This window comes from Humulus lupulus, chromosome 2 (genome assembly GCF_963169125.1).
Source record: "Humulus lupulus chromosome 2, drHumLupu1.1, whole genome shotgun sequence".
Lineage (NCBI taxonomy): Eukaryota > Viridiplantae > Streptophyta > Magnoliopsida > Rosales > Cannabaceae > Humulus > Humulus lupulus.
In genome coordinates, this window is record NC_084794.1 from 181,116,481 (window position 1) to 181,188,569 (window position 72,089).

Consider the following 72,089-nt stretch of genomic DNA (forward strand, 5'->3'; position numbering starts at 1 on the left):
AAGGAGAAAGAGCAACCCCCAGCTGCCTAGGTCGTTGGAGTGGTTCCTCCTGCTGCAGGGGGGAGCAACATGCCCCCGCCTCCTCCGCGAGCTCCGGCCCTCGTCCAGGATGCCGGGGCGGAGCCTGGGTCTTCGGCGATTGTACGTACCGATGTGCGCATCCCAGTCGACCCCCGGGACCTGGAGAAGATTCCCGATGCCTTCCGGGGAACGGTGTATGAATCGGCGAACTACGCCGTCAGCCACATCTACAAGTTCACCAAGAAGGAGCTCAGGGCCATCGAGACGATGAGCCTGGTGGGCGTGATGGAGTCTTCAATGGGCATGACCCTAACGGTAAGCTGACTTTACCCTTTTATGGCTTTTTGTTATCATGCCTTGCCCTGTTTCTTTTCTCCCTTCTCTTTTTTTTTCTAAGGAAATTGTCCCTCATCTCTCGCAGGGCGTCGTTGCCCTCCACCGGAGCATCACCAGGGCCAAGGTTCAGCTCAAGGAGATGAAGAGCGAGCATCAGACTTCTCTGCAGGCGGCTAAGGATGCCTTGGCGGCCTCGCAGGCCAAGTTGGAGAAAATCCGCCCAAAGGTCCAAGAGCTTGAGGCCGCCCTCGCCACCGCGCGGACAGACCTAGATGCCGCGAAGGCTGAGGCCAAGGCCGCCCTGGAGGCCGAGCGGACAACTTCGGACAAGGCCTTGGAAGACCTGTTCTACCATTGCTGGGCCTACAATCCAGACGCTGACTTCTCCTTCCTGTCAGCTAGCCTCTGGGAGCGCTTGCTGGTGAAGTACCAAGCTCGCCTTGACAAAGAAGCGTCCTCCGAGGCCGGGGAAGGTTCCGGCGCAGCGGAGTAAGGCGAGACGGCGACCTCCAAGGTGCCACCTGGCGGAGCTTAGGGCCTTCTTTGCTCGTGCCCCTTCCTTCAACAATTTTAATTCTTTTTTTTTGTGTGTGTGTAACCTTTGTATGAGGTGCTTCCACCTCGAGACAATTTTAACTCAATTTTATTTCTAATCGATTTATTCTCCTTTGCCTCTACGCATTTTAGTTACAACTTTTGAAAAACTTAGTTCGCGTTAATTTTTATCAATATCTCGTGCTCTTTAGGAAGAACAACGATCAATAGATTTAAATCAACTTCTAAGTTTTATGACCTGGTTATATCCAGGAACTTAATTTGAAAACTTAGTTCGCGTTAATTTTTTTCCATATCTCGAGCTCTTTAGGAAGAACAACGATCAACAGATTTAAATCAACTTCTAAGTTTTATGACCTGGTTATATCTAGGAACTTAATTTGAAAACTTAGTTCGCGTTAATTTTTATCCATATCTCGAGCTCTTTAGGAAGAACAATGATCAACAGATTTAAATCAACTTCTAAGTTTTATGACCTGGTTATATCCAGGAACTTAATTTGAAAACTTAGTTCGCGTTAATTTTTATCCATATCTCGAGCTCTTTAGGAAGATCAACGATTAATAGATATGAATCAACTTCTAAGTTTTGAGGCGACCTGGTTAAATCCAGGATAGGACTTAGTTCGCGTTAATCCCTATCAATATCTCGCGTTTTTTAAGAAAAACAACAGTCAATCGATCTGAATCAACTTCTAAGTCATTAAGGCGACCTGGTTATATCCAGGTACCATATGCCCCCCAAGTAACTGGGAAAGGGTCTTTCGTGGTTACTTTAGATTACACTTGAAGAACATGTACAAATATAAACGAAAGTTAATTCTCATTGCTTAATATATGAAAAATGGCCTTTTAGGCCTTACAAGGGAATCATTGATAATATTTCTTTAAATGGATGGCGTTCCAAGTTCGTGGGACTGCCCCTCCATCGAGTCGAGCTAACTTGTAAGTTCCCTCTTTGATGACTTCGATGACCTGATATGGCCCCTCCCAGTTTGGTCCCAAGACTCCATCTTTGGGATCCTTACCGGCTAAGAAAACTCTCCTTAGGACCAGGTCGCCAACGCTAAAGGCGCGCTTCTTGACTTTGGAGTTGAAATAGCGAGTGATTTTCTGCTGATAATGGGCGAGCTGGAGTTGCGAATCTTCTCGCCTTTCATCAACTAGGTCAAGGGAAGCGCACAGTAGCTCGTGGTTGCGGTCCTGGTCACAAGACCAGACCCTATGTGAAAGCACCTTTATTTCCACGGGAGGACTGCCTCACTCCCAAAGGTTAGGGAAAAAGGAGTATGACCCGTAGGAGTTTGATGCGAGGTCCGGTATGCCCATAGGACCTGGGGGAGCTGTTCTGGTCAAACCCCCTTCGCTTCGTCTAATCTCTTCTTGAGGCTTGCCTTGAGAGTCTTGTTGACAGCCTCGACCTGGCTGTTCGCCTGAGGATAGGCCACGGAGGAGAAACTTTTCACAATTCCGTGCCTTTCGCAAAATTCGGTAAATAGGTCGCTGTTGAACTGGGTCCCATTGTCGGAAACGATCTTCTTGGGCAGGCCGAATCGGCAGACAATGCTCTTAACCATGAAGTCGAGTACTTTTTTGGAAGTTATCGTCGCCAAAGGTTTTGCCTCAGCCCACTTCGTGAAGTAGTCGATGGCCACCATGGCGTAACGGACCCCGCCCTTTCCAGTAGGGAGGGCGCCTACCAAGTCGATCCCCCAAACTGCAAACGGCCAAGGGGATGAGATCATCTTCAGCTCGACTGGGGGAGCTCGAGCAACCGTGGCGAACCGCTGGCACTTGTCGCACTTCTTCACGTATGAGAGTGATTCTTTGGACAGAGTTGGCCAGTAATATCCTTGCCTCAGGACCTTTAAGGCCAAGCTCTGCCCCCTAGTGTGGTCTTCGCAAAAACCCTCATGCACCTCCTGCAGGAGGGCCTTTGCTTCGCTTGGAAGAACACATCGGAGGAGAGGTAGGGAGTGCCCACGTCGGTATAACACCCCATCGACTATCGTATACCTAGGAGCTTGATACAGGACTCGTCGTGCATCATTATGTCCTTCAGGCAGCTTTCCTTCAACGAGATACTCAAGGATGGGGGTCATCCAGGTCGGTCTGGCGTTGATCAGCTCGACCTCCGTCCTGACTTCTTCTATACTTGGTTTTTCCAAGAATTCTACTGGTACTAACCCCAAGGTCTCCGTCTCCCCGGAGGTGGCGAGCTTGGCAAAGGCGCCTGCGTTAGCGTTCTGCTCCCGAGGTATCTATTCGATCGAGCCTCGCTCAAACGCAGACAGCTCGACTTTTACCTTTGCTAGATAAGCAGCCATTTTGGGTCCCCGTGCTTGATATTCGCCCAGAACCTAGTTTACTACGAGCTGGGAGTCACTGAAGCACTGGACGGAGTTCGCCTTCAGCTCCTGGGCTATCCTCAGCCCAGCCAGCAAAGCTTCGTATTCGGCCTCGTTGTTGGAGGCCTTGAACCCGAACCTCAACGCTGAGTGGAATCCATGTCCCTCGGGGGATATCAAAATGATTCCAGCTCCGGAGCCATTCTCGTTGGATGAACCATCCACAAAGATCCTCCACGACGCCTGGGGCGAGGTGACTTGGGGTGAGTCTTCTGCGGGATCCTCCCGGAATCCCGCGCATTCTGCTACGAAATCGGCCAGGGCCTGACTTTTTATAGCAGTTCGAGGAGTGTAAAAAATCTCGAACTGACTGAGTTCGATTGCCCATTTTAACAGACGTCCCGATGCTTCAGGTTTTTGCAAAACCTGCCTTAAAGGCTGATCGGTCATGACGTGTATCGAGTGGGACTGGAAATACGACCTGAGTTTTCGTGAGGCCGTGATAAGGCAAAACGCCAATTTCTCCATCAACGGGTACTGGGATTCAGCCCCGAGAAGGCTCTTGCTGATGTAGTAGACGGGCTTCTGAACCCGGTCTTCTTCCCGGACTAACACGGCACTAGCTGCATCTTCCGTGACATCTAGGTAGAGAAAAAGAGGCTCTCCTGCCTTTGGTTTGGATATTACGGGCGGCTCTGCCAAATGTGCCTTCAGGTCGAGGAAAGCGCTTTCGCAGTCTTCTGTCCATTCGAACTTCTTGTTCCCTCGGAGCAGGTTGTAGAATGGCAAGCATTTATCGGTGGATTTCGAAATAAACCGGTTGAGGGCTGCCACCCTTCCTGTCAGGCCTTGGACGTCCTTGCGCGACCTGGGTGAGGGAAGCTCGAGCAATGACCTGATCTTGTCGGGGTTTGCCTCGATTCCTCGGGTATTGACTATGAACCCCAGGAATTTCCCTGATGCGACTCCAAAAGTGCATTTCTGTGGATTGAGCCTCATGCCATATTCCCGTAGTATCTTAAAACATTCTTCCAGGTCGGAAACATGGTTATCGGCAGTCTTCGACTTGACTAGCATGTCATCGACGTACACTTCCATGTTTTTTCCGATCTGGTCTGCGAACATTCTATTTACTAACCTTTGGTAGGTAGCTCCGGCGTTCTTCAGCCCAAACGGCATGACCTTGTAACAATAAACGTTAGTGGGGTCATGAAGCTGGTCTGCTCCTGGTCCGCCGGATTCATGGCGATCTGATTGTAGCCTGAGTACGCGTCCGTAAAGGACATGAGCTCGTGCCCCGCTGTGGCATCCACCAACTAGTCCATTCTTGGCAATGGAAAACAATCCTTGGGGCAGGCTTTATTCAGGTCGGAGAAATCGATGCAGGTCCGCCATTTCCCGTTGGGCTTTGGGACTAGCACGGGGTTGGCGACCCAGATCGGAAACATGGCTTCACGGATAAAGCCGCATTTCTTGAGCCGGGTTACTTCTTCTTCTAGGGCTTCAACCCGGGTTGTTCCTAATCGCTCTGCTTCTGGGACTTGGCAGGAACGCTTTTATCCAGATGAAGTGTGTGCATGATGACACTTGGGCTAATTCCCACTATATCCTCGTGTGACCATGCGAACACGTCCAGGTTATCCCGCAGAAACCTAGTCAGCTCCGCCTTCCTCTTGCTACAGAGGTTTTTCCTGAGTTTGACCTTCCGCGAAGGGTTCTGCGGATCGATGTTCACTTCCTCGAGCTCCTCAATAGCCTGGAGCTCAGACCTGTCCTCGCCTATTCGGGGGTCGATATCCTCACTTAAGACAAAATTTTCCCCTTCGGCGCTTTGAGGTTTTTCAATCTCAGGATCAGCTAAGGGTTCCTGAGATTCCTCTCCACCACCTTGAATGGCCATCGCCAGCTGCCCGGGTTTAGATTTTCCCTTCATGGAAATGCTGTAGCATTCCCTGGCAGCGAGCTAATCACCATGGACAGTGCATATTCCCGTGGAAGTAGGGAATTTCATCACGAGGTGGCGAATGGAAGTGACGGCCTCAAAAGCTATGAACGTAGGTCGTCCCAAAATTGCGTTGAACGCAGCGGTGCAGTCAATGACCACGAACTCGAGGAGTTTGGAGACTGTTCGAGATCTTTCTCCTAGGGTGATCACCAGCTCGATCGTCCCTATTGCCGTTGATCCTTCTCCTGAAAAACCATACAGCATCATGGAGGTCGCCTTCAACTCGGCGACAGTCAAACCCATCTTCTCTAAGGGGGATCAGAATAGGAGGTTCACCGAGCTCCCGTTGTCTACTAGCACCCTCCTCACTCTCCGATTGGCGAGCTGGACTGCTACGACCAGAGGATCATTGTGAGGGAACTGGACATGGCCCGCGTCTTCCTCTGTAAAAATGATCGGTTGCCTCTCCAATCGCTGCTGCTTTGGGAGGCGCTGCTCCGGGATGAACTCTACTCCGTTATGAGCCTTTAGTTCGTTCACGTATCTCTTCTGGGCGCCTTTGCTCGTGCCAGCCATATGCGGACCTCCAGAGATGGTGGATATCTCTCCTCCGATCACGGGAGGAGGTACATCCTGATCTATCCGAGACCCGGGCTGGCTGGCCGGGACTTCTGGAGCAGGTCGACTCGCTGGAACCCTGTTCCGTGCGTATTGAGCCAAGGGGCCGGCTCAGATGAGAGTCTCGATCTCATCTTTTAGATGCCTACAATCGTTGGTATTGTGGCCAACATCGTTATGAAAACGGCAAAACTTGGAGGTGTCTCTCTTCCCCTTTTGGTGCTTCAGCGGCTCTGGCCTTTTCCAGGGGACTCGAGTAGAGTTGGCTAGGAAGATATTCTCCCTAGACTGGGTGAGCTCTGTATAAGTCGCGAAGACAGGCTTAAACTTATCTACGGACTTATTCTTCTTTTGGCCGTGTTGACTGCCCTCGCCATTTCCCTTTCTTTTGCCTCCACCGGGCTGGTTGTTATGTGTGACGTTTTGGGTCGCTGCCACGACCTCCGTCCCCACTCCCGCGGGCTGCTCAGGGACCTGGCTGGTTCCTGCAGCAAAAGCTTCGGCCTCCTCCAAGTTGATCCATTCCTAGGCCCTATTAAGGAATTCGTTAACCGAGCTAACTCCCTTCCTTTGTATATCCTTCCAGAGCTCTCCTCCGACGAGGATTCCGGTTCTCATGGCCATGAGTTTGGAGCTGTCATCCGCATCTTTGGCCCGAGTAGCGACATTCGCGAATCTGCTCAGGTAAGCCTTCAGAGTTTCGCCGGGCTGCTGCCTCACGTTAGCCAGAGAGTCGGCCTGAATGCGGGCAGCCTGGGAGGCTCGGAATGCCCTTTTGAAGTCAACTGAGAAGGTTTTCCAGTAGCTGATTGACTGTCTTTTGCCTTGCTTGAACCACTGCCTGGCTGGTCCGGTCAGTGTGGAAGGAAAGATTAAATACCTCAGCTCGGGGCCAATGTTGTGGGCCATCATTAGGGTGTTGAACATCCCCAGATGGTCCGATGGGTCTTCGTCCCCATTGAACTTTGACAGGTGCGGCATACGGAAACCTGGTGGGTACGCCGTTGCCGCTATGCTGGGGGCGAAGAGCTCCATCTCGTCCCCCGAATCGTACTCATCTTTTTCTTTCTCTGATAGGAGCTTCCTCATTAGCTCCTCCATCTGAGCCAGGCGCTCAAGGGTTTGGTCCTGATGTCCTTGGTTATTCCGGGACTGTTCAACAGCTCCGGATCCATTGTACATATTTGGTGGGTTATTGCCCCTCCTATCTTGAGATAGGTTATTTGGGGCATTCCCTCTCTTACGTACCTCGGACAGGGCTCCCCCTGAGCGGGCATGGCTATCACCTCCCACTCGCTCCCCTCTATGGGAGTTAAGGCGGTCTCGCAGGTCGCCTCCCTGGGTGACTTGAGGACTTTGCGCCGAACTCAAACGCTGACGCAGGTCTCCTCCAGAGAGATCACTCCGGCGACTGCCGGTCCAGTGGCTCCTGCTAGATAGGCTTGGAGTCTGCCTTTGGTGCTGAGGATCTGGGCTTTCCCTTGGTACCTTGCTACGCCGGGAAGGTCCAGCTGATGGCGGATCTCTCCTGCTACTTCCGTAGGTAGGAATATCTCGAACGGGCCGAGGAGGATATGAATATCTGATTGGAGACGGAGGATGTCTGACTGGAGAGGCGATCTTGGTTCCGTCTGGACGGATCAAGTTCGGTGGGGGCCTCTCGGCCCTGCCAATCTGCCGGTCCCGCGCCTGGCAGTCTGGACGAGGCGTTGGACGGCTGTTGGGGACGGGCTGATGTCGCGAGCCCTCCCCGGATCTCCTTCGGGAATTTCCTCGAGCTCCCCCGGGCGCTCTCGAGGATGGTTGGGAGCTAGGAGTCGATGTTCTGACCGAACGGCTGTACTGCTGTTGTCTGACTCTAGGCACTTCTTCGAAGTTTGCCTCTTGATGGTGTGATGAAGGGGTGGAGTTGGCTGTCGGAAGTCTGTCCGAACGGCTATGTCTGGACCGGTTACCCCGGCAAGACTTAGGAGCCTCACCTTGCCTCTCTCTGTCATTTGCGTCGGTTGTGAGAGGGGGTAGTCGGGCCAGCACATCCTTGATTTGTTGGTTAGCTACTGCTAGCTGGCTCCTCAGTTGAGCGTTCTCCATCTCCACCGCAGTGTAATAACAGGGGTTCAGATTAGGTGGCCGGGGCACCGAACTTCTGGTGTCATCTTGGCCCGCCGGCTGTTTTCCTGGCCGCTGCTGGACTTCAGGAACTTGTTCATCAGGGGTGGCAGTATGATGAGCCTTCTGCCCATCATGCTGTTCTGTCTCGTTACCGTGCCTGGATCGAGTAGTCACCATAGTTGGATGTTTGCGGCAGCACTAAACAAACTTCCTCTCAATGAAAGCACCAAACTGTTGACGCGGTTATTCGCCAACAGGTAATTAAGAGAAGAAGAGAAAGGGATTAGTGCTGATGTTGAACCGAAATAGATGAATGATCTTAGAAATGAGTTGGTGACACAAAATACGTTTTTGAGTGGTTCAAAGGTTAAAATCATTCTACTCCACTAGTCAGTATTATTGCTCTATACTGGATATTTGGTTACAGGGTATTTCTTACAATAGAGAATCCAACCCCTATTAACTCCCAGGGTCTCCATATTTATAGGAGAAGGCACCTGAGAGTTGGTAAGAAGGTCATCCCGTGACCTTCTTACCTATCTCATCAACTCTGTGACATTCATGATTAATTCCTAAACCTGACACATAAGTGTGGTCAAATCAATAGGTAAATGGATAATGGGTCGCACGGCCCAACCCAGTCATGGGTGTCTGAATACGCACGTTCACGCTGCGTGTCCGAGAAGTCAGGGATATATCAGACACGTGATGTCTGATATATGCACGTTTACCTTGCGTGGTTGACTTCATAAAGGGTCACAGCCTCCAACTCCAGCTCGTACCACGATCTGGATACCTAACTCGACCTCCGGCCTCCAGAGCCCGGATTCAATCCTTAAGTAACCAGACGCGATCCTTGGGTTACCTCAAGCTAAGGAAATATGATATTATGATGGCAGCTCCGGTTTTGGGGATGTCCACGAGGTAATCATGATTAGGCGCAGCCCAGCTCGCTAATCAGCCCGTGGGAAAATCAAGGCGTACAGCCTTTAAGGGCAAACCTGTCATTTACTGTATTTCTTGCTAATTCTCAAGTGGTCTTATAAATTCTCAATTAATCCCAATGTGCCCAATTAATCACCAAATAATTTTCTGTTAACCAATAAATCCCAAATACGCACTAAGTCCCCGAAATACCCCTAGGTTCACCCCGAGCCGGGTATTAGACCCTGTTGTGACTATTCCACTAATCCGCTCACTAAGATCGCCTTGGGCCAAATACTGTAAATATATCCACATAATAATGTGGTCTTAATCATTTAACACATACAATCACATTTATACCCCCAACGGGTCAAAATTACAAATATGCCCTTATTAACAAGAACGAGCCCATATGCATATCTAATACACATAAACATGCATATATATATATATATCATATTACCATATAAATCATGTATGCCACATAGTCACACATTTAATAAATCAGTTTCACACATATATCTAATTATGCCCTCTCGTCACGCTAATTCAGGCACTAAGCCTTATTAGCAAATTTGTGACGTTACAACTACCCCCTTTTACTGAAAATTTCGTTCTCAAAATTTACCTGAATAACTTAGAATATTGATCCCGCATAACCGACTCTAGCTCCCAGGTCACTTCCTCTACCTTGCTATTCCTCCATAGGACTTTGACCAGAGGAATCGTCTTTTTCCTTAGAACCTTGTCTTTCCTGTCTAAGATCTGAATTGGTCGCTCCTCATAAGACAAGTTTGTCTGTGTTAGGAAAATATGTATTTTGCCTCAATGGAAATAATAATAAATTACAACTCTATGCAATATATTACAAATAAATAATGATTGATTAAAAAGAGTTACAACTCTATAACTGAAAGTTACAAATGAACAAAGAAAATGAAGAAGATGATGAAGAAGAAGAGAATAGTAAAATACAACTCTAAGCAAAATGTTACAAATAAAGTAAAGTGTTTGAAACAAAAGAAAAGAAAGGATTACAACTCTTGAACAAGAAATACAAGTAAATAGAGAAGAACAATATAAGGATGAAGAGCAATAGAATGAAGCAAAAAAAAACAAGAAACAAAAGATAAACAACTCTCACTCACACTACCAAAGTGAAGAGTGTTGGGGATCACCAACTTGAACAAGGTTTGAAACCTTTGTCCAAAAGCTTATTTCCCCCTAACTCAAGCACTAAGGGATCTCTCACAGATTATAGGAAATGCTTTATGGAATTATCAAGCCTCAAGGTGTTTCTAGCCAAGTGCTCTAATGGATAGAAATGTTGTGTCTTACAAGTGAGCATTAGGCTCCTATTTATAGAGTTTTGAGACACCCTTTGAATTTCAAATTCCACCAACCCCCATGGCTGTTACCAATGATTAATTGGATCTTTTATGGAATTAAAATAGAGATTTGGGAGTTACTTGGCTGTTGGAAACGTTCAAAATTGGATAAAAACCGAATTTGTATGAAACTGTCAGCCATTAGGGCCGCGGCGCTTGTTTCAAGCGCCACGGCCCTTGGTCATTTTCAGCAACCAATTTTTTTAGTTTTTTCCAAAACGTTCCAATTTATTCTCACTTGATTTTGTAACTTCCATACACAATATGAGAGTTAAAATCACATCTCTATCAGCCATTTCTCATATGGCTTTAAGAAATTCATGTCAATATTGTGTAACAACAAATCTACACAATAATAGGTGATATTTTAGGAGTTACAAATTTGTGATGAATTTGTAACACAAAATATGTTACATGTTTGGATATTTCACATATATCCAAATAATGTAACTCTCTATTATATGTTACAATATGTGACACTCTATGGCACATTTATTTAATCTAAAACATTATATTATAAAATAATATAACATTCTCCCACTAGATTAAATAGGCATCTATTGTAACACTTATTTAATCAATCATTATATTTAAAAATATAACATATCCCCCACTTGATTAAATAAGAACTATCTCTTATAGGAGTCATTACATTGATGCATAAAGTAAAGTGTTTTTCAACTTGAACTTTACTATAGTGTAATTATGACAAAATTTGTCGAAGATTTGGTTGCACCAGGCATTGAACCATCTTTTCATGATGACAAATCAGTGATAATACACACACCTTTGCGATGTTCACTTGAGACCTCTATGTCTCGCTTTGCACCGTTAATGGCCATGTGCACTTTCCATTCATGGACGTTCTTGAGAATACTCCCAATTCTCATGAGAGGCGGCACCACCCCTAGGTCCATATAGGTAGAATTCTTATAGTATTTTGTTACCAAAAAATACTTGTCTTCACAAGACTGAATTCTATTAAAAAACCTTTCGGTTTTAACCCTCAACTTGGTAACTCACAAGTACTTAACATCTCAGATGGGACTTGTTTGAGTACAACTAATATTCACTTGATTGACTTGTTATTACCCATTGAACCTAACACTAGTTGAATAACTAGTGTTAAGATAGGTTACCATCAATCGTGAATCTCTTTAGGGAGTTTAAGTCCCATCCCTCGAGATGATGCAGCCACTAAATCCCTCGTTAGTGGTTTAGTGAAAGGATCTGGCAGATTTTCACTTGTTCTCACATAGGATATTGATATGACTCCTCTTTGAATCAATTCTCTTACATATCCATGTCTTAGACTAATGTGTCTAGACTTCCCATTATACACTCCGCTGTATGCTCTAGCCAATGTTGCTTGGCTATCACAATGTATTGATATAGTAGATACATTCTCTTTGATTAGGGGAATCTCTATCAATAGATCCCTTAACCATTCGGCCTCTTTGCCGGTAGCAGCTAGAGCTATGAACTCTGCTTCCATAGTGGAATGAGATATACAGGTTTGTTTCTTGGAACCCCAAGAAATTGCACCTCCACCAAGTGTAAATACCCAACCAGTTGTGGACAAGTTGTCCCCAAGATTGCATATCCAACTTGCATCTGTATATCCTTCTAATATCGAAGGAAATTTGGAGTAGTGAAGGCTTAGTCCTTTGGTTTTCTTGAGATAACCTAAGACTCTTCCAATTGCCTTCCAGTGATCCACGCTTGGATTACTTGTAAACCTACTTAGTTTACTTACCACAAATGCTATATCAAGTCTAGTACACTGGGCAGCGTACATTAGACTCCCTATAGCACTAGCATACTCCAATTGAGCCACCACTCTTCCTTCATTCTTCTCTAGTTTTACACTATGATCGAATGGAGTATTTGCATCTTTAACCTTGAGATGGTTAAATTTGTTCAATACTTTCTCAACATAGTGGGCTTGCCCTAACGCAAAACCCCCACTATGTTTCTTTACTTTGATACCGAGTATGGTATCATCTTCTCCAAGATCTTTCATCTTAAGGGTTGATGATAGAAACCTCTTCGTTTCTTCTATCCCTTTCATGCTATTACTTAGAATAAGCATGTCATCCACATATAAGCAAACAATGATCACATATCCCTTACAAGTTTTGGAATACAAACACTTGTCTCCATTGTTATGTCTAAACCCATTAGACATGATGGCTTGATCAAATTTCTCATGCCATTGCTTAGGAGTTTGTTTCAATCCATATAAGGATTTTACAAGTCTACAAACTTTATGTTCATATTTTGGTAGGACAAACCCTTCGGGTTGTTCCATATAGACCTCCTCATTGAGGTCACCATTAAAGAATGCCGTTTTGACATCCATTTGATGAAAATACAAGTTGTGTATAGAAGCTAAAGCGAACAAAATTCTTATAGAAGTTGTTCTTGCAACAGGCGCATAGGTATTGAAATAATCGATACCCTCTTTTTGCCTAAACCCTTTAGCTACTAATCTAGCTTTAAAGGTTTGGATAGTGCCGCCAGTGTGGTATTTTCTCCTAAATACCCACTTACACCCAATTGGCTTAGACCCCGATGGGAGGTCTACCAATTCCCAAGTGTTATTGGAAAGAATGGAATCCATCTCATCATTGATGGCTTCTTTCCAAATTGCACTATCTCTCGATTGCATAGCTTCTCTATAAGTCTTAGGATCATCCTCAACAAGAAGTACAATAGGAATTTTCTTAATGACTTCCTCTCTATTTCCTTCTACCATGTAGAATGAAATTCGTTGAGAATCTATGTCATCCACTACTAGACTTTTATGATTTTTAAGCCTTTGACTTCTTCTAGGTTCAAAGGGTTGCTTTACATCCTTTTGAGAATTCTCCTCTTGAGAATCAACTTTGGATGTAGAAGCTTGAGAATTGTTCTCATATAACAAATTCTCCTTCAAAGATGTTGAAGCTTGAGAATTGTTGCCACATAACATATTCTCAAAGAATTCAACTTCTCTAAATTCAATCACAATATTAGACTCTAAGTCTAATAGCCTATAAGATTTACTATTATTGGCATAACCAACAAAAGCACACTTTATGGCTCTTGAACCTAACTTTGTTCTATTATATTCGGTTTTCTTGCAATATGCAAGACATCCTCACACTTTGAAGTACCCTATGTTGGATTTTCTTCCTTTCCATAACTCATATGGAGATATCTCATTTTTCTTCATCAGTATTCGATTAAGAATGTGACAAGCGGTTAAAAGCGCTTCACCCCATAAGTTGAAGTTCAACTTAGAAAACACCAACATAGAATTTATCATCTCTAGATAAGTCCTATTTTTCCTTTCGGCAACACCATTGTGTTGTGGTGTATAAGGTGCAGTGCACTCATGAATTATACCATTTTCTTCACAAAATGTATTGAATTCATTAGAGAAGTATTCTCCTCCTCAATCACTTCTTAGCACCTTAATCTTTTTATTTAGTTGATTTTCAACTTCTAATTTATATAATTTAAAAGCATCAAAAGTTTCATCTTTATGCTTTAAAATGATCACATAGGTATATCTACTAAAATCATCTATAAAAGTAAGAAAATACATTTTACCACCTCTAGTTAAGACACCATTTAATTCACAAAGATCACTATGGATTAAATCTAGTAAATTAGATTATCTTTCTACACTAGGAAATGGTTTCTTAATCATTTTTGCCTTAACACATGTTTCACATTTACCATAGTTTTTAATATTGCATGCAATCATACCACATTTTACTACTCTTTTCAAGGTTGAAAAACCTATATGCGATAGTCTAAGATGCCACAAAAATAAAGAATCATACTCATCAATATAGGCGGAATTAGCATTTTTATTGATAACATTGAAAGTTACATCATTAGTGCACAATTTAACCATACCCTCACAAGAGTACCCCTTTCCCAAAAATACATTTGATTTGGTAAGTATAAGTTTACCGGACTCAAAAACGGCTTTAATGCTGGGCTTGCCAAGCAAATCACCACTTACCAAGTTTCTACTCATTTCGGGAACATAAAGTACATTCACTAATGTAACTTTCTTGCCGGAGGTGAAAAAGACTTCAATGGTACCTTTGCCAAGTACCTTGGATTTGCCCTCATTGCCCATTTGAATCTCATGGTTGCCCTTTGACTCTTCAAAGGTCTTGAACAATGATTTGTCATAGGTGACATGGACGGTGACACATGTATCATACCACCACCCTTTCACCTTGCCTTGGACCGCATTCACCTCACTAAGGGTAGAAACTATGTTTTCCTCTTGAGTTGCGTTCACCTTAGGTCCTTGTTGATCTTTTCTATGCCTACACTCTCTAGCATAGTGACCCTTTTTCCCACACACAAAGCAAGGACCTTTCTCGTCCTTAAACTTGTTTAGGTTGGTTTTTGGACCCAAAGGTTTCTCGTTACCCTTTTTCCCTTTGTTTTTGGGATGTTTTGGTTGTGACACCGCATTTTCTTTGGAAGTCACTCCATGAGACCCCTCCGCAAGTTTATCTCTACATATCGATTCCTCTTCGATTCGAATATGCTTTTGGATTTCCTCCAAAGAATAATCCTCAATTTTATGAAGGATTCTTTTCCTATAGCTCTTCCAAGTTGGTGGTAATTTAGCCACTATAGCACCAACTTGAAAGGCCTCGGGAAGCTCAATCTTTAAAACTTTCAGTTTGTTAACAATTACTTGCAATTCATGAATTTGAGGAAGAATAGGTTTATCACCAAAAAATTTGAAATCGAAGTTGTACGCCCTGGCTTTCCCATGGGCTGTTTAGCAGGGCGATCCTCGGACTAAACATGTTTTAGCCCGAGGCTCCCACAGGCCAGAGGCTTTATCTTCAGGACGGGCCCTTTCTAGCTCGAGGGGATGGAGTTTCCTGCTCCCTCTTGATGTTCCAGGAGCTGGGAACAACATCCAGCGACCACTGACGGATCAGCTCGAGTTATGGATTGTTCCGGCAGCGAGCTTCTCAGGAAGCTCTGACCCTATGGGAAGTCAACATGCAAGATAAACGTGCATAATCCTGCCATCACGTGTCCGATATCCCCCTGACTTCTCGGACACGCAGCAGGAACGTGCGTATTCAGACACCCACGGACGGGTTGGGCCGTGCGGCCCATTGTTTCCTTCCATACTGATTAGACCACACTTGTGTGTCAGGTTTAGGAATTAATCATGAATATCACAGACTTGATATGACAAATGGAAAGGTCACGGGATGACCTCCCTACCAATTTCCAGGTGCCTCCTCCTATAAATATGGAGACCCTGGGAATTGATAGGGGTTGGAAAAAATAGTCTTGTAAGAACTATATATCTTGTAAACCAATTACCTAGAAAAGATCAATAATATTGACTAGTGGAGTAGAAGGATTTTAACCTTCGAACCACTTAAAAACGTGTTTAAGGTCACCTAGTTCTTTTCACAAAGATTTCATATCTGCGGCGGTTCTACTTTTAAGTACTAATCTCTTTCTCTTCTTCTCTTAATTACCTGTTGCCGAAGAACCGCGTCAACAGTTTGGTGCTTTCATTGAGAGCAAGTCCAATTAGTACTACCACAAACATACAACTATGGTGACCACTCGATCCAAACATGGCAACGAGACAGAACAACATGATGGGCAGGAGGCCCGCCATGTTGCCCTCCCCGAGGAGCAAGTTCCTGAAGTCCAGCAAAGGCCAGGAAAGCAGCCGGCCGGCCAAGACGACACTGGTAGTTCGGCGCCCCGGCCGCCTAATCCGAATCCATGTTATTATACTGCGGTGGAGACGGAGAATGCTCAGCTGAGGAGCCAGCTAGCAGCAGCTGGTCAGCAAATCCAGGATATTCTGAGTCGACTACCCCCTCTCACAACCAACGGTAACGTTGGAGAGAGGCAAGGCGAGGCTCCTAAGTCTCGCTGGAGTAATCGATCCAGGCATAGCCGTTCGGGTAGACTCCCTGCAGCCAACTCCACCCCTTCATCACGCCATCAAGAGGCGAACTTCAGGGAAATGCCTCAGACCGAACCGCAGCAGTACAGCCGTTCGGTTAGGACATCAACCCCTAGCTCTCAGCCTTCCTCGAGGACGCCCAGAAGAGATAGGGGAAATTCCCAAAGGAGGGCCGAGGAGATCCGGAGACGTCAGCCCGTCCCCGAAGAACGTCCAGTTCCTCGTCCAGATAGCCCAGCGCGAAACCATCAAGCTGGCAGGGCCGAGAGGCCCCCACCAAATTTAGTCCGTCCAGACGGCACTAGGATCGCCTCTCCGGTCAGGCATCCTCCTTCTCCCATCAGATATCCGTCTCCTCAGACCGTCCGAGACATCCCGACCTACGGAAATAGTAGGAGAGACCCGCCATCGGCCGGGCCTTCCCTCCGCAGCAGGGCGCCGGGAGGAGGAGCAGGTTGGAGCCGCCAAAGACGCGCATCAAGCCTGTCCAGCAGGAGTCACTGGACCGGTAGTGCACGGAGTGATCTTTCGGGAGGGGACCTGCGACAGCGACTAAGTTCAGCACAAAGTCACCATAATTCCCATGGAGGCGACCTTCGAGATCGCCTCAACTCTCACAGAGAGGGTCCAGTTAGGGATGGTAGCCAGGCCCGCTCAGTTGGGGTCCGATCCGAAGTACGTAATGGCGGGAATGCCCCAAATGACCTATCTCCAGATAGGAGGGGCAATAACCCGCCTAATATGTACAACGGGTCCGGAGCTGTTGAACAGCCCCGGAATAACCCAGGATCTCAGGACAAAACCCTAGAGCGCTTAACTCAAATGGAGGAGCTGATGAAGAAGCTCCTGTCGGAGAAAGAAAAAGACGAATATGATTCAGGGGATGAGATGGAGCTCTTCGCCCCCAACATAGCAGCAACGGCATACCCTTCTGGCTTTCGTATGCCTCACTTGTCAAAGTTCAACGGGGATGGAGACCCATCTGACCACTTAGGGATGTTCAACACCCTAATGATGGCTCATAACATCGGGCCAGAGCTTCGTTGCTTGATCTTTCCTTCCACCCTAACTGGACCTGCCAGGAAGTGGTTCAAACAAAGTAAATGGCAGTCAATCAGCTCCTGGAAGACCTTTTCGGCTGACTTCAAGAGGGCATTCCGCGCCTCTCAGGCCGCCAGGGTCCAGGCCGACTCCCTAGCTAACGTGAGACAGCAACCTGGAGAAACGCTAAAAGCCTACTTGAGCAGATTTGCAAATGTCGCTGCTCGAGCCAGAGACGCTGACGACAGCTCCAAACTCATGGCTATGAGGATCAGGATCCTAGTAGGCGGAGATCTGTGGAAGGATATTCAAAGGAGGGGGGTCAGCTCAGTTAGTGAATTCCTTAACAGAGCCCAAGAATGGATAAACTTGGAGGAAGCTGAAGCTTCAGCCGCGGGGACCAGCCAGGCCCTCGAGAAGCCCGCTGGGGCGGGAACAGAGATCGTAGTAGCAACTCCCGACGTCACGCAGAGCAACCAGCCCGGTGGCGGCAAAAGAAAAGGGAATGGTGAAAACGTCCAGCACGGTCAAAAGAAGAATAAATCCGTGGATAAATTCAAGCCCGTGTTCACAACGTATACCGAGCTCACCCAAACCAGAGAGAATATTTTCCTGGCCAACGCTACGCGAGTCCCCTGGAAAAGACCGGAGCCAATAAAGCACCCTAAGGGAAAGAGAGACGCTTCCAAATTCTGCCGTTTTCATAACGACGTCGGGCACAATACCGACGACTGCAGGCACCTCAAAGATGAAATCGAGACTCTCATCCGAGCAAGTCCGTTGGCGCAATACTCGCGGAACAGGGTCCCGACAGGTCGACCCGCTCCGGAGATCCCAGCCAGTCAACCGGGACCTCGAGTAGATCAGGACGTCCCTCCCCCCGTGGTCGAGGGAGAGATTTCCACCATCTCTGGAGGGCCACACATGGCTGGCACGAGCAGAGGCGCCCAGAAAAGGTACATAAATGAGTTGAAGGCCCACAATGGAGGGGAGTTCGTCCCGGAACAGCGTCAATCAAAACAACAAAGATTAGAGAAACAACCAGTCACTTTCACGGAGGAGGACGCGGGCCATGTCCAATTCCCTCATAACGATCCCTTGGTCGTAGCCGTCCAGCTCGCCAACCGGAGAGTAAGGAGGGTGTTAGTGGACAATGGGAGCTCGGTGAATCTCCTATTCCGTTCAACCTTAGAAAAAATGGGTCTGACCGTCTCCGAGCTAAAGGCAACCTCGATGATGCTATATGGTTTTTCAGGCGAAGGGTCAGCAGCGATAGGAACGATCGAGCTGGTGATCACCCTAGGCGACGAGTCCCGAACAGTGTCCAAACTGCTCGAATTCGTAGTCATTGACTGCTCCGCTGCCTACAATGCAATTTTGGGCCGACCAACGCTCGTTGCTTTCGAAGCTATCACATCCGTCCGGAACCTCGCCATGAAGTTCCCTACTTCGACAGGGGTCTGCACTATCAAGGGCGATCAGCTCGCTGCCAGGGAATGCTACAGCATTTCCATGAAGGGAAAATCTAAACCCGGGCAGGTGGCGATGGCCATTCAGGATGAAGAGGAATCGCAGGGACCCAAGGCGGCCCCTGAGATTGAAAAACCTCGGGTTTCCGAAGACGAAAAGCTCGCCTTAAGCGAGGACATTGACCCCCGAGTAGGCGAGGACAGGTCCGAGCTCCAAGCTATTGAAGATCTCGAGGAGGTAGGCATCGATGAACAAAATCCTTCATGGACGGTGAAGCTCGGAAAGAACCTCTGCGATAGAAGAAAGGCGGATCTGACTGCGTTTCTGAAAAAGAACCTAGACGTATTCGCATGGTCGCACGAAGACATGGTAGGGATCAGTCCGAGCGTAATCATGCACACGCTCCACCTAGACAAAAGCGTCCCTGCAAAGTCTCAAAAGCAGAGGCGTTTAGGGACAACCCGAGCCGAGGCCCTTGAAGAAGAAGTGGCCCGGCTCAAAAAATGTGGCTTTATCCGCGAAGCCAGATTTCCCATTTGGGTTGCCAATCCCGTGTTAGTTCCAAAGCCCAATGGCAAGTGGCGGACCTGTATCGATTTTTCCGACCTGAATAAAGCCTGCCCCAAGGATTGCTTTCCGTTGCCGAGGATCGATCAACTGGTGGATGCCACGGCGGGGCACGAGCTCATGTCCTTCATGGACGCGTACTCGGGCTACAATCAGATCGCGATGAATCCAGCAGACCAGGATCATACCAGCTTTATGACCCCGACTAATGTCTATTGTTATAAGGTCATGCCGTTCGGTCTTAAGAATGCCGGGGCAACCTACCAAAGGCTGGTAAATAGAATGTTCGCGGATCAGATCGGGAAAAACATGGAAGTGTACGTCGATGATATGCTTGTCAAGTCAAAGACTGCCACCAACCACGTCGCCGACCTGGAAGAATGTTTTAACATACTGCGAGAATATGGCATGAGGCTCAATCCTCAGAAATGCACTTTCGGTGTCGCATCGGGGAAGTTCTTGGGTTTCATAGTCAATACCCGAGGAATCGAGGCAAATCCCGACAAGATCAGGTCACTGCTCGAGCTTCCATCCCCCAGGTCGCGGAAAGATGTCCAAGGCCTCACAGGAAGGGTGGCAGCACTGAACTGGTTCATTTCCAAATCGACCGACAAGTGCCTGCCTTTCTACAACCTGCTCCGCGGAAATAAGAAGTTCGAATGGACAGTAGAATGCGAGGGCGCATTCCTCGACCTAGGGTAGGAGAACCTCTTTTCCTCTACATGGCCGTGACTGAGGACGCAGCTAGTGCCGTTCTGGTGCGAGAAGAGGACCAGGCTCAGAAACCGGTTTATTACATCAGCAAGAGACTCCTCGGAGCTGAGTCAAGGTACCCGTTGATGGAAAAGCTGGCGTTCTGCCTAATCACGGCCTCGCGAAAACTCAGGCCATACTTCCAGTCCCACTCTGTACACGTCATGACCGATCAGCCTCTAAGGCAGGTTTTGCAAAAGCCTGAAGCCTCGGGACGCTTGCTAAAGTGGGCGGTCGAACTCAGTCAGTTCGAGATTTTCTATACTCCCCGAACTACCATATAAAGTCAAGCCTTGGCCGACTTCGTGGCAGAATGCGTGGGATTCCGTGAGATCCCATCGGAAGATTCACAGCAGCTCACCTCCTCAGGTTCATCGTGGAGGATCTTCGTTGATGGCTCATCTAACGAGAACGGCTCCGGGGCCGGAATCATTCTGATATCCCCAGAAGGACATAGATTCCATTCGGCGCTGAGGTTCGGGTTCAAGGCGTCCAACAACGAGGCAGAGTACGAGGCCTTGTTAGCCGGACTTAGGATAGCTAGCGAGCTAAAGGCAAGCTCTGTCCAATGCTTCAGCGACTCCCAGCTCGTGGTGAATCAGGTCTTAGGCGAGTATCAAGCGCGGGGTCCCAAGATGGCCTCTTATCTGGCTAAGGTAAAATCCGAATTGTCTACGTTTGGGCAAGGGTCGATCGAGCAGATACCTCGGGAGCAGAACGCCAATGCAGATGCTCTCGCCAAGCTCGCCACCTTGGGGGAGGCAGAAACCCTGGGGTTGGTGCCAATTGAGTTCTTGGACAAACCAAGCATAGACGGAGATCGAGCAGATATTGAGATGATTGACATCAGGCCGACCTGGATGACTCCCATTGTTGAGTACCTCGTCGAGGGCAAGTTACCCGAAGGGCGCAACGACGTACGGCGAGTCCTTTATCAAGCTCCGAGATATACGCTAGTCGAGGGGGTGTTGTACCGACGTGGGCATTCATTACCTCTCCTCCGGTGTGTTCTTCCAAGTGAAGCGAAGGCCATCCTGCAGGAAGTTCATGACGGATTCTGCGGAGATCACACTGGGGGGCAAAGCCTGGCCTTGAAGATCCTTCGGCAGGGTTTTTACTGGCCGACTCTGTCCAAAGACTCGATCTCATATGTAAAAAAGTGCGACAAATGTCAGCGGTTCGCCGCGGTTGCACGAGCACCCCCGACCGAGCTAAAAATGATATCGTCTCCCTGGCCCTTCGCCATTTGGGGCATAGATCTAATAGGCGCCCTGCCCACCGGAAAGGGCGGGGTCCGTTACGCCGTGGTAGCCATTGACTACTTCACAAAGTGGGCCGAAGCAGAGCCGTTGGCGACAATAACATCGAAAAAGGTGCTAGACTTCGTGGTTAAAAGCATCGTTTGTCGATTCGGCCTACCCAAAAAGATCGTTTCCGACAATGGCACTCAATTTGACAGCGACCTGTTCACCGAATTTTGCGAAAAGCACGGAATTGTGAAAAGTTTCTCATCCGTGGCCTATCCCCAGGCGAACGGCCAGGTCAAAGCTGTCAATAAAACTCTGAAGGCAAGCCTCAAGAAGAGGTTAGATGAGGCAAAGGGGATCTGGCCATAACAGCTCCCCCAAGTTCTGTGGGCCAATAGGACCTCACATCGGACTCCCACGGGTCACACTCCTTTCTCCCTAACCTTTGGAAGTGAAGCGGTCCTCCCCGTGGAGGTGAAGGTCCTGTCGCACAGGGTCCGGTCCTACGAACAAGACAAGAACCACGAGCTCCTATGCCACTCCTTAGACTTGATGGATGAGAGGCGAGAGGATTCACAACTCCAGCTCGCCCATTATCAACAGAAAATCACTCGCTACTTCAACACTAAGGTCAAAAGACGTGCCTTTAGCGTCGGCGATTTGGTCTTGAGGAGAGTTTTCCTGGCCGGGAAAGATCCCAAAGATGGGGTTTTGGGACCAAGCTGGGAAGGACCATACCAGGTCATCGAAGTCATCAAAGAAGGGACGTATAAATTAGCTCGACTTGGTGGAGGGGCAGTCCCGCGGACTTGGAATGCAATCCACCTAAAGAAATATTATCAATAAACATTTGTAAGACCTAGAAGGTCACCTTCCATGTATAAATAAAAATCAAATGTTTCTCGTTATTTGCAAGGGTAATTTTAAAGTAACAACGAAAGACCCTTTCCCAGTTACTTGGGGGGCATATGGTACCTAGATATATCCAGGTCTCCTTAACGACTTAGGTGTTAATTTTTATCTATGGATAAGAGTTATCACAAACTAAGTCCTATCCTGGTCTTAACCGGGTCATAAAACTTAGAAGTTAGCTAAAATTTGTTGACCGAGGTTCTTCTTTAAAGAGCCCGGGATACGGATAAAAGTTGACGCGATCTGAGTTTTTTCAAAATAAGTTCCTGGTCTTAACCGGGTCATAAAACTTAGAAGTTAGCTAAAATTTGTTGACCGAGGTTCTTCTTTAAAGAGCCCGGGATACGGATAAAAGTTGACCCGATCTGAGTTTTTTCAAAATAAGTTCCTGGTCTTAACCAGGTCATAAAACTTAGAAGTTAGCTAAAATTTGTTGACCGTGGTTCTTCTTTAAAGAGCCCGGGATACGGATAAAAGTTGACGCGATCTGAGTTTTTTCAAAATAAGTTCCTGGTCTTAACCAGGTCATAAAACTTAGAAGTTAGCTAAAATTTGTTGACCGAGGTTCTTCTTTAAAGAGCCCGGGATACGGATAAAAGTTGACGCGATCTGAGTTTTTTCAAAATAAGTTCCTGGTCTTAACCAGGTCATAAAATTTAGAAGTTAGCTAAAATTTGTTGACCGTGGTTCTTCTTTAGAGAGCCCGGGATACGAATAAAAGTTGACGCGAACTAAGTTTTTTCAAAATAAGTCCCTGGTCTTAACCAGGTCAGAAAACTTAGGAGTGAACTAAAATTTGTTGAACGCGGATCTTATTTAAAGAGCCCGGGATACGGATAAAGTTAACTCGAACTACGTTCATAAAAATAAAGAGATAAATTGTGACCAAATGCATAAAAATATATATGTAAAACTGGTTGAGCAAATTGTCTCGAGGCGGAAACGCCTCACATAAAAAAGAGAATTACAATAAAAAAGAGTGTTCAAAATACGTAAACGAGAAGCGTCCTAAGCCCCATCAGCTGGCCCTTTGGAGGTCGCGGTCTCACCCTGCTCTGCCACGGCAGAGGCCTCTCCAGTCTCCGATGGAGGAGCCTCCTTATTCAGGCGGGCTTGAAGCCGCGGCAACAGGAATGCCCAGAGGTCCGGCGGCATGAAGGAGAAGTCCGCGTCCGGATTGTGGGACCAGCAGTGATAGAATAGGTCCTGTAAGGACTGCTCCGACACGACCCGCTCATCTTTCAGGGCGGCCTGGGAGGTCTGGACTTCGGCCTTCGCCACCTCAAGGTCTGCCCGCGATGCGGCCAGGGAGTTTTTAAGCTCTAGGTTCTCGGAGCGAAGCTTCTCTAGCTCGGATGCGGCCAGGGAGCGTTTAAGCTCTTGGTTCTCCGAGCGGACCTTCTCTAGCTCGGCTTTGGAGGCCGCCAGGGCGTCTCTCGCCTCCTGAGACTCCTGGAGGGCAGTCTGGCGATCTTCTTCCAAACCCTCGAGCTGGGCCTTGGTCCTAACGATGCCTCTATAGGCGGCAGCCATGCCCTGCAAGAAAATAGTGATAAATTAGCAAACTGGAAGGAGAAAGGCGGCGTGTGAGTGTCAAAGCCTTAGAAGAAGGGGGCACTTTACCGTTAAAGTCATGTCCATAGCAGATTCTATAACTCGGACCGGGCTCGTTGTTTCGATGGCCCGGAGCTCCTTCTCCCTGATATTGTAATAGTGGCTGACGGCGTAGCTGGCCGACTCGTACACCGTACCCCGGAATGCTTCGGGCATCTTCTCCAGAGCCCGGGGGTCGACCGGGATACGCACGTCCGGGGCTGCCGCGGCCAGATTCCCGACCTCTATTACCCCGTCCTGGGCGGCCAGTGGAGATCGTTGGGGTGGCGGATGCATGAGTCCTGTTCTGGCGACAGGGAGGTTCGCCCCCGTGACCTGGGATGGCAGGTCTCTCTCCTTCTCCGTAGCTGGGGATTTGGTGGAGACCCCGGTCGAGCTCTTGGACTCGCGAAGCCTCTTTAACCTCGGCCCCGCTGGGGGATTCCCACCGAACACAACGCCCCGCAGACTATTCCTGGGCTGAGACATCTCTTCTGCCAAAGAGCAAAAAACACGGTTATTAGCAATCATACAGAAATAAAGGCAATAAGAAAGCAAATACTAAGGGAGCCCTACCCCCCGAGCTGGAAGAGCCTAGGACGATTATCTCACGAACTGGCGAAGGTTCTAGGTCCGGTTCTGAATCGGGGCTGGACTCTTCTACGTACTGCCTAATCCCCGGAGCGTAGACGCCCCTCTGGAGCGCAGGCCACGTGCGTAAATTGGTCCCGTACTCCTCAAAAATGGCCGACCTAAAGGCTAGGGTATTATCTACTACTACGGTACCCTTGGGCCGACTCTCTTGGTTGTCCAGCATGAGCTGGTCAACGCAGTGGAGCAGAAGCGTGTCCAGGTTCGGATTCCTTGGGTGACGATGGACGAGCTGCCTAGGGTTGAACCTAACCAGCAGGGGGTTTGCAGTGGCCCTATCTACGTTCTTAAATAAGTAAGAGTTACCTTGACCGGAAGGACCCGCGGCTGCTCCGGATTGGGCCCTCTCCTCGCTCATCCCCTGGGCGACCTCCAAGCTCCTCTTCCTGTTCCTCACCAGAGGAACTTCCTCACCTTCTTCCTCGCCTTCGTCATCTGCGACCTCCTCCGCGACGATCGGCCTGTTGTCGCGGGCTGGGGGAGGACCCCGGGGCCTTTTCAAATTCAAAGTCTGATTTGGGAAAATCAGCTTGCAGAATACCATCGCCTCGTCCGTCACGAGCACGCGGTAGTCTTTCTCACTGGGGGGGCAGGTTCGCCAGTGTATCGTATTGACCCCCGAGGGTCACGGACTTTTCGGTCCTCGAGTAGATGGCTGCAAGGTTGGTTGAAATCAGAATTGGAATAAGGGACGAGCTAAAATAAGATAACCGTTAAAAGGCGAGCTAAATGGAGGATTACTTACGAGGGCGGTTGAAATAGTGATGATCGCAGTTTCGGAACCCAGTAGACATAAAAAACTGGTCTTTGAAGTCATTTGGATGGCTCGGCAGCTCGATCACTGCTGCTGTGTTAGGGAAGCGGGTTAAGTAATAGAACCCGTCGCCTCGCCCCCGCTGGTCCGGGCTGGCTTTGAGGCAGAAGAAATATAGGATATCAGCAGGAGTGGGGACCTCCCACTCATGCTTTTGGAACAAATACCTCAGTCCCGCCAGCAGACGGTAGGAATTGGGGGGGAGCTGAAATGGGGCCAACCCCACATAGTTCAGAAAATCAGCAAAATACTGATCCAGGGGGAGGAAGGCCCCTGCCTTGAAGTGTTCCCCGCTCCAGGCCGCGAACGACTCGTCGAGCGGCGTTCAGCTCCTCTCCCCATCCGCAGCAGGTCGGGCGATCACGGAGGTCTTCCCCAGCGGAATGTTGTGGTTAAGGAAGATTTTGGTGATCTTTGCCTGGCTGGTTATCTTCGAGACGATTCTCTCCGCCTCGAAAAACGCGTCAGGAGCCACCTCGGCCTGCTTCTCCACCGCTGGCCCAAAGTGAGGAATTGGCGAGCTGGTCACCACCGTCTTTCCTTTATCCTTCTGGGAGGCCGAACTTCCCACATTCTTCTGTGGCAGATTTCTCTTTGGAGCCATCTGGTCGCCTATCGAACAAAAGAAAACACTTTAGAAAAGGCGACCCAAGCAGGAGAGTGAAGCAAGTATTAAGTACACGAGCTGGGGTAAGCCCAGCCCGTGGAGAGTGGTGCCACGCGTTCCAAGGAACACGCGCCTATGCCCTCAACAGATCCCAGATTACTCGGAATTCGTGTGTCAGATGGCTCAGAGTAAAAAAATTGCCTTGGGGGGAAAGTTTCAACAGGCAAGGCGTGGCAAAACCGCTTTTAAGGCATATTCCCTAAGCTACCCGGTTTTTGCACCCAAAGTTCCTAAGGATCCTACCCAGAAATTGTTCCTAAGAGAGAATCATGGAACCCATGTTCTAAGGCGATGTCCCATGGCAAGTGTGCCCTAATCTAAGAAGGGCCATCACCCTCCATATCCGCGCGACCCAGAAAACCTCTGCATGTGGCTACAGTAAAATTTTTTGCCTAGGCTACAGTGGCATGCTTTCAAAAATAAACAGGGACAGAAGACTTACAGTATAGGGTTGGATGGTGAGCGAGGTTGCTGCGCTGGTAGGAGCTTCGTTGGCACAGTAGTCTCCAAGGCCTTGAAGGAACTCGCACGCTTAAGCTTCGTGAACGGAGAAGATGAGAGCAATGGAAATGAGGGTTTTGTTCTTCGGAAGGTCAGAGAGAAAAGAAGGAAATTTGAGAGGTTCTGAATGGTAAGGTGGCCCGTGCGTGGGATGACCACCCCCTTTTTATACAAGGGAGGATCACGTGTAAAAGGCCCCTGGGAGACCCTCCACTCGAAATGTGAAACGACGGCTGGACAGTAGGCTAGGCCATTTAATGCGGTTCTCGTAGAGTGTACCGTCGCCACCCACGGCGTTCCACGTATCAGACGCATGCGAAAAACATGGAATGCGAAGGGTTGTTGGAGAAGTCTAAAAGCTCCTACTGTGGTCTCCCATATCTGACGTCATGGACCACGAGCAGGAGCTTGGGGGACAGATGTACGCCCTGGCTTTCCCACGGGCTGTTTAGCAGGGCGATCCTCGGACTAAACATGTTTTAGCCCGAGGCTCCCACAGGCCAGAGGCTTTATCTTCAGGACGGGCCCTTTCTAGCTCGAGGGGATGGAGTTTCCTGCTCCCTCTTGATGTTCCAGGAGTTGGGAACAACATCCGGCGACCACTGACGGATCAGCTCGGGTTATGGATTGTTCCGGCAGCGAGTTTCTCAGGAAGCTCTGACCCTATGGGAAGTCAACACGCAAGATAAACGTGCATAATCCTGCCATCACGTGTCCGATATCCCCCTGACTTCTCGGACACGCAGCAGGAACGTGCGTATTCAGACACCCACGGACGGGTTGGGCCGTGCGGCCCATTGTTTCCTTCCATACTGATTAGACCACACTTGTGTGTCAGGTTTAGGAATTAATCATGAATATCACAGACTTGATATGACAAATGGAAAGGTCACGGGATGACCTCCCTACCAATTTCCAGGTGCCTCCTCCTATAAATATGGAGACCCTGGGAATTGATAGGGGTTGGAAAAAATAGTCTTGTAAGAACTATATATCTTGTAAACCAATTACCCAGAAAAGATCAATAATATTGACTAGTGGAGTAGAAGGATTTTAACCTTCGAACCACTTAAAAACGTGTTTAAGGTCACCTAGTTCTTTTCACAAAGATTTCATATCTGCGGCGGTTCTACTTTTAAGTACTAATCTCTTTCTCTTCTTCTCTTAATTACCTGTTGCCGAAGAACCGCGTCAACAGAAGTATTGAGATATCAAAAACTTTTTGGCACCTTCCTCTTCCGCCTTGAACTTTTTCTCAAGTGCATCTCATATCTCCTTGGCCGATTTGGTCTCGGTGTAGAGGTCATAGAGCCTATCGGAAAGGGCGTTGAGGATATGACCCCTACAAAGAAGATTGTCCTCCTCCCTCTTCCTTCTTTTCTCCACCTCCTCAGGAGTGTCCTTGTCGGATGGTGTTGGAAGAGGTTCTAGAGTGGATTCTAGAATGTAGGCGATTTTGAGAGTGGTCAAAAGGAATCTCACCTTGTCTTGCCACCTAGTGAAATTGGACCCATCAAACCTATCCAACCTCACAAGGTTTTGATTCATGATTTTGATGGTGTCACCTTCCATTGAAACAAACAAAGGGATAAGCATTTGAATGTTAGGAAAATATGTATTTTGCCTCAATGGAAATAATAATAAATTACAACTTTATGCAATATATGTTATATTATTTTATAATATAATGTAATATTATATTATTTTATAATATAATGTTTTAGATTAAATAAATGTGACATAGAGTGTCACATATTGTAACATATAATAGAGAGTTACATTATTTGGATATATGTGAAATATCCAAACATATAACATATTTGGTGTTACAAATTCATCACAAATTTATAACTCCTAAATATCACCCATTATTGTGTAGATTTGTTGTTACACAATATTGAGATGAATTTCTTAAAGCCATATGAGAAATGGCTGATAGAGATGTGATTTTAACTCTCATATTGTGTATGGAAGTTACAAAATCAAGTGGGAATAAATTGGAACGTTTTGGAAAAAACTTAAAAAATTATTTGCTGAAACTGACCAAGGGCCACGGCGCTTGAAACAAGCGCCGCGGCGCTAGTGGCTGACAGATTCATACTAATTCGGTTTTTATCCAATTTTGAACGTTTCCAATAGCCAAGTAACTCCCAAATCTCTATTTTAATTCCATAAAACACCCAATTAATCATTGGTAACAGCCATGGGAGTTGGTGGAATTTGAAATTCAAAGGGTTTCTCTAAACTCTATAAATAGGAGCCCAATGCTCACTTGTAAGACACAACATTTCTATCCACTAGAGCACTTGGCTAGAAACACCTTGAGGCTTGATTATTCCAGAAAGCATTTCCAAAATCTGTGAGAGATCCCTTAGTGCTTGAGTTAGGGGGAAATAAGCTTTTGGACAAAGGTTTCAAACCTTGTTCAAGTTGGTGATCCCCAACACTCTTCACTTTGGTTGTGTGAGTGAGAGTTCTTTGTTCATTGTTCTTATTCTTGTTCTTTTATTCTATTGCTTTTCTTTTCTTCTATTATTCACACTTTTACATGTATCTTTTGTTTTAGAGTTGTAATCTCATCTATATCTTTTCATTATACTACTTCTAATTTATTTGTATATTTTGTCTTAGAGTTGTATTTTCTATTTCTATCATCTTCTACCTCTTTCTTTATATTTACATGTATATTTTGTCATAGAGTTGTAACACTTTTTAATCAATCAATATTTATTTGTAATATATTGTCTAGAGTTGTAATATTATCTTACCATTTCCATTGAGGCAATATTATTTTTCCTAACAATATATTACAAATAAATAATGATTGATTAAAAAGAGTTACAACTCTATAACCGAAAGTTACAAATGAACAAAGAAAATGAAGAAGATGATGAAGAAGAAGAGAACAGTAAAATACAACTCTAAGCAAAATGTTACAAATAAAGTAAAGTGTTTGAAACAAAAGAAAAGAAAGGATTACAACTCTTGAACAAGAAATACAAGTAAATATATGAATTGTCCTATCAGACTGCCCGTCTGTCTGAGGATGAAAGGTTGTACTGAACTTCAACTGAGTCCCCAAAGCCTTCTGCAAACCACCACAAAACTTGGAAGTAAATATGGGATCACAGTCCGATACTATAGACTTTGGAACCCCATGGAAACGTACAACCTCCCTCACATACAGCTCTGCATACTGATCCACAGTATAGTGTAATGACTCAACTATTCTAGACTTTGGACCATTAATAAACTACTATACATAGACACTAATCTTAAGAAAAACATACATATGAAATAACCATAACTTTATTTAAAAACTGTAAAGTAAAGGTTTAAAATACATAAAACTTCATAAGTAGGATATGGGATCCCATTGTTTGAAAATAAAATAGAACATAACTTAAATAATTTGGATACAAAATTAAGTGTGGAAATACATAGAAATCATAATTTAAAAGACTTAAACAACTTCATCTTCGAATCGTTCACGCAGTCCACCGGTTTCATTCTCCCTCAATACACATTCCCAAGCTGCCAAGAACCTTCCGGCCGCCATACTATTTTCCTGCACATATAAAACATAAAGGAATGAGCCTAATGCCCAGCAAGGAAAATCTACTACAAGCATGAAACATAATTATACACATAAACTATGAACATATATCAAATACATCATAATTCTAACCCATGTACATGGTGACTATTAGGGTTTGCTAACTAAGCAACTATAAGCCTCGTACTATAATGAGGTTTGCTAGTTAAGCAACTATAAGCCCCAAAAACATAAAAGTGTTGGGGTTTTCTATATAGAAACTATAATACCCAAAACATAAAAGTGATAGGGTTTGCTATATAAAATCTATTGTTAGAGAATATATATTATTGCTCAATGGAATTATGGAAAAACCAAATACAACTCTATGCAAAAATATAATGGACAAGATAATATTGATTAAATAAGTATTACAACTCAATTGCTCAAAATACAAGTAAATAAAAAGATGTAGAAGAAGAAGATTACAAACTCAATACTATAACAATACAAGTAAATAAGAAGAACAAAAGAATGAAAACACAAACTCTCACACAACCAAAGTGTAGAGTAGTAGGGATCACCAACTTGAACAAGGTTCAAGACCTTTGTCCAAAAGCTTATTTCCCCCTATTCTCTAAGCACTAAGGGATCTCTCTAGGAAATAGCTCTCTGGAATTATCAAGCATTTTGGTGTATTTTCCAGCCAAGTGCTTTGTGGATGGAAAATTGGTGTGTCATACAAGTGAGCATTAGGCTCCTATTTATAGAGTTTGAGATACCCTTTGGATTTCAAATTCCACCAACCCCCATGGCTGTTACCAATGATTAATTGGATTAATATGGAATTAAAGTTGAGATTTGGGAGTTATTTGGGTTTTTAGAACCGTTCAACACATTTGGAAAAAACTGAAAATTTGGTATGAAATGCACCTGTGGCCGCGGCCAGGGACATCAGTGGCCGCGGCCACTGCTCTCTGTCCCCCAGGCCGCGGCCACCATCATTCAGTGGCCGAGACCACAGCCCATTTTCAGCACTTGAAAATGTGCTATTTTTCCAAACGGTTCCAAACCCTCCCAAATGATTTTGTAACTCCCAAAACACATTATTGGGGTTAAAATCATATCTCCAACATCCATATTTCATAATGGCTTTATGAAATCCAATCTCAAATGTGTAACATATAATATACACATTATTGGGTAATATTTGGGAGTTACAAATTTGTAACTGATTTTGTAACTCCAAAATATGTCACATTTGGGCACACACATTAGTCTAATTTTGTGACTCTCAATAATATGTTACAAGGTATGACAAATCACATTTGCGTGACAAATCACATTTTGTCACATTATTTAATCTAATATTATATTATATGAAATAATATAACAACTATAAGCCCCAAACATACATATATCATAACACATAAAGTCATACTATAGCCTAATCATAACACTTTTATATAAACATAGCACATATCACATAAGAACTATCCTATTTTCCTTACCAAAATACCGGGATGATGATAACAAGGTCAGGATTTTGGAACACTCCTAAAAACCATAATTGAGAAAGGTGAATATTCTAAAAGAAAAAGATGAAAAGAATGAACTAAACCATCGAGAAGATACTTACCAACAAGAACCTAAAGTTCAAAGAACTTAGATACCTAACCAAGAATAAAGAATACTGACTTACGAATTGAGTAGAGAAAAACTATAATAACTTAATGAAACAATACAGAAAGGAACTAAGAATAAGGATACCTTTGAAATTGCTATACCCGAACTACACCTCAAAACCAAAATACACTATAAACCTTACTTTCCAAGTGTTTGATAAGCTTAAGATGATAAAGCTTATAACCCCAACCCAAGTGTTTAACACTCTAAAGTAATCCTAGCAGCTTGTAGGCTCTGAGCTCAGCTTGAAGAATGAAGAAATGGCTGGGTACTAGGTCCTATTTATAGAGTTCAAGAATGAAAAGATCTTCATTTATCTTGAATAAAAGAATGGCTTTTTAATTGAAAAACATTTGAATAATCGTTCAGCAGAGGCTGAAGACTCGGTCAAAAAGATTCTGGACTTATTAAGAGGTTAAGGATTTAAAATGAGCTTGGTTTCAAAATTATTTAAAAATCATGCACTGCAGCCGATATATCGCCCATGCTAAGCGATATATCGCCTGGACTGATATTCCCGAGGCTCGTCGAAGTTGTCGTGCGAAGTTACGTGTTTTTCGTATCCCCGTGTGGCGATATATCGCCCCCTAGAGCTACGATATATCGACATACGCTGAAATATTATACACGTAATTACACTTTTTCAGCCTAATTTGAATTGAGTAAACAACCTTGACTAAGTCCTTTAACAATTTCAAAGCTACTGGCAGACTCTAGGATTTTCAAATATTACTCATTATAAAATTATTCCTAAAAAATACTTAATTTGTCATTAAACATACTCATGACAAGTGTCAATATCTTATTGGGTCTATCTAAACCTTATGGTATAATAAATATCATCTTCATAATCAGTCATATTAATCAAACCTTAGGTTATAATTAATATTCTTAAACTATAGGTTAAACTTATAAAATCTACAAGTGTTACTACGAGTGTCCAACTAAGTCCCGGTTCAAACCAAAATCCACAGTAATAAACATACTATAGCTACTATTAGCTATTACTATTACTACTATCTAACTAGCTAAGTAAAGCTCTTGGACTCTACATATAGTTTGTCCTTACAGGCAAAAAGTGAGCTGACTTGGTATATCTGTCTACTATCACTCATACCGAGTCATGTTGCCCCACCATCCTGGGCAAGCCTCCTACAAAATCCATAGTAATATCTTCCCACTTCCATTTGGGAATACCTAAAGGTTGTAACAACCATGCTGGACGCTGGTGTTCAGCCTTCACCTGCTGAGAGGTTAAACACTTTTCTATGTAATTGACCACGTCCTTCTGTTAGGAAAAACTTATACATGATCTTGTTTATTTTCATGTAAATCTTATATTAAACAAATTACTATAAGACAACCTAGAACATGTTTCTATAATTGAATTTAAACAGAGATAATGATAAGAACACTTACATTATATGCAACGGAATGAATAAGTCATTCCTTTAGTTTCTCTAACCCTTGAATCCTTTCTGTCGCAGAGTATCACCAAGAAACTGAACCAATCTTCAATTTTCTTTACAACCTTCCAAATTTTCCTTAGAATCACCTAGCTTAGAGTGGCAAATTCTCAACACATGAAATAGATACAAAGAGAAGAAGAAGAGAAGAGAATATTGAGGCTTAAAAAAGGACTTATGTTGTAGAGAGAGTCTAAAAACCTAGAGCATCAAAACTAGATGTTCTGATCATCTAAAACAAGTATGATTTCAACTCTCACTTAACATTCCTTTTATAGGCTCAATTAGATCATTTATTTAATTAAAAAATCAATAAAATAATAGATAATATCAGCCATTAGGTCAAAATTCTCATGGGCTTTAGGCTTGTAAAATTTCTCATTTAATTATAAGTCCATTGGACTTAAAATCAAGGCTTGTATTATTTTCTATTGATTGATTAATTAAATAATTATTTAAATCCTTTATCAAATTAATTATTTATAATTTGAGCATTGATTTAAACTTATTTATTAATTTAGACATCAATTTGTCTTAATTAATAAATCTGCCCTAAAATCTTTTTCTTCTCTAAATTGTATAACTGTGTGAAACTATCCAAAATTGACCTAGTCACTTTGATAATTCTAATTGATAATTAAATAAATTAATTGAGACTATGTAGATGATTTTATCCAAGGTACAGTGGGGACCATGGGCCTATGAAATCAAACTCCAATAAGTTATCATAAATTTAACAAATAAATTTACTAACTTATTAATTCCTCGTAACTTCACTAAAGACTTAGAATTGCACTCTTGCATTCATAGAACACTATTGTGATAAATTAATATTTGATTTAAATACGCAAGTGCACATAATCACACAGGTAATATAATGATAAGTAGATCGTCTCCACATGGATTGCAAATTAGAAAAATAAGCAAAACAATTACTACACAACTTAAAAGTACTAAAAATCAAATGATTTGTTTATAGGCTAAACAAAATATTAAAAGAGATGGAAATACTGAAATTAAAACTGAACTAAACAAGAAAATTGAAAGAGATATATGGATTGCAAAGTGGACTTGAATTATTGATTTCCCCTATATTAATCATTCTGAACAAATTGCGAACAGATTGCGGCAGCAATATTCTAGCAAAACTCCCAGGTTAACAAGAATTCATTAAACACTTATAAAACTTTCCCAAATTTTATGACATTAATTATTTTACCTAATTAAATATATTCCTATGCAAAACCAGATTTAAGAATGCAAATTCAAAGTTTAATTCTCAAAAGTTACACAAGGCAAATAACACATCCCTATGTTACTTACTAACATAATCTAACCTAGATTATGACTTGTGTCATCCAAGTTCTTCCCATTACATTTAATTTTTCCAGTATTAAACATAATTAAATATCTTGCCATTGCTGGCCAAACAACAACAAGAAATTAATATAAGCACACTTGAATGAACAAGAGAGATTTTACTAAAATAAAGTGCAAGAAATTACTAGACTATAACATAGGGTTCATCAATAATTCAAGCCACCTAAAAATTAGTTCATAGCTGAGTTAATAAACATTAATCCACAATCAAAACAGCCGATAATATTCAGATTCATAAATCACTTAGAAAATATAAAAATGGAGTTTAGGAATAGAAGAAAGAACAAATCCAAAATGATGCTTGAGCTCTCTTTTTCGTCCTCCTTCTTCTTGCTGGTTTTTCTTTCCAAAAATGGCTGCCTCCTTCTTTCTTTTGGCTGATGCTTTTCTAAGTATCATCTAGGTTTTCCCAAATTGGTCCACAAAGTACCATATTTCCCCTCTTCTTGGTAAAAAAAACGCGGGTCTCCTTTTTTTGGCATTTACTCTCAATTTTTTACTCATATTTTCTGTACTTGCCACCTCAACCACTATTCTAGCTCACTCCTTTGACTTTCCATGTGTTCCTAGGTGTCCAAAAGATGTCTGATCAAAATGCTTCAACAAAATCTGCTTTGCTGCAGCAAAACTTGATAATTCAGCCATCAAAAATTCAATTTAGATAGTTTCACATGTTAGTTCATTCTTTGTACAAATATCTATTCATGAAACTATTGTCTTCAACCCATTAGCTATTAAAACCTACAAAAAATAACTAAACTTAACTAAGATCATAAAAACGCCAAAGTTAGCTACAAAAGCTAAAAATAAACTAACATTGCTCACGATTTTTCCACAATTATAAGCTCAATTTAGATAGTTTCACATGTTAGTTCATTCTTTGTACAAATATTTATTCATGAAACTATTGTCTTCAACCCATTAGCTATTAAAAACTAAAAAAATAACTAAACTTAACTAAGATCATAAAAACACCAAAGTTAGCTGATGGACCCAAAACGGGTATGTTTAAAAATTTATAAATCGCAAGCGCACGAATCGTTCATATAGAATAGTGATCGTGTAAGCAAGGATGTCGAACCCAAAGGAGTTGTCTAAATCGAAAAGAGAAAACTATTTTAAATCAAAAGTGATAAATTCTAACCTAGCTTCAAAGATTGACGAGTTTTAATATTATGAACATAAAATAAAAGATTGAAAAATAAAACTATTTAAGAGAATAAAAATAAAGCAATAATGAGTTGAAAATAAGTGTTAAAAGAAAAGATTATTAAGATACTAGAATCCACAAAATGTAAGTTTAATAATATTTATTAGTATATTGATTCCCAAGTTTTAGTGATAGTTAAAATAATTTAAACCATCATTTTCCAAAAAGATTTATAATTTTAAGCACAAATGTCTTATAAAAAGATAGGATTTTTCTTCACTTTTCAAAATTATAATTTCAAAGCATTAAGTGTAAATCAATCTAATGAAATAACAAATAAATCAATGAACATTATTTATAAGGCAAAACATAATATTTTTGTTCTAAGCATGGATGTGTACAATTTAATGACACATCTTACACAAAGAATATTATGTTTATGCACTAATGAAGAACAAAGTGTAAATATGTTCTAACAATCTAAAATACAAGATATTTAAGATGAAAGAAATATATGTAGAAGAAAAATCCATAAACTTTGTTGTATTACAAGAGAAATCAACATACAACATAAATATTACCTAGTTACAAGTTGCTTCATCATGATTTTAATAATCTTATGAAAAAGATTAGAAGCACATAACTAGAATATAAATTACAAAATAAATGACATACATACTTGCAAAATGCTCTTGCAAAACCCAAATAGAAGATAGAATGGTAGAGAGAAAATGAGAGAAAAAAGATGGTAACCAAAAATTAAGCACCCAAAAATGGTCTTCAAAACCCTTATTTATAGCCAAAATGAGATTATTAAAATAATCAATTTAAATTAAGTAAATTGATTAAATTAATAATAATATGGTAAATAGGGGTAAATTGTAGGAGTGATGATGATTTTGGGGTAAAAAGTGTGTAGAAAAATGGGTAAAAAGTGGCATTTTAAGCATAGGGGACAAATGGTACACTTAGGCAATTTTAGGCTAAAAAATGGGAAAGTGCAGCTATTAGGCTGCTGGTGGCTACTTGGTGCCAGGCGGTTTCGGCTGGGCTGAATGGGCCTGGCAGATGGCCTTTGGAGCTGGGCCTGGGAAGGGGCAGGCATGGGACTCTTGGTGCATTGAGCTGGCCGAATTGATGGGCTGCTGAAGGTGTGATTTGTTGAAGGAATGCTGCCTGGGGGAGTCACGCGAGTCACGCTGGGAGGCTGTTGGAGAGTGCTTGGAGCTGGGAATTGCTTTGCTTGGTGTAGGGATCCTTCGTGGGCCTTGGGCCTAGTTGGAGGCAGCTGGGCATTTGAGGCTTATGTGCCATTTTTTTGTTATTTTCTTTCAAAACTACCACAATTCCTTTGATTCCCTTGCTTTTCAAGAGCCACAAATGAAATAATTTTCCTACAAAATAAATTATAAACTAAATTAAAATTAAATATTTTTATTAATAAAATATACCATATAAATTCCATGAAAACATTAATTAAAATTTAATTTACATAACATTTAAGCTCAAAATTGCATCTTTTTACTCATGACTTAACAATATTAATTTTAAATAATTAAACTATAACATAACACAATAAAATATCTATAAAAACATATAAAAATCTAGAAAATTACAATAAGACTAATAAATGCAAAATTACTTAAAAACTTAATAAGTTAATTAAAAACTCAAGAACTAAGCAACAATTAGCATATAAAATATGGTAAAATAACTCTATTTTGTAGAGTTATCATTAACTACAAAAGCTAAAAATAAACTAACATCACTCACGATTTTTCCACAATTATAAGCTCAAAAGCACATGAAATACTCTTTATTCAAGAGTTATCACACCTCCAAACTTACGACATTACTCGTCCTCGAGTGATGACTCTAAAAACAAAACACAAATAACAAAAAGACACAAAGGGCACAAACTAAACAACAAAATACTAGGAAACAACAAAGACAAAACACAACAATAGTGGACAAACTTTGCTATGCCAATGGTAAAAAAGGGAAGGCTCTCGGGAAAATTTATTTTGAATAAGAGAAGCTGAATTTCAATCTTTCACAAGTTTTAAACAAAAATCTTCAAGCATTAATGTTGTTGCCAAAATATGAATCAAGTGTTTCACCCTTTAGTGCATCCATAGTTTTTCCTAAACACTTTCAATCACCCAAATTCAAGCTAGACATTGGTCCTAAAGCTTAAATAATATCTCCATAAGTTACTTAGCGATTCCCTCTCCAATAATGTAGACAAACACCACACCAAAGATCAATAGGAATTTATCAAACTTGTAATGATAGGCTAGGGTGAATGTAGGATAAGAGAGATAAATATTGTCTCAAATCACCCTAAGCACCTCAATCTTTCTAGGACCTAAATACATAAATGCACACATTAATTTCCCCGAAAGAAAACCCCACAACACAATATAAATCTTGCCATTAGCCTTTATTACTAACATACATAGACAAAAACTAAAACTTTTCCTTTATTTGAAGAGTTACACCCCCAAACTCATTTTCAAACATACATACTTTTTGCTTTATTTTTCTTTTCTGATTTTTTTTAGATGCTTTGATACAAGGGAGTGCACTCTTTAATTTTTTTTTTGGATGTTCTATTTTTTTTTTAGAATGAAAATAAACAACTAGATGGCAAGATAACAAGAAAATTGAGAACACTCTCCCCCAAACTTAAAACCAACATTGTCCCCAATGGTGAAAACAAGCAAAAGAAGAAAAGGAAAACACTCACCCAATTTTCTCTCTCGCACTCAACTCCTCTCAACCCCCAAAATACACAACAAATAAATCCTATAAAGATCAAGGTGCTAAAAGGGTGTGGTGAAAAGAGGTGATTATATATATGTAAGGCTAGGCTAATGAGTGGCTAAGAAAGAAAAGTGACACTTAAGCTCAATGGGGTGACTAGGGATAAAAATGCATACAAGGTAGGCTTCAAAGTCTCAAACGGTCCAAAGATGGCCTAAATCATTTCATCGGTGTGGTGTTGTCTGGGATTTCGCCTCAAGGAAAATCACTAAGTAATTCTAGAAACTTAAGCTCTCACAAGAAACTAGCTCTTTCTAGGGTCTCAAAATTTGTTTAATCAAGCTATGCACATACTAAAAAGAGAAACACTCTCATCAATCAATTGCTAGCAACATTCACACCCAAAGAATTTAGTTTAAAACTTAAGAAATAAAGACATTCAGCTGCAACTTAGATTGATTATATATATATATATATATTTAAGTTTTCAAAGTCGTCATCGAGCCCCCTAGTTAAACACTAACAAAAGCAAAGAATATCCTCAAAAGAACGACAACACAACAAGACAAAGACAAACTAAAAACATATTAAAGATAACTATACTAACAAAGTACCTTCCTAGCAACAAAACAAAAGGCAAATGACTCAAATTTCGGTGCTCCCTACACAAAAATCACCAAAGAAACATAACTAAGTACAACATAGAGCACCCAGTACACAAAACACAAAATTCATTATCAACACTTGAGACCAAAGTATAACACAACACAAAAAATTGCCAATGAGTAAGAACTACACCTAAAACAAAGAATACAAAGAAACAAACACAAACAAAATCAAATTGGGGAGTAGAGTTCAGAAATGCTCATTCAACGGATATGCAGGCTTTGCTCAAAGGATGCGCAGCTAGGTCACTCGGTGTTGGGTCGCGTCTTGGTGCTTCGAAGGTGTGTGGGCGTTTGTGGGTCGCGCCGAGGATGGGGGTCGATGGTGCTGGGCAATAGGGGACTATGGCTGGATTTGGATATGGTGGCTTGTGAGGGTCAGAGGTGAAGGGAGGAGATGATGGCGGCTATGGAGGAGGGCTGATGCGATGCAGGCTACTGAATGGGAATAGGGGACTCGGGTTCATGGGTATTTTTTTTCTTACATATAGGGATTATTTTATGGATATATATAATATCTAGATTTAGTAATATATAAGTATTTATATTATATATATTTGTATATATATTACTATATATATTTTTTGTTTTTTGTATATATATATGTGTATTTTTTTTTCTGAACGAACCACACTCCTGACTTATGCCTGCCCAAATTGCCACCATTTTGCCTAAATTTTGCTTCAGCAACCAAAATTTGATGTAACTCTTCCATTTTTTCGGAAATTTTTGCTCCCTGTTTGGTGAAGCAAAAATTTCGCAAAACCATCAAACCCCAAAATTACTTCTAAAACACCAATTTCTTGCTTTCTTAACACCTGAAACACAAAAACATCAAAATTAAATGAAATTAAAATTATAAAAAAAAAATTAAAAAAAATTAAAAACACTCATATGTATATTTTTTCATTTTTTTTATTGATTTTTTTTTTCATTTTTTTTCCAATGCATTTTTATTCTTTCTTTCTTTGAGTTGCTTTACAAATGAATCCTCCAAAAAACCATAGCAACCCAAACTTCATTTTTTCATTTTTTCATTTTTTTTCTCTAATGATCTTTCAAGGAAATTGAGGTTTGGTATTGCTCAACCTTGCTTCCCCCAAACTTTGCTCATTTCCTTGTTACCTTAAATGCTCTTCCCAAATGCTCATCATATAATTCCACCACACCATTGGGAAACACATTGCTCACTAAGAACCCACCATCACACCTTGATTTCACCAGAGAGGTCGAGAAAAACACTTTATTCCCAACTTCCAACATTTGTGATTGAGGTTTTCGACTATGTTTCTTTTTCTTCGGTAGCTTTGGAGGATGAGATGGTTCTTCTTCCATACTTATCCATGGCTCCCCATATTTCTCAATTTCTTCAAAAATGACCTTTTTCTTGACTCCATTGCTATACTTCCCATGCATCTTTTCAATCAACTTGAAGTTAGAAGCACTTATGGCCAAACAAGCTTCAACTTCATTAGGAGAGCGTATAGGATTAAAAACCTTAAATGTGACTTGTTCGTCTTGAGCTCGAACGGTGAGCTCTCCTTTTTCAACATCTATCAACGTCCTCCCGGTGGCAAGAAATGGTCTCCCCAAAATGATCGTTACATCCCTATCTTCCTCATAGTCAAGAATAATGAAATACGCCGCAAAAATGAACTTGTCAACTTGTACTAGGACGTCTTCAATCTTTCCCTCTGGATGCACCATAGAACGGTCAGCTAATTGCAAGGTGAGTGTAGTGGGCCTTGCTTCTCCAATTCCCAACTTCTCAAAAATGGACATGGGCATCAAATTAATACTGGCTCCCAAATCACAAAGAGCTTTACCAACTTCTCGTCCCCCAATAGAAATTAGAATTGTGAAACTGCATGGATCCTTCAACTTTGGAGGAATTTTATTCTTCAATATAGCACTACAAACTTCAATCAAAGCCACCGTTTCAAATTCTCCAAGCCTCCTCTTCTTAGTTAAAATATCCTTCAAAAACTTCACATAGTTGTGCATTTGCTCCAAAGCTTCCACCAATGGTATATTGATGTGAAGTTGTTTCAAAACATCTAAAAATCTCCAGAATTGACCATCTTGTTACTGCTTTTGAAAGTGTTGAGGAAATGGTGGAGGTGGCTATAGAGTCCAAGAACTTTGCTTAGCTAGTTAGATAGTAGTAGTAGTAGTAGTAGTAGTAGTAGTAGTAGTAGTAGTAGTAGTAGTAGTAGTAGTTATAGTATGTTTATGACTGTGGATTTTGGTTCAAGCCAGCACTTAGTTGGACACTCATAGCAACACTTGTAGATTTTATAAGTTTAACCTATAGTTTAAGAATATTAATTATAACATAATGTTTGATTAATATGACTGATTATGAAGATGATATTTATTATACTATAAGGTTTAAATAGGCCCAATAAGATATTAACACTTATCATGTGTATGTTTAATGAGAAATTAAGTATTTTTGAGGAATAGTTTATTAAGAGTAATATTTGAAAATCCCAGAGTCTGCCAGCAGCTTTGAAATCGTTAAAGGACTTAGTCAAGGCTATTTACTCAATTCAAATTAGGCTGAAAAAGTGTAATTACGTGTATAATATTTCAGCGTATGCCGATATATCGCAGCTCTAGGGGGCGATATATCGCCACACGGGGATACGAAAAATACGTAACTTCGCACGACAACTTCGACGAGCCTCGGGAATATCAGTCCAGGTGATATATCGCCTAGCATGGGCGATATATCAGCTGCAGTGCATGATTTTTGAATAATTTTGAAACCGAGCTCATTTTAATCCTTAACCTCTTGATAAGTCCAGAATCTTTTTGACCGAGTCTTCAGCCTCTGCTGAACGATTATTCAAATGTTTTTCAATTAAAAAGCCATTATTTTATTCAAGCTAAATGAAGATCTTTTCATTCTTAAACTCTATAAATAGGACCTAGTACCCAGTCATTTCTTCATTCATCAAGCTGAGTTCAGAGCCTACAAGCTGCTAGGTTTACTTTAGAGTGTTAAACACTTGGGTTGGGGTTATACACTTTATCATTATAAGCTTATCAAACACTTGGGAAGTAAGGTTTATAATGTATTTCAGTTTCGAGGTGTAGTTCGGTCATAGAAGTATTCAAAGGTATTCCTATTCTTAGTTCCTTCCAGTATTGTTTCATTAGTTTTTATAGTTTTTCTCTACTAAAATCCTAACTCAGTATTATTTATTCTTGATTAGGCATCTAAGTTCTTTGAACTTGAGGTTTTCGTTGGTAAGTATCTTCTCGATGGTTTAGTTCATTCTTTTCATATTTTTCTTTTAGAATACTCACCTCTCTATTAATGGTTTTTAGGAGTGTTCCAAAATCCTGACCTTGTTCTCATCATCCTGGTATTTTGGTAAGGAAAATAGGATAGTTCTTATGTGATATGTGCTATGTTTATATAAAAGTGTTATGATTATGCTATAGTATGACTTCATGTGTTATGATATATGTATGTTTGGGGCTTATAGTTGTTATATAGCAAACCCTATCACATTTATGTTTTGGGGCTTATAGTTGCTATATAGCAAACCCCAACACTTTTATGTTTTTGGGGCTTATAGTTGCTTAACTAACAAACCTCATTGTAGTCTAAGGCTTATAGTTGCTTAGTTAGCAAACCCCAATAGTCACCATGTACATGGGTTAGAATTATGATGTATTTGATATACGTTCATAGTTTATGTGTATGATTATGTTTCATGCTTGTAGTAGATTTTCCTTGCTGGGCATTAGGCTCATTCCTTTATATTTTATATGTGCAGGAAAATAGTCATGGCGGCGGGAAGATTCTTGGCGGCTTGGAAATGTGTATTGAAGGAGAATGGAATCGGTGGACTGCGCGAACGATTCGAGGATGAAGTTGTTTAAGTCTTTTAAATTATGATTTCTATGTATTTCCGCACTTGATTTTGTAACCAAGTTTATTTAAGATTTAAGTTATGTTATGTTTTATTTTCAAAACAATGGGATCACATATCCTACTCTGAATTTTATGTATTTTAGCCTTTGTTTTACAGTTTATAATAAAGTTATGGTTATTTCATATGTATGTTTTTCTTAAGATTAGTGTCTGTGTATAGTAGTTATTAATGGTCCAAAGTCTAGAATAAGTTGGGTCGTTACAATGGCTTGCTCATAGGCTTCTCTGTAGCATTTTGCTGAGGAATTGCTGCAGCAATTGCTTCAGGATCAGCATTTGACATTTTCAAACTCACAACTTTTTCTTCCTTTTCCACACTACTTTGGATTGAAGTGGGCTCGGTGCTACTCTTAGGATTATCCTCATTCAACTCTAGATTTTTACCATTCCTCAAAGTGATCTCCTTGCATTGCTCTTTACCATCTCTCCTTGGATTTTCAGTATCACTAGGCAAGGTGCCTCATGGTCTATTCCTTAGCTCATTAGCTAGCTGCCCCATTTGAATTTCTAAGTTCCTCAAGGATTCCAGTTGGCTCTAAATCACAACATCATTCTTGGCTATATATTCTTTCATTAAACTCTCCAAAGAGCTTGATTGAGACACTTGAGGAGGAGGTGGTTGAGCTCTTGGTTGTTGTTGAGAAAACCCTAGTGGATATGTAGGCTTTTTTTGCATTGGTGCTCCGCTTGAAGTAGCTCCTTGACCCCCCAAGAAAAGTTTGGATGTTGCCTCCATCCCAGATTATAAGAGTTCGAATATGGGTTATCATGGTTGGCATTTTGATTCCCCACATAACAAATCGAAGTGGGAATCGAAGGGCAACTCTAAAATGTGTGCCCATCTCCACAATAAACACAAGATACATCAACAACTTGTCCCATACTAGCTGATTCTACCATTCCCCCCAAACTCATGTTCTTGAGAAGGTTAGTCATTGAAGAAACTTGAGCGGTCAAAGCTGTCAATGCATCCACTTCAAGTATACCAGCCACTTTTCGACTTGTTGAGGCTCTAGCATTGGACCATTGATAATTGTTGCTAGCTATCCTCTCCAAAATCTCATAGGCTTCATTGTAGGACTTAGAGAGAATAGCCCCATTAGCTGAAGCATCTAACACCATGCGAGTGGAAGAATTGAGCCCATTGTAGAAAGTTTCCATTTAGATACAATGCAAAATCCCATGGTGTGGGCATTTCCTCAATAACTCCTTGAATCTCTCCCAAGCTTCACAAAATGTTTCATCTTCTAGCTGCTGAAATGACATGATTTCATTGCGAAACTTGGCATTTTTGGTGGGAGGAAAGTACTTCATCAAGAATTTTTCAGCCAACTCATTCCATGTAGTCACCGAGTCAGGAGGAAGGGTGTTTAGCCAAGCTCTAGCTCGATCCCTCAAAGAGAAAGGCAACAATTTCAACCTTAGGGCCTCGTCACTCACTCCTTCTTGCTTGAAAGAATCGCTCACCTCCAAAAATGAACGAAGATGTAGATGAGGATCCTCAGTAGGCAGCCCACTAAATTGACCCACTGTTTGCAACATTTGGAACATAACGAGCTGTAACTCGAATTGGGGTGCTTGAATTTCAGGCCTAACAATGCCCAGATTGAGCTCATTAAACACGGGGGCAGCATATTCCCTTATGGCTCTCTCTCTCTCTCTATCATCAGCCATAACAATTGCGTTAGTGACATTATTAGCACCCTCAACTCCTCAACCTCTTCAGCCATATTAAGGTGATTTTGAGCCCGTTGTAGTCTTCTTCTAACTGTTCTTTCAATCTCAGGGTCAATAGGAGCTAGTTCAATGTCTTCTTGCTCGTTCATACAGTCAATCACCTGAGAAAACACAAGAGCAAGCAAACAAAGTTAGCTCAACAAAGAAAAATAAATTGCAAGTAATTGATATTACAAAAATTTATAATTCCAATCCCCGGCAACGGCGCCAAAAACTTGTTGTGATAAATTAATATTTGATTTAAATATGCAAGTGCACGTAATCACACAAGTAATATAATGATAAGTAGATTGTCTCCACATAGATTGCAAATTAGAAAAATCAGCAAAACAATTACTACACAACTTAGAAGTACTAAAAATCAAATGATTTGTTTATAGGCTAAACAAAATATTAAAAGAGATGGAAATACTGAAATTAAAACTGAACTAAACAAGAAAATTGAAAGAGATATATGGATTGCAAAATGGACTTGAATTATAAATTTCCCCTATATTAATCATTCTGAACAAATTGCGAACAGATTGCGGTAGCAATATTCTAGCAAAACTCCTAGGTTAACAAGAATTCATTAAACACTCATAAAACTTTCCCAAATTTTATGACATTAATTCTTTTACCTAATTAAACATATTCCTATGCAAAACCAGATTTAAGAATGCAAATTCAAAGTTTAATTCTCAAAAGTTACACAAGGCAAATAACACATCCCTATGTTACTTACTAACATAATCTAACATAGATTATGACTTGTGTCATCCAAGTTCTTCCCATTACATTTAATCTTTCCAGCATTAAACATAATTAAATATCTTGCCATTGCTGGCCAAACAACAACAAGAAATCAATATAAGCACACTTGAATGAACAAGAGAGATTTTACTAAAATAAAGTGCAAGAAATTACTAGACTATAACATAAGGTTCATCAACAATTCAAGCCACCTAAAAATTAGTTCATGGCTGAGTTAATAAACATTAATCCACAATCAAAACAACCCATAATATTCAGATTCAGAAATCACTTAGAAAATATAAAAATGGAGTTTAGGGATAGAAGAAAGAACAAATCCAAAATGATGCTTGAGCTCCCTTTTTCGTCCTCCTTCTTCCTTGCTGATTTCTGGGTTTCCTTCCTTCTTCTTGCTGGTTTTTCTTTCCAAAAATGCCTGCCTCTTTCTTTCTTTTGGCTGATGCTTCTCTAAGTATCATCTAGGTTTTCCCAAATTGATCCACAAAGTACCATATTACCCCTCTTCTTGGTAAAAAAATGTGGGTCTCCTATTTTTGGCATTTACTCTCAATTTTTGACTCATACTTTCTGTACTTGCCACCTCAGCCACTATTCTAGCTCACTCCTTTGACTTTCCACGTGTTCCTAGGTGTCCAAAAGCTGCCTGATCAAAATGCTTCAGCAAAATCTGCTTTGTTGCAGCAAAACCTGATAATTCAGCCATCAAAAATTCTATGTAGATAGTTTAACATGTTAGTTCATTCTTTGTACAAATATTTATTCATGAAACTATTATCTTCAACCCATTAGCTATTAAAAACTACAAAAATAACTAAACTTAACTAAAATCATAAAACACCAAAGTTAGCTACAAAATCTAAAAAACAAACTAACATCACTCACAATTTTTCCACAATTATAAGCTCAAAAGCACATGAAATACTCTTTATTCAAGAGTTATCAAACACTCTATAAGCAATATAGATACGTTATTAGTTATCCATTGTTGCAACCATAATTGTCACTCAATCCTCTATAGACGGTCTACAATGAGATGAGACTAAAATACCTTATTACCCCTCATTGTAATTTATCCTTAAAACACTTAGTTCCTTGTAAATGATATTTCAATATACTAATATTAATTACTGAAATGAGATCTCTATCATTTAGCTCCTTGAACCAAACTAAAAGGAAATCATCGTTTTACTTTTTCATTAGAAGCTATAGATGTTCATATCTATGATTAACACTCCCACTCAATTATACTACCGAGTTCCCAAGATGTAAGTATGGACTAGTGTGTAGGGTAAGCTAGCAATGAACAAGTCAAAGAACTCAAATAATACAATAAATTAGAATACTAACCACACAGAATTGAGATTGAATTGACCTATGGTCAACTATATGATATGACTAGAATAGATAATAACTGTATGTTTATTTATCCTATCTAATGTCAATATCGGTCCAGTCCGATGCAAGAAATACATTCGATCTTATTTAATTTACTAATGTTTTGGAAAGAACATAACACTACAATGTGTAAGCAGATCATATAGTAGATTGGCAAATTAGTGTAAATCTTGTGAACTGACTAATCTTAGGACTAACTTATGTTTGAACATATAATCATATTTATATTCCACTACAATTACATCACTATAAATATGATTAGCTATATGCTCAAGATTTAATAGAAGTTTATATTAAACAAATAATCATGAAAATAAAACATGTGAGCAAAGTGTTGACCAAGTCAAAAATTAATTTATATTCTTTTATTGATAATAAAATGAGAATACAAAGAATTGGGTTTTAATTAGGGCATAAAACCCCAACACATCATATGTCACGCCCTGAACATCGACGAAAACGCAACTCCAGTTCGGCAGAAGCGAAGGCCACTAGGTACGGAACAGGCAGAGGCCCTCAAATTAGAAATCGAGAAGTTATCCTCAATCAACTTCATCCAGGAATCACTGTACCCCATTTGGTTGGTAAACCCGATGTTGGTGCCAAAACCAAACGGGACATGGAGAACGTGCATAGATTTCACGGACCTCAACAAGGCATGTCTAAATGACTGCTTCTGTAGAGTCCAAGAACTTTACTTAGCTAAGATAGATAGTAGTATTATAGTATTTATAGTATTATCTTTTTAACTGTGGATTTTTGGTTCAGACCGGGATTTATTTGGACACTCATAGTAGTACTTGTAGATTTTCTAAGTTTAACCTATAGTTTAAGAAAATTAATTTTAACCTAAGGTTTGATTAATATGACTGATATTAAGGATAATATTTATTATACTATAAGGTTTAGATAAGAACCAATAGGATTTTAAGCACATGTTATGTATGGGTTATTAATGATTAAGTATTTTGAGGATTAAATTTATTAAGGGTAAAGTTTGAATGCTCTAAGGTCAGTCAGCAGCTTTGAATACGTTGAGGGCTTAGTCAAGGCTGTTACTCCATTCAAACTTAGCTAAAAATGTGTAATTTCGTGTTTAATTAATCAGTGTGTGCCGATATATCGCAGCACGTAGATACGGAAAACACGAGACGATGCACGACTGCCTCGGGCATACTGGCCCAGGCGATATATCGCCTACAGGGGGCGATATATCGCCTCCTTTAGTATGTTTTGAAAGTTTTTGAATTCTTTTTCCATTCAGCCATTCAACCTCTTGATAAGTCCAGCATCTTTTTGAACGAGTCTTCAGCCTCTGCTGAACGATTATTCAAATTATTTTCACCTAAAAAGCTATTATTTTTATTCAAGTAAAATCAAGATCCTTTCATTCCTAAACTCTATAAATAGGACCTAGTACCCAACCATTATTCATCTTTTGCTCTATGTTCAGAGGCTGCAAGTGCTAAGTAAGTGTGAGAGTGTAAACACCTGGGTTGGGAAATCATAAGCTTATCAAACACTTTGGGAAGTAAGGTATTATAGTATTTCGGTTTGAGGTATAGATTGGTCTTACAAGTCTTCAAGGTAACCCAAAACTCTAGTTCATTGGTTTTATGTTATTTTCTTTCTCATAGTCTTCTACTCAGTCTTCTAACCTCATTCTTATTTTGGTTAGGAAATCTAAGTTCTTGAGCACATAGGTTTTGGTAAGTATGTTTCTCCAAGGTTTAGTCCTTCCATTCCTTTCATTCTCTTTTCTTCTATAGACTCACCTTTTCTTAATGGTTATTAGGAGTGTTCCAAAGTCCCAACGCTGTCCTCTTATCCCGGTAACTTTGGTAAGGAAAATATGATAGAATCTATATGTTTTATGCTTATGTTATCTTATGTGTTATGTTATGAAATATGTTATAAAATATGTTATGAATATGTATGTTGTAGGCTTGGGCATATGACCCATAAGACTAACAAGACCCCAAATAGATTATGGGCATATGACCTACTTAGCTAGTAGGACCCCACTAATCTCATGGGCATATGACTTGTTTAGTCTATGGGACCCCAAGTAATAATGGCCATTATAGTATGTGTATGTAACAAGTGTTATGTTATGTCTTTATATTTCTTATGAAATTTATGTTTATGACTATGTGTTAGATTTTCCTTGCTGGGCATTAGGCTCATTCCTTTTTGTTTTATGTGCAGGAAAATAGCTTTAGAGGCGGTAAGATTCGTGGACGCTTAGAGAATGTGTATTGGTGATGAACGAATTCAAGGAGTCGAGAGTTCGATTTCGAGGATGTAGTCGTTTATTTATGGTCTTTATATGTATTTTCTGCACTTATTATGTAATCACTTTATTTTATAAATCATGTTATGTTTTGTTTTTCAAACAATGGGATCCCATATCCTTCTTGGTATTTATGTAAGTAACTCTTATTTCTATAAGTTTTCTAATAAAATTATGGTATTTTCGCAAATGTAAGTTTTAGTAAGAATTTGTATGTATAGTTCGTTAATGGTCCAAAAGTCTAGAGTAGTGGGTCATTACAGCTTCCCTCTGCCCTGGATAGACCAGATGGTGGATGCCACATCTAGGTACGAGTTGCTAAGCTTCATGGATGCCTACTCCGGCTACAACCAGATTTTAATGCATTTAGCAAACCAGAAACACACATGCTTCCAGACGGACAATGGTATATAATGCTGCATTGTCATGCCTTTCGGGCTAAAGAATGTCAGAGCCACATATCAAAGGCTTGTCAAAAGAATGTTCTGGAACTTATTTAAGAAGAACATGGAAATCTACATAGATGACATGTTGGTCAAGTTTAAGATGTCGACCCAACACGCAGACAACCTAGTGGAAACATTCACCATTATTCGGAAGTACGGGATGACGTTAAATCCCACGAAGTGCACTTTTGGCGCGGCATCTGGGAAGTTTCTATGATTCATCATAAGCTCAAGAGGGATAGAAGCCAACCCATATAAGATCAAAGCTTTGATCGACATGCCATTGTCACAGAAACACAAAGATGTTGAGAGCCTGGTAGGAAGAATAGTGGCTTTGAGCTGCTTTGTGTCAAAGTCCGCGGACAAGTGCATTCCATTTTTCAACATACTTCGCAAAAACCAGAGGTTTGAATGGACAACCGAGTGTGAAGAGGCTTTCCAAAAACTGAAAGAGCAATTGGCTCAAGTACTAATCTTGTCAAAGTCGGTGGATGGGGAACCACTGTACCTATATTTGGCTGTGTTAGTACATGCCATAAGCGCCGCCTTAGTGCGAGAAGAAGGAAAGGTCCAACTCCCGGTCTATTATGTAAGCAAAAGGTTGCTGGGCACGGAGTCTAGATACCCTTTGATCGAGAAACTGACATTTTGCTTACTGGCCGCTTCCAGGAAGTTAAGACCTTACTTTCAGGCTCATGCCATCAAGGTACTAATGAACCATCCCCTACGACAAGTATTACAAATACCAGAATCATCAGGAATACTTTTGAAGTGAGTCATGGAGCTGAGACAATTCGATATCGCCTACGTCTCTAGAATCTCCATCAAGGGATAGGCCTTGGTTGACTTCATCGTAGAATGCACCGGGATTGTTGAGGATGAAGAGCCAATCGACCCTGTAGTGCCCTTTTGGAAGATCTTTGTTGATGGAGCCTCCAATGAGAATGGGGTCGGGGCCGAGATCATCCTAATATCCCCCCAAGGTCACCAATTGCAAAGCACCCTACGCTTCTAGTTTGAAGCATCAAATAATGAGGCTGAGCATGAGGCCATGCTGGTTGGACTACGCTTAGCTGAGGAATTGGGGGCGGAAAACATTGAAGTCCACATCGATTCCCAGTTGGTGGTAAGGCAGATTTCGGGAGAATACCAAATGAAGGGGGAGAAGATGGATGCCTACGTGGTGAGAACCTGGAAGTTACTCCAATCGTTCAAAAGATATGTCATCTGCCAAATCCCGAGGGAACAGAATGTGTTTGCAGACACATTGGCAAAGTTAGCCACGGATGTTGAAGCAGAACTCTCCGAGGTAGTCCAATTGACCATCTACCCACACCCAGTATTCAAGCCCCTGCAATTGTAAATGCCATCGATTACACAGTGTCTTGGATGAGGCCTCTCATCCAATATTAACCACCGGAGAATTGCCCCTAGACAGGGCCTCTGCCAGGAAGCTTTAGTACCAAGCCCCCAGATAAGTCATGATGGATGGCAAGCTCTATCTCATGTGGTTATCCATATCGTATCTTCGATGCATATTCAAGACCGAGATGAGCGCGATCATGCACGAAGTGCATGAAGGCTTTTGCGGATATCACTCAGCCAGACTCAGTTTGTCCAAGAGAATCCTAAGGCAAGGATATTTCTGGCCAACAATGAAGAAGGACTGTGTAGATTATGCCCGCAAGTGCGAGCAATGCCAAAGGTACGCGAAGATCCCACGAGCTCCTCCCACGGAGATAACCTTGATGACCAGTCCCTGGCCTTTTGCAATTTGGGGAATTGATTTGGTAGGATCCCTCCCAACCGGGAAGAGCATATTGAGATATGTTATTGTAGTCATCGTCTATTACACCAAGTGGGTCGAGGCAGAACCATTGAGCACTATTACCTCCAAAAAGGCCTTGGACTTTGTCATCAAAAATATTGTGTGCCGATACGACCTCCCTCATAAAATCGTGTTCGACAACGAGAAACAATTTGATAGCATCCACTTCACCAACTTCTACGAAAGACATGGAATCGTCAAAAGTTTTTCCGCAGTCGCAAGGCCTCAAGAAAATAGGAAAACAGAGGCGTGAATAAGATTTTGAAGGGGACACTAAAGAAAAAGCTACAAGCTTGCAAGAGCAAGTGGCCGGAAGATTTGCCTCGTGTCTTATGGGCATACCGGACCACAGAAAGAACTTCGACCGGACATACTCCCTACTCGATGGTCTATGGATGCGAAGTAGTCATCCCAGTGGAAACTGCGGTCTCGTCCCACAGACGAGATATGTACAATCTCGTACAGAATCACGCCTTGCTCTAGGAATCCTTGGATCTCATCGAAGAGATCCGGGAAGAATCGCAAGTGCAGCTGAAGATGTATCAGGGAAAGATCGCAAGGCGCCTTAACTCTAGAGTTAAGAGTCGAAGGTTTGGGACTGGTGATCTGGTTCTAAGAAGAGTCTTCCCTGCATCTCAGGATCTGGGAGTGGGGGTCCTAGGACCTAATTGAAAAGGACCATATGAGATACAAAATGAAGTATGTCCAGGAACATATCGCCTAAAGCAGCTAGACGGAATAGAGGTCCCAAGGGCCTAGAACGCTGAACACCTCCGTCGTTGATTAGTGCCCAAAAATACACATTTATTGATTTTAATAGTCAAAATAAAATAAGTTTTAATTAATATTTTCATGGAATTAATATGATTTAATTTATAAATGAAAATATTTAATTTTAATTTAGTTTGTAGGATTTAATTGGTATTTTTGGCACTTGGATGAGAAAGAAGAAAGAAACAAATAAAATTGAAAAAAACAAAGAAAATGTGGCATTTTTTTGGAACCAAAAGGTCCAATCCAAAGGCCCAGCCCGCTGCCTCCTTCCTCTCTCCCCAGCGCCAAGTGGCGCGCCTGTAACGACCCAAAATTGCTAATACGGTTTAGCACCTTGATTAGCATGCTGGGAGGACATAATTGGTTTATATGTGTGTTTAATTGGTTAAATGCGTGACTATGTGGCATGCATGATTAATATGATTATGTGAATATATTATATGCATGTTTATGAGTATTAGATATGCATGTGGGCCCTTTACTGCTTATAAGGGAATATTTGTAATTTTGGTCCGTTAAGGGCATAAATGTTATTATATGTGACAAATGGTTGAGACCGCATTATTATGTGGATATATTTGTAGTATATGGCTCGAGACGGTCCTAGTGAGCGGATAAGCGAAATAGTCACAACGGGGTTCAATGCCCGGCTCGGGGGGAAGCCTAGGGGTATTTTGGGAATTTAGAGGATATTTTGAGATTTATTGAATCATGAATAGGTATGTGGTAATCAATTGGACACGACGGGATTAACTGGTAAATGGTAGGAACACTTGAGGAGTTAGCGGGAATTGGGAGAACGACCATTTTACCCTTGGAGGCTAATAGGGGGCTAGGAAAACTTGAGGGGTATTTTAGTCTTTTAGCTAAGGGGTTTGATCAGCTGGCTCTTAGGAAGCAAGTAGAACCCTCTTGAAGCATTTATAATTCTCTCTCACTCTCACTTACATTCTCACACTCTCCCTCTTCTTGTGTCTTGAAGCTGAAGGAAAAACAGAAGGAAACTTAGAGACTTGAGCTGGGAACCTTGGAGGGAATTAAGTTGAGATTAGTCAGACGATTGCTGAGGAATTAAGCTACAATTGAGGTAAGGATTCAAGTTCTTGATTGTGGAATTTTAACTTGTTCTTTTGCTGGGAATTTAGATTAATAGGTTGAACTTAGCTGGGTTTTTGAGGGATATTTTGTACCTTTTAGGGGTGGTAACTCAGTAGAAATTGTGGTGATTTAATGTACCTAAACTTATAATTGAGAGTCCTAGACTCGTTTCCAGAATTGGTATGGATTTAGGAGTATGGTTAGAAGGATTTTTGAGGTTATGGCTGGGTAGAATGTTGTGGGAACCCAGAGAATTCTTGGTTCGCGAGGGTGCGCCGTGACCCAGCTCATGGGCGTCGCGGCCCGCGTGCCCAGAATGCCCTAGGAGGGCTTGTTGACTTGAGGGTGCGCTGCGACCCTAGAGAGGCAAGTCACAGCCCGCCTCCCCCCAGAAGCATAAGGCTACACCTCTGACTTGAGGCGTGCCGCGACCCTCAGGGCCAGGTCGCGGCCCGCTTAGACAAATTTGGCCTAAGATAGCTTTTAGGCTCGGGGATTCTACTTGGTTTAGTAGAATTCGAGGTCCCTGTGGCTAGTTTTTGTTTCCTAAACATTTATTTGAATTAAGACTTGATAGTTACCCATTAACCTTGTGATTAGGTATATCGCTAAGGCTCAGGACTGAGGATCGTGTGCAAGACCGTTCTTTATTCTTCGCTCGGGATTTGAGGTAAGAAAACTACACCCATGCGGTTGTCTTTGGGACTGAGATTCCCTGTAATTAAATATATGCATTATGTGAGATATAAATCTGTTATGTGGAATAAGGAAGTACGACCTAAGGGTGTCGGGGCTGATGATAAGCGTATTGAACGCAGCTCGACCACTGTGAGTCTGGATCAACTAAATAATCAGAGGAATCGACCTAAGGGCGCCGACCCTGAACATTTGTATTACCGATTAAAATGTATGCTTAAGAATACATGTTTGTCATTGTTTAGCCTAATGCTTGTACTCTGCTGAATAACTGAATTAGTTGGATTAATGTTGATTAAATACTACTGTTGCTATATGTGTTTGTTGTATATAGTTTTCTTGCTGGGCCTTGGTTCACGGGTGCTACGTGGTGCAGGTAAAGGCAAAGGGAAATTGGACCAACCATGAGTTGGAGAGCTCTGGGGCCGGACTGTACATATTAGCTTCTCGACCGCCCTAACCGAGGGATAGTTACAGGAAAGAGCTCTAAAATTTGTATTTTTCCATTAGAATGGCTTTTATTGTATTAACTTTTGGAGATTGTATTTACCACTTATACCCTGTTTTTGGGATCCCATGTATCAAACATCTGTTTTAATGAAAATCAACCGTTTATGATTAAAATCATTTAACCTTAACCTGATAATGGACCTTAGGATCACATTTTTATTCAAACAACTTGAGTAGCAGGTCTTGCACTACTTTAAAATACACAATGTAATGATCTTGGTTATCCAGGGCATTACAACTTGGTATTAGATCTGTCTAGGTTTAAGGGTTCCTGAAGACTGGCTGGGCATGTACACTCGCAGCTAAAGACAAGCTTGACTCAGGATTTGGTAACTCTATATATGTGATTGTATGCTTAAATGCTTAAATGAAATGTAATTTTTTTAATCTGTATAATTAATAGGGAGCATGAGATATTGATAGGGCCTGGCCCTTGACTGTTGTGTGGTTATGATGAGGCATGCTTATTAGCATTCTTGCTGCATGTGAATGAATGTTTAAATGCTTGTTTGCATCTTGATTGCATATTGTTGGTTAAGTTTCAATGATGGACTATGGAAAGAATGTTAACCTGTCATCATTACCAGACTGTCGAGTCGTTGATTGTAGATAAACTTGGATAGCTATGTGTGGATGCTCAAAATTCCATGCTTGTAAAAGACCCAAAGCATGTGCTAAGGTCCCATAAGCGCCTAATTACATGGTTGAGCCACAATGCCCTCGGGCCACCATTGTCTCGCACCAGCCCCCTCTCGGCGCACCCAGCGAGGCCATGCCTCGCGCACCTGATGGCCTTGCGAGAGGAGGTGTCTCACGCCTCGCTCACCCAGCAAGGCCACGCCTAGCGCGCCTGCCCCAGATGGCCTCGTGAGAGGAGGCATCTCGCGCCTCGTGCACCTAGCAAGGCCACGCCTTGCGCGCCTGCCCCAGATGGCCTCGGGAGAGGAGGCGTCTCACGCCTCGCGCGTCCAGCAAGGCCACACCTCGCGCGCCTGCCCCAGATGGCCTTGCGAGAGGAGGCATCTCACCCCTCGTGCATCATATAGCGCCCTCACCTCGCCTCACCACAGCCACATCCCTAAGGGCCTCGCGAGAGATGGCCTCCCCAAGGCGTCTCGCGCCGCATGTGTAGCAGGCCTCGTTGAAGAGTCCTTATCTCTCTCTTTGAGAGAAGCGCCACAATTGGGGCACCACTCTTGCTGTGAGCCTCACGAGGAATAAAATCAAGAACCTCTTTAGCATGCGATTAAGGAAGGATAGGGGGAGCCTCATAACGATTCGACGCGAAGTCAGAAGAAGTACGGAGCACCCTTACAAACTAAGAGGAGTTAGAGTATGGACACAAGGCCCACGCCAAACAAGTAGTGGTCGTACAAGTGAGGTACCTATTGTGGTCCTCGCCAGCCAATCTCTGACACTCGTACTGGGCAAGTAGTGGAGGCATAATTGGGTACTAAAGTGGAGGTGCTCCCATAGACTCTGACCATGTACTGAAGCCAACACCACTACACCTGATACCACTCTCCTGACACCGTACTTGTGTACAATCTGGTCCCCAGGACCATAATGTATCAGGGGCCATTAGAGCCCACTATAAAGGGAACCCCACTTCAACATTGAAAGGGGTTGGAAAAAACAGTGTAGCTTGATACAATAGAGAAATACAAGTTTTTTTTTCTCCATTTTGCTTCTGCAACTACTTTCTAAGTTTCCGTTTGGATTTTTGAAATTCTTGATTCATAAGCACTATACTTTGATTTTTCTAACTTAACATCGTTGACGAGTTCTCACTGTCAACAGTTTGGCGCCGTCTATGGGAAGAATAAGTGCCAAGCCACTGTTCTTCCATTGATTCCAGCAGGAAAAAATGCCAAGACGTTCTAAACGACTGAGAAAGCCACGGGAGGTGGAGGTCCACCTTGATGGATACTAGCTGAAGGCCTCCATGAAGAATCCCCCTCCACCAAGAAATGTGGAGGCCCCAAAGGAGCCCGAGGTCCACGAAGATGAGAGGGAGGCCTCATCCCTGGCCGTCCCGCCTGATGAGAATCGTCCAAAGTCAGCAACTGCCCCTGCAAGGGATGCCGGCGAGTTCCCGCCCCTGAGGCTACCGCAGGTGCTGCACTCTGGCTGGAAAGATCTGGGCCCATCGACACGCAGACCTGACAAGCATCCCCAGGTCCATTCTGTGAGCTCGAGTTCTAAATCTTGATTTTATGAAGAGGAGATACGCGAACTGCACCGCAAGAACCAAAGGCTAGAAACCACCTTGGAGAACATGCAAGAGGTGTTAAATGGCCTATTACAAGGAAAATCGAGCATACCTCTGCCTAGGCAAAAAGAGAAAGGACAAGAGGGGGTAGAAACCACAGTGCCAGTGGACGATGGGAGAACTCGACTCTCCACCAGTAATACCCCCCAGACGAAATAGCGCGAACGTCTCAGACCGCCTGAGTAGCCCCAAGGCAAAAGCAGAGGAACAATGTCGACCCACATAGCGAAGTCGAGGTCATGTCGAAGAAAACACCCCCAAACTTGCGAGAATAACTCAATAAGAAAAGGGCGGATAAAAGGACTACACCACCTATGGCACCCCGTGAGGACAAAGGAAAAGGAAAGGTTAACCCGTCCACATTGAGAGACTCCTTGAACAAGAGGAGACAGACCTAGACACAGAAATGAGGAGCCTGCGGAGCAAGATCGTCATTGCATCTGGAGGACAAGCTATTGAGGACGAGTTCGACCATGAATCACCCTTTGTTAAGGAAATCCAAGTCATCCGGCTCCCAGCCAACTTCATGGAGCCTCATATGACCCCATATGAAGGAAACACAGATCCCAAGTACCATCTGGACGCATTTAATGATCTGATGAAGTTAAGGGGGATTAGTAGTGGAGCCAGGTGCCATTGCTTCGCTGTCACATTGAAAGGACTTGCATACAAATGGTTCAAAAGACTCTGACCAGGGTCCATTAGGTCTTGGCAACAATTTTCTGATGAATTTCTCCAGCAGCATCACGCCGTACGTGATTACACAATGCCGGGCACCAGCCTCGCTAACGTGAAACAATGAGAAAATGAGAGTCTGAAGAGCTACATCCACAGGTTCAATATGGAGGTAGCCAAGGTAGGGAGCTTAACTCGTAGAGAGCTAAAAATGGCCATCACGACCAGAGTGCACCAGGGAAGTAAGTTATGGGATAACATGCTCAAGAGAGAGGTCACAGATTTGGAAGATTTCTACGAGCGGGCACAGAAATATATTTGCGTAGAGGATGGTCACGAAAGCCTTAAGGCCGGAAAAGACCAGTCCCCACCAAAGCTCTCAATCCGGGAGAGCCAAAGCGGTGCAAAGAAGAAGATGATCTATGAAGGGACAAGAAAGGATAGGCCTCAGAAGCCCTAGCGCACGGATGAGCGCAGGCAAGGCCCCTACACCTTTTATACTGACCTCACCCACGCTAGGGAACCTATTTTCATCATAAATGAAAACCAGGTCCCTTTCAGAAGGCCATCGCCAATGAAAAAAGACCGGTCAAAAAGTGACCCCAGCAGATTTTGCCAGTATCACAAAGATATCGGCCACACCACCGCAGAATGCAACCATTTGAAAATAGAAATCGAAGAGCTTATATGCAGAGGATATTTGGGCAGATACGTCCGCAAAAAGAACCAAAGGCCGGAAGAAGGGGTATCTTCACCACGGACACGAGAGGTGGCCTCGGAGGTACAAGGAGAAGTCAGGACCATTTTTTGAGGGCCAGGATTCGGAGGCAAATCAAAGAAGGGGCAAGACAAATATGTCAGGGAGGCCAGACGAAGTCCACCGCCATGTGTCTTAAGTTTGGAGCAACGCCCCTCGAAGAGTTTCAAGGGTGAGAATGACTCGATAACCTTCACCGAAGAAGACGCACGGGGTGTACATTTCCCTCATAATGACCCCTTGGTGCTGACTGTCCAACTTGCGAACATGAGGGTACATCGGGTCTTGGTGGATAATGGAAGATTTGTAGACATCCTGTATCGCCCTTCTTTGGAGAAGATGGGATTGAACATTCAGCACCTGAAGCCCTGCAATACTTCCCTTTACGGATTTACAAGGGATTCGATACAACCCCTAGGTGCACTTGAGTTAGCCTTCACCATGGGGGAACAACCCAGGCAAACCACCATAATGGCAAACTTTATCGTGGTGGATTGCGCCTCAGCCTTCAATGCGGTATTAGGGAGACCGTCCCTAAGAGAATTGAAGGCGATAACTTTTGTGTACCACTTATCCATGAAATTCCCAACTCCCGGGGGAATAGCAAGCGTGAAAGGAGAGCAGAAGGCAGCGAGGGAATGTTATAACACATCCCTCCGCATGGCCACAAAGCCATCGGTGCCTATGGCAATGGTTGTGCATGAAGGTGCGAACCCCCACGAGTTGGACCCACGAGTCACGAAAGAACCTAGAGCCGAGCCGGTAGAAGAGTTGGAAGAAGTCACGGTCATGAATGAGCCATTAAGAAAGTTGAAGATAGGAAGAAACCTTACGGGTATCGTGAAGGAGAAGCTGGTAGAATTTCTGAAAGCCAACCTCGACGTATTCGTCTGGAGTCACGAGGACATGGTAGGAATAGACCCATCAGTTATGTGTCATCACTTGAACATCGATCCAAAAGCAAGGCCTGTGAGGCAGAAAAGGAGAGCGCTCGACCCGGATAGATATGCAGCTTTAAAAGAAGAGATTGACAAGTTGAAGGCAAATGGATTTATTCGAGTAGCATTCTACCCAGTATGGGTATCAAACCCAGTGTTAGTCCCAAAGCCCAACGGAAAGTGGATGACCTGTGTGGACTTTACTAACCTAAATAAAGCCTACCCTAAGGATAGCTTCCCGCTTCCTAGGATAGACGAGTTAGTAGATGCCACGGTGGGGCACGAGCTACTTAGCTTCATGGATGCATATTCCGGGTACAACCAAATACCCATGAACCCGGCCGATGAAGAACACACTTTGTTCATAACAGACAAGGGGATTTATTGCTACAAAGTGATGCCTTTTGGTTTAAAGAACGCAAGTGCTACCTATCAAAGGCTGGTGAACAGAATGTTTGTGAATCAAATAGGAGGGAATATGGAAGTATACGTGGACGACATGCTGGTAAAGACAAAGATGGCAGAAGAGCTCACAAGTGATCTGAGGGAGATGTTCGACACCCTCCGAAAGTTCAGAATGAAGCTAAACCCGCTCAAGTGCACCTTCAGAGTTTCATCAGGGAAGTTCTTAGGTTTTATGGTGAATTCCCGGGGTATTGAGGCCAACCCTGACAAAATCAATGCATTGTTGGAAATAAGCCCACCACGAAGCAAGAAGGAGGTGCAGTGCTTAACATGGAGAGTAGCAGCCCTCAAAAGGTTCATCTCCAGATCCACTGACAAATGCCTCCCTTTCTTCAACATCCTAAAAGGGAGCAAAAAGTTTGCTTGGGATGATGATTGCCAGGAAGCCTTCACCAAGCTAAAGGAACACCTTGTAAAACCACCCCTTTTGGCCAAGCCAGAAAAAGGGGAAAAGTTGTACTTGTATCTAGCCGTATCAGGGCATGCTATAAGTGCCGCCTTGGTCAAAGGAGAAAAGAAACATCAGCAGCCCATGTACTATGTGAGCAAACGGTTGGTAGACGCAGAAATCCGGTACCCAGAAATAGAGAAGTTGGCATATGCCTTGATAGTGGCTTCTCGAAAGCTGAGACCCTATTTTCATGCTCATGCTCTCGAGGTGCTCACCAACACCCATTTGCGTCAAGTCTTGCACAAGCCGGAAACTTCAGGAAGGTTGTTAAAGTGGTCGATTGAATTAAGTCAATTTGACATCACTTACACCCCAAGGACCTCAATCAACGGGCAAGTACTTGCAGACTTTATAGTCGGGTTTGCACACCGATCCCATGAGGAAGGAGAAGTAGAAGAGAGTGAATCGATGCATGAAGGGGAAAAACACCCTGAAGAATGGAGCCTCCATGTAGACGGGGCATCTAACAAAGGAGGAGCCGGCGCTGGCATAATGATGACGGAACCTGAGGGGCACAAGATGTATTGTGCCTTAAGATTCGGATTTGAAGCTTCCAACAATGAAGCAGAGTACGAGGCACTGTTGGCTGGCCTACGGCTAGCTAAGGAGTTAAAGGTAACCCATTTGCATGTCTTTAGTGACTCACAGCTGGTGGTGTTTCAGGTGAAGGGTGAATATCAGGCTAGAGGCCCAAAAATGGCTACATATCTCGCCAAGGTGAAGGGGTATTTGGATCAGTTCAAAAAATACACCATAGAACAGATCCCGAGGGAGCAAAACACAAACGCCGATGCACTCACAAAACTCGCCTCTACTCAAGACGAAGACACGCTTGAGTCCATCCCAGTCGAATACCTCTCCAAGCCAAGCATAATAGAAGAAAGGATCCATATGGTGAATATCCCGGAGGAGTCATGGTTGCAACCATCGCAAAGTACTTGAATGGCGGGACCTTGCCTTTGGACAAAAAAGATGCCCGTAAGCTGACTTACAAAGCTGCCTAATACACCCTAGTAGACGGAGTCTTATATAAGAGAGGCTTCTCTACCCTGCCCCTACGGTGCGTAAATAAGGGAGAGGCTTTAAAAATTATGCAAGAGATACACGAAGGAGAATGTGGAAATCCTGTTGGGGGGCAGTCCACGGAAAAAAAGGCCATCCGCCAGGGGTATTATTGGCCTACCATGGAGAAGGACGCGAGCGATTTTGCGAAAAGGTGTGACAAGTGCCAGAGGCATACAAACTACCCCAGACAGTTACCAAATGAGCTGGTGAGCATGACTAGTCCGTGGCCCTTCACTGTGGGGGGATTGACTTGATTGGAGCATTGCCAGCAGGAAGAAGCGGATCAAAATACGCGGTGGTAGCAGTCGATTATTTTACTAAGTGGGTGGAAGCGGAGCCTCTATTCAACGTAATGGCTAAGCAAATCACCACCTTCATCAACAAATTTATCGTCTGCAGGTTTGGAGTACCCTACAAGATAATCTCCGACAATGGGATGCAATTTGAAGGGGGAATGCTCGAGGAATATTGCAGGGAAAAGGGAATCAAGAGGAGTTTCTCCACTGTAGTATACCCACAAGCCAATGGACAGGTGGAGGCCATCAACAAGATCCTAAAAAAGAACTTGAAGACAAAGTTGGAAAAGTTGAAAGGAGCTTGGGTCAAAGAACTTCCCAATGTGCTTTGGGCCTACAGGACCACGCCTTGTTCCACCACTTGTGAGACACCTTTCGCCTTAGCTTATGGCTGCGAGGTTGTCCTTCTAATAGAAATGAAGATTAACTCCACCCGCACACAAGCATATGATGACCAGGCCAATACCGCAACATTGGCCGGGAATTTGGACCTGTTGGAAGCTAGGAGAGAAAGGGCACAACTAAGGCTGGCAACATATCAGCAACGAGCCGCAAGATACTATAATTCAAGGGTGTGAGAGAGGGCATTCAGAGTTGGAAACCTCATATTTCAAAAAGTCCTGCCCAACACTCGAGATCCGAGCGTAGGTGTGTTAGGAGAAAACTGGGAAGGGCCTTACCAAGTTGCCCAGGTTATGCCCCCTAACACCTACAAGCTCATGCGCTTGGATGATACCATGGTACCTAGAGCATGGAACGCAGAACATCTAAAGAAATATTATCAGTAAGACCTCCATGTTAGGGCATGAATGTTATTGTTCTGACTAACATGCGAATTAAACGTAATAGCTATAAGTTTAACTTAAATTTCTTAATATGTAGTAAGAATGAAGTCACATTAAGTTACCATGTATTTCACCTGCTTCCAATGAATATGATGTGACATTAGATGAACATGTAGTAAAAGTTCTTGTTTAAGCAAGAGGATTATCAAGATGCGTGAATGGAATGATCAAAGTGCTTGCCGAGATAAATCTCGCCAACCACTTGGGGGCAGAGTATATAGGAAAGAGGAGGATCCTAAAAGGACCCCTTATATCAAGAGGATCCTAAAAGGACCCCTTATCAAGAGGACCCTAAAAGGACCCCTTATATCAGGAGGATCCTAAAAGGACCCCTTATATCAGGAGGATCCTAAAAGGACCCCTTATATCAAGAGGACCCTAAAAGGACCCCTTATATCAGGACCCTAAACGAGACCCTTATATATATAACAAAAAAAAATGAGCCCTTATAAACAAAGAAGAAGACCTTGCAAGGAATCACTTGAGTTCACGAGGATTAGCTACCCTTGTGAACATCAAGGAGGTCAAAAGGTCCTACAAGAAAAGCCTCCTAATAAAGGCAGATGCTCCCACGAGAGGAAAGGCCTCAGGAAGAGCACCCACTAATAAGCCTAGAGCGGCCACCAAGCCGTTTAGCCAAAAAGGATCCTAAAAAAGACCCTTGCAAAAATAGTACTATGAATAACGACGAGAAGGATGCTTCTCGCAAGAAATAATAAGCGCGCGTAAAAATATATAAAAGGATAGTTAGAACCCAAAAGGTCAATATATCCTTATAGATACAATCAAGATGCACCAAAGAGAGATCTATCGAACCCCTTCGTATGGGCTCCAAAGGACCTCAAGCCTGATAAATAAAAAAGAGAACCTAACGAACCCCATTGTGCGGGCTCAAAAGGACCTCAAACACAGAGGAACAAAAGCAAATGATCACATATGTATATATATATATATAAAAAGAAAGTTTTGATAATGTAACAGGACTCAGAGAAATTAAAAACAAAATAAGGCTCAAATGAGCATGCAACCATATTGGACTAAACGGTAAAAATCGTAGAAGAAAAATCTCAAGGCCTCCTGCTGTAGGCGTTCCACTCAGCCACCCTGGCAACGACGTGCTCACCAAAGGAGGAGAAATCAAAGTTAGGATTTTGACTCCATACTCTGTAGAGGGCGCGCTCTATGGATTTATACTCGATATCAGCCATATTCTCCTCTAAGGAAGCGACCCTCCCCCGCAACGTTGCGATTGTGGCCTTTGCACCCTCAAGATTGGCCTCTAAGCGAGTGACCTTCTCCTGCAGCATCACGGCCTTGGCAGTCGCCCTCTTCTTCTTTTTTGATGATGAAGAGTCCTTCACCAGGGCCTTCTCAAGCTGAAGTTTGGTCTCAAAAAGTTCCCTCTCAAGCCCCTGGACCTTGACCGTTAAACGGTCCCTTTCAGCATTCAACGAGGAGAGGTCCTGCACCGAGTCGGCAAATTGTTGAGCCACTGTATAAGTCTGCACAAGAAAAATAACAATAATGATGATAAGCAAAAAAAAAAATAAGGAGAAAAGGGGTAAGGCCGATGTAAGATGCATGAACTCACCCAAGTGGTGGAGTGCACAAGAGTCTCCCCAAGCTCTGACATGACGAAACTCCTGAGACCTCTCCAATCAGCTTCAAGAAGGTCCCCGGCGACCTGGACATACCGTTGCCCATAAGAGGTCGCCATGTGGCCCACCCAAGGTGCCCTGTCTGAGTCAGGGGCGCCTAGCTAGGTAGGGACAGATGACCCGCTCACCAGAGGAGGAAGGGGCGCAGGAATATCGGAAAAGTGAGCCCCCGACGGACCATGATTGAGGGAAGCATGGGGGAAAGCATCGTAGTCCTCAGAATAGGGACAGACGAAGCCCCTCGGCATGGCCTATTGATCGTGGGAGTGGGAGGCCATGTCATGGTCTGTAGGGGCTAAAGGAGGGCCCCTTGGGAGACAGAGATGATCGGCGAGGTCGCCTGTGTTCTTGGGAGACCTCCTCCGGCACACACTCTGCCTCACCCCCATCCAAGTGAGGTTTAGCCAGAATAGCCTTTTTCTTTCGCTCAGAAATATGCCACAACAGCTCAACCTCCAAAACCGTGGATAGCTTGTAACGGTTGAGGTTGGTCACGGTGAAGAGACGGACATCCATTTTCTCGATAGGGTCAGCATCGAGAAGTTTGTCCACCGTATCCGCCTCCGACTCAGAAACCCTGGGAACAATGAAGTTTTCTGCACAATCAACGCAATTTCCAATATGAACATAAGTTCCAAAACAGTAAGTTCAATATAAAAAAAAACTTGAAGTACTTACTAGGAGCTGAGCGAAAGTGCTCACGAACAGAAATGGGACGTTTCACAAAAAAGAAGTCCTGCTTCCAAGTCCCTGGGTTGGACACAAAACCCTCTATCAAGGAGACCTCAGCATTGGCTTTCTACAGGAAATAAAAGCCTTTGGATCTAGGGGTGGGCATGAGGTTGTACATGTAATGCACATCTTGAGCCGAGGGAGCACACTCGTTATGCTCCATATACGCCATAAAGAGGCTACTCAAAGTCATCCAGCTGTTGGGTGCCAACTGGAGCGGAGCAATGTCAAAATGGTTGAGAACCATGACGAAAAATGGGTGTAATGAAATTGTACTACCCGCCTTCAAAATATGCTCACTCATGGCCACATAGCCCTGAGCAGGGTTATCAGCCCGACACTTGTTCGAAGGAACATAAAGCTTGTACTCCTGGCCAACACGGTATTTCTCTGCTAATTCTAGCAGTTTATTTTGAGACACGTGGGACACCAGGGTCGATGTCAACAGGGGACCAGGGTCTTGCTTCTCTGGGGCCACCTGTCGCCGTACTCTCTTTGACATATCTACAAAACCAAAAGAAAAAGGTGAGGTAGAAACATGGCACTTTACCCTCCATTTTTTCTTCCTAGCAAGGGTCTTCCACCGAGGCACTGAGTGTGAAAGCACTAAGCAAGGGTAGACCGAGAACAAGGGTTGAGGAGAAGACAGGATGGCCCCATGACAATCATAAGGGGAAGACGGGGTAGGAGGTTTAGGCAGGAGATTTCCCTCCATAAACTCCAACTCCATCTGCAAATCTAAAAGGGTCACCCTAAGGTTCGCTATATGGTCGTTAAGGTCAAGGGGGAAAGATACTTCATCGCCCCTCAGAGCTAAGTCTATTTCACTCTCCACCACCCAGATTTTACATCTAAGTTTGGCCATATGCTCAAGATGACGAATACGGGCCTGCCTTAAGGTGTCGTAGTCTTGATGAGGGTTGCCTTCGGGGGACTCCGAGTTTGAAGATAAGTCTACAAACTCGACCCCCGGAGGAGCACCGGATGATCCTCCACATGCCATGGAACCTCATCTCGTAAGTAAATAGGGTTCACGTATAAATGAGAGGATTGCTACAAAACACAAAGGAATGGGCTCAAAACCTCTAGGCACAAGCGCTCTAAATGACCAACTACGGGGTATGAACGAGGGCATGTAACTGGGTTAACTCACGACGAGCTTTGGCCAAAGTGCCCCATCCCGAGTGGTGCTAATTTAGACCCAATAAACATAAGGGAGAAAGAAAGTATACCTCAAGTAAGTAAAATTGGGCGCTGTCGTGGTCAAAATGAGGTCGAGGGCCAAAAGCACCGTCGCAGTCGAAGAGAAGCAAATGGTCAAAAGTACGCGTTTGCAAAAACAAAGGAAAAAGGTGTTTTAGTCCTCAAGTACTTGCATGGATATAAACATACAAGAAACAAACTCAAATAAAAAAAAGAAAAGAAAGGATAGCAAAAGTGAGGTTGTGGGGGATTGAACCCCTTACCTCTTGAAAGGAGCAAGGATCCTAAAACCACTAAGCTGAAGAGGTAAGGTGTAAATAATAGGCTAGATATGAAGGCTTATTTATAGGAGCCACACGCTCATCTTAACCATCGAACCTAAGGACTTATCAATGGCCAAGAAGGGAGCTTGGCATCTACATTGGGATCTGCGAAGCAAAGTAATAGGCTCACATTCAATCTCAAGTAATGACAAGGATCGTCACAAACACCACCTATGCTTTGGAGGCCTATTTATAAGAACCAAAGGGAAGAGTTTACCAGAGCACCTGAAGGTCCTCTCCTAGACTGGGGGCAAGTGTGGATGCTCAAAATTCCATGCTTGTAAAAGACCCAAAGCACGTGCTAAGGTCCCATAAGCACCTAATTACATGGTTGAGTCGCGATGCCCTCGTGCCACAATTGTCTCGCATCAACCCCCTTTTGGCGCACCCAGCGAGGCCACGCCTCGCGCGCCTGATGGCCTCGCGAGAGGAGGCGTCTCACGCCTCGTGCACGTGCGCCTGTTGGCCTCGCGAAAGGAGGCGTCTCATGCCTCACGCACCCAGCATGGCCATGCCTCGTGCGCCTGCCCCAGATGGCCTTGCGAGATGAGGCGGCTCGCGTCTCGTGCGCGCCCCTGATGGCTTCGGGAGAGGAGGCATCTCGCACCTCGCGCACCCAGCAAGGCCACGCCTCGCGTGCCTGCCCCAGATGGCCTCGTGAGAGGAGGCATCTCGCACCTCGCGCGCGCGCCTGATGGCCTTGCGAGAGGAGGCATCTCGTGTCACGTGTCGCCAACTTGACTCCTCGAATTGACAGAACGTGCAACACTTGTGAGCACTCTCAGCTAGCAAGTCAGCCTAGAATTCACACCTGCGGCAAACAAACCCAACGGTTAGCCATGATATAAGTCTCGCACACGTAAGGGCAATGATGAAGCATGAGTAAGCACAAAGCAAGCCATCCAAAGACAACATCCCACACAACAACTAGAGCATACAACACATGCAAGTGGCACACGATGGCCCAACAAAGGTAACAAACAAGCCACACATAGACCATAAGAAGCATACACAAAGGGACATGGATAAACATTGTTTTATTCATATAAGGCCTTGATATGGCAAGGGAGTACACAACTTAAGCCCCTATCTACTGGTGGCCATGGTGCTTCCCTAAGTCACCAGGTCACCTCCCCCCTAAGGAGAATTCTAAGAAAATAAAGTCTTCCCAAGAACATATATGATTTTCTCCTGGGAGACATATGCATAATTACAAAAATGCCATCCCCTACCCTTGAGGTTACTTGGTGCAAGACTTGACTAATGATCAAGCACTAAGGCATGCTCACACATACAAAATGGCCCCCCTGGAGGTGTGTCATGTCCCAGCATGTCACACTCTCCCCCACTTAAATCTTTGGCATCCTCGACGAACCTGCTCCTTGCTGATCTTCAATCTTCTGTGTAAGCTTGTGCAAGTCCTCCGCCCTTTTCCAGCAAATTTCTTCATCTCCGAGCCCTTTCCACTTCACCAGAAACTCTTTCTTCTTCTTTCTATCCATGACCACGGTTCTCTTTGCTAGGATTTCTTCAGGTTGTCTGCTGCTTCGTGGCTTGATACTGACTCCTTCTCTGGTAGACTGGTTGCGAGCTGGATCTTCATGATACAGTTTGAGGTTGTTGACGTGCAAGACCGGGTGTATCTTTATCCATTCTTATAAGCTGACTTTGTAGGAGGTCAGACCCACTTTCAAAATGACTGGAACAAGACCCTCGTATTTGCGGACGAGTCTGATGTCCTTATTCCCTCAGAATCTCAGTTGTTCGGGCCTCAGTTTGATCATCACTAAGTCGCATGCTTTGAATTCCAGCGGTCGTCTTTTCTGATCTGCCCACTTCTTCATTCTCTTTGAAGCCTTCTCTAGATAGGCTCGGGCAATCTCGATGGTTTTCTTCCAGTCTTTCGTGAAATAAAGGCTCTCGGATTTCTTCCTCGATACTCATCCACTGTGTGGGGTAACAGTGGTTGCTGGTCATTGACAACTTCACAAGCGCTCTTGTTTGATGAAGAACTCCTCTGAGAGTTGAAGCAAAATTGAGCTACATCTAGTAGTTTTGGCCAATTCTTTTGGTTGGCGCTGAAAAAATGCCGCAAGTACTCTTCCAGCATCCCATTGAATCTTTCATTCTGTCCGTTTGTTTGAGGATGGTAGCTCGAGGAAATGTTTAGTTGTGATGCCAAAAGGTTGAATAACTCAGACCAAAAGGTCCCAGTGAATCTTCCATCCTGGTCACTAACTATATTCTGGGGTACTCCCCAATACTTAACAACATACTTAAAGAACAGTCTTGTTGTCTCTTCTGCCGAGAAATACTTCGACACTGGTATGAAGGTTGCATACTTTGAAAATATATCCACAATCACTAAGATTGCACTCAAGTCTCTTGTCTTCAGTAGACTAGTAATGAAGTCAAGCGACACACTCTCCCATGGTCGGCTTGGGACTAATAAAGGTTCTAACAACCCTGGCATCTTGTGTCTCTCCACTTTGTCTTGCTGGCAGGTGAGACAGGTCCTGGTATACTCCATGATATCATTGCGCATTTGTGGCCAGTAGTACCCCTGCTTCAATAGGGCATGTGTTCTTTGCCACCCTGGATGACCCGCCCATAAGGTGTCGTGACACTCACTCATTAGTGTCCTCCACAAATCTCACATCTTTGGAACATATAAGCGGCCACCCTTGGCCCACAAAAGATCGTCTTCCACTCAAAATTGGCGAGTCTTTCCCTCTTTTGCAAGATTCATGATGGTCTTCACCACCGGGTCTTTCACCAAGTTCTCCTTAATGCGCTCTCGGATAGGAGTAGTCACTACGCTAGCCGACATATTTGCCAGCAACTTTAGAGCCGCTAACTCAGCCTTGCGACTCAGGGCATCAGCTGCCTGGTTTAGATGGCATGCCTTGTGTTCGAAATGAAAGTCGAATTATGCTATGAACTCTTTCCATCTTGCTTGCTTAGGGGTAAGCTTGGGCTGGGTGAGGAAATGACTCACTGCGGCATTATCTGTTTTCACCAAAAACTTCGACCCCAACCAATAGTGCCTCCACACTCGTAGACAATGAATTACTGCAAGAAGCTCATTCTCTTGTGCAGTGTACCACCTCTCTACCTCTGTAAGTTTGCGGCTTTCATAAGCTACGGGGTGGCCCTCTTGTACAAGTACTCCTCCCAAAGCATAATCAGACGCATCTGTCTGCACTTCAAAGGGTTTCCTGACATCTGGTAAGGCGAGGACAGGATCTCGTATCATGACTTCCTTTAAGACTCTCAAATGCTTCGACACACCTATCGGTCCACGTCCAAGTTACACCCTTCTTCAACAACTCAATCAAGGGTGCCGCTCTTCTTGAATAGCCCTCCAAAAATCTTTGATAATAGTTGGCTAAACCAAGGAAAGAGCGTAATTCTTTCAAATTGGTGGGGGCCTTCCATTCTTGAATAGCCTGCACCTTCTCTAGATCCATGCGGATCTGACCATGTTCTACAATGTGGCCTAGGAACTTGATTCTCTCTTGTGCGAAGGAGCACTTCTCTCGCTTCACATAGAGTCGGTTCTCTCTCAATTTCTAAAACACTTGAGCTAAGTGTTGTTGATGTTCTTCTTGTGGAGCAATAAACAACAATGTCATCCAAGTAGACTACCACAAACTTATCTAGGTACTCATGGAAAACTTGGTTCATCAACGTACGGAATGTGGCTGGTGTGTTTGACTCGGAACTCGAATGCTCCATATCGAGTCACACATGTTGTATTCGGCTCATCCCCTTCTGCTATCTGCACTTGATAGTAGCCCGATCTCAAATCCAGTTTTGTAAAGAATTTCGCTCCACTTAACTGGTCGAACAAGTCTGCGATCAAGGGGATGGGGTACGTATTGCGCACTGTCACCTTGTTGAGAGCCCGGTAATCAATACACAGTCTCAAGCTCCCGTTGTGCTTCTTCTGAAATAGCGCGGGCACACCAAATGGTGCCTTTGATGGCTGATGAAACATGCCTCTAGTAATTCCTTCATCTGCTTCCTCAATTCTTCTAGTTCAGGGGGTGCCATCCTATAGGTCGCCTTTGCAGGTGGTTTGGCTCCTAGCACCAGTTCGATCTAGTGATCAATCCCCTTTCTAGGTGGCAAGGCTTTAGGGAGTTGATCCAGCATAATATCTCCATACTTCTTCAAGACCATTCAAATCTCTGGTGGGATGACTTCATCCACCATATCCTCGTATACTGTGGGTAGGGCAATAGATGTGGGTTCTTGTCTTTTCACGCCCTTCTTAAATTGCAAGGCTGACAACAACTTGGTTTCTGGGGGCTGTTCCACTTTAGTAGGCACCACTGTCGGTGTCTCTCCCATTATAAGTAAACTTCCCATAGCTGGGATGGGAATGGCTCCCTTCTCCGTAAGAAAGTCCATACCCAATATTACATCAAAGTCATCCATTTGCACGACAACCAAGTCAGTTTGCCCCTCCCACGAGCTGATCTTCATGTTCACCTTCTTAGCCACGCCAGTTGTGGCTAAAACTTCTGAGTTAACCGCTTTCATGCGGCCACAATCCTTCTCCCATTGCAGTCCCAAACATTTAGCTTCGATCTCCGAAATGAAGTTGTGAGTGGCGCCTGTGTCGATCATCATGCTACCGGTAATTTTACCCTTTACAGTGGCATCCACATACAATAGTCCTTTTCCAAGGGTCTTCTTCACTTTCGCACCATGTTTCTTGAGAGCATTTAGCATCCCGAGGGCACCCATGTGCGTATATTCCTCATCCTCCTCTTCGTTGGTTTGTTCCCCTTGGGAAAATGATGCCTGGAGGGCACTCATCTTGGATTTGTGAGGACATTCCGTCGACTTATGCGGTCCGGTACAAATCCAACATGTAAGAGGCTTCTTGAACGGGGGGTTACTACCTTTGTTAGGAGAGTTAGACTCCACACTCCTCTTCTCTCCTCCCCCACTCTTGCTCTGCCAAGACTTTCCCGACTTTTTACCCCCAACATTGCTTCCGCTGGGTGAAGGATTAATCTTCTTCGATTGAGTGTTCTCTAATGAGTAATCGGTCAGTCATTCGGCAACAGCTTGAGCAGTGGCTAGGTCAGCCACTCGCTGTCTCTCGAGGTGTTGCTTTGCCCAAGGCTTCAACCCTTCTAGAAATGCAAAGAGCTTGTCCACTTCAGACATGTCTTTGATATCAAGCATCAACCCAGAGAATTTCTTCACATATTCTTGGATTGTTCCAGTGTGCTTCAGCTCTCTCAATTGGCATCGAGCTATGTAGGCAACTTTTTCAGGGAGAAACTGCGTCTTCAATTCTCTCTTTAGATCTTCACATGTTGCTATGGTGCATCTGCCGTTCTGAATGTCATCGTACTTCTTCCTCCACCACACTTTGGCATCCGCAGACAAGTACATTGTTGCCATGGCGACCTTGCCATCTTCTAATTCAGCTCTCACGACTCTGAAGTAATGCTCCATATCAAAGAGGAAGTTCTCTAAGTCCTTCGCGTCTCTAGCCCCACCTTAGGGCCTCAGCTTAGGCACTTTTACTCTTCCGTATTCCATGCCAATGGGTCCAGTTGCAGGCTGATTCCCAATCACCCTCATGGTAAGGTTCAGCTTAGTGTTCATCTCCAACATCTCGTCCTTCAATGGCTCAACTAACCCCTACAATTCTGTATAAGATCATTTAGTGTTTCTGGTAGGTCTTTCACCGCTCGTTCCACTGCCTCAATACGTTCCTCCCTCTGAGGACTATTGGATGTACTTGAAAGGTTCTCATTTTGCTCCATTGCAGTTATGGTGTGTTGTTTTTCATAAATTGGTCGTATCTCACTCCAACATAGCCATGC

The 72,089-nt window shown here is 43.2% G+C and overlaps 1 non-coding gene across 1 annotated transcript; it reads left to right on the plus strand.

Moving 5' to 3' along the window:
* The first annotated feature begins 44,204 nt into the window (after positions 1 to 44,204).
* On the plus strand, positions 44,205 to 44,311 carry LOC133820732 (small nucleolar RNA R71). The gene has a single exon (XR_009887132.1). It is a non-coding gene; the product is annotated as a small nucleolar RNA R71 (small nucleolar RNA).
* Positions 44,312 to 72,089: the final 27,778 nt, after the last annotated feature.